Below are 72,089 nucleotides of genomic sequence, written 5' to 3'. Positions count from 1 at the left end.
AAAACTTAAACGCATGTTTAAATTCCACCCTATTTTTTTTTCCGTGTCACTCCATAAATAAATGTGTTGGTGCGGGCACTCACACACCTCAGTATTTATCCGGTCTGTTCTAGATGGGAAATGCGTGATTGTAATATGTTGCTAAAAGCTGAATGCCCATTGAAGTATAAACAGATGAAACACGCAAGCTGCCGGATTTGGCTAGCATTAGAATTATGGACATAATCATGTTCTCCACCTCTTGATCTGCACTGCTCTCGTCCTTTGTATTCCCTCGAAGACCGCTCCTCACTCTGTTGGCTTGTACAATGTGACTGAATGTCAGGGTGTTGAGGAGCATGATCAGTAAAACTGGTGCAAATGGGGTTAAGATGGGTTCTATCGATCAAAATGCCACCCATAACGGTGAGGTTACACCACAGGACCAAGCTACTTTGTCGACTGTTCTCCATGCACGTAGACAATATATATTGGGACATTTTGATTAATATTTAACATACACGTCAATGCTATAACCAAAGACTCCGTTTCCTCAGTGTAATATTTTGCTCGTAACTGCAGATTACAAATGGTGACAAATCGATCGATAATAAAAGTCACCTTTAGCCAAACCGAGCAATCAACAGAAATCAACATAAGGGTAATGTTCGCGCTACTAATAGTGGTTCGATTCAGGAATAGGGAATGTAACCATCAATAATCTCGTGGAAAATTACCTCGAAGACGAGAAACATTAAATCAGCTACGACCATGTATACCAGGTAGCGTGTGATACTCTTGGAGAGTCCAAACTTTCCCCGGGTGACAATGACGATTGCCAACAGGTTTGAATTAGGTGTTTAGCATCTGTTGGAGTGAGCTCATTGGCCGCGGCTTCGTTTAGTTAGTAGATACTGGTCGCATAGTTGCTGAGATGAGAGCAGGTGTTGAGGGAGGTTCTTCTGAGACGTCAGTACCAACTTATCAGCCTTGCCGAGGTGTTGTGGGTCTAACACCACGAATCTCCAATGAAGAGAGGTTCAATGAAGAAGAGAAACCCCAATGATATACTTGCATCTACATGATCCGTTTTTTAAACAGTTAGTTAATATGAAGGTAACATTTATATTGCATTTGGAGACACATTGTAAGTTGATGTAATTAGTTATCTAATACTTTGGTTGTGGGCTTGGTTATCTTAGTTTTGCGCATATCCCGGAGTTATACCTCAAGTACTTTGTGTTTTAATTGTAAGTAAGTATGTAAGTTTTATTTATATATCACGTTTTAAGTCAACTCGCATTGACACCAAAGTGCTTTACATAAAGTAAATAATAAGTTTCCATACAAACCATAGAAAAAGGTTAAAAATAAAAAATGGACATAATACATTATAGATTTCAACACAAACGCCCCCCCCCCCCCCCCCCACAGCAGAATCAACAATTTCCACTGTGGGGAAAGGCACCAGAAAGTTAAGTCCTCTTCCTCTGTGAAACACCTGAGGTCGGGGCCCATTTGTGGCCTTGCAGCCAGTCCGATAATTTTCAGGGCCTTCTTTACGTGAAGATGGAACTCTGGCGTCGGGTGAAACATTCCTCAGTGGCTTGGAAAGTCTGGAGCGGCTGCCTCCTCCCCGGAGACCGGAGACCGGGGCACTCGTAGTCCTCAGGCCGCGCCGGTTGGATCTCCGACCCCGGCGAACTCGATCCCAGGCTCCGCGGCGCTCCAAATCCTGCGCCGCCCTTAATTCTATAATGTTGAATAATAAGTTTCATCCTATGACTGGGAAATTATTATTACCGGTTACATGCCAAGCACAACAATAGAATGCCACCTGCTAGATTGTAGTGACGATGTTAAGATCAATCGTTCAAACAGTATTGTAGAGGGGAATCTCCCACTGCAAAGCGAAAACATCAACTTTAGACTCAGTTAAGCAATGACAAGAGACGGGGTTTCTTTAAGTTGACATCCAGATTGGCAAGAGAATCAGATTTTCTTTAGAAAGCCAACAACCTCCGGAATGTAAAAATGCTGCATATCTGCCACATTGCGTTGCGTGATACACAGGTTCTTAATACTCGGCACAAATCATTATCATATTAAAATGGTACCTCTTCCATATTCATTCTTGAATTACACTCCAGTGTGCAGACTTACCTTATGTCACATGTACATTTCTATTGACTGCTCTGTCTGGTTAACTGTCGCTTTTACCTTTGATCGTTTTGTTGCAATTTGTCTGCAGCCGATTCGTTCCCAATATTGCCTCACATCGATTGCATCAAAGGTGATGACAGTGCTTGGTGTGTTATGTATTTTTGAAAAAAATCCAATCTACTTTCTTTATGAACCTCTGACCTTTGGTTTGCGCACCTATGGTTAGAAACAATGTTTTCCCCATTTTCGCCATTTCTGTTGATCGTCCGGTTTAATTATTTGACCGTAAGGAATATTATATTAACCAACCGCGTCAGGAACAAACTCCGAGGAACGAACAGTGATTAGAATCAAACTGATCCGGAGATACAGACTCGAAAAAGATCAATAATTTTGTTGATTACAATATCTGGTAATTCTATCCTACTGTGGATGGTAACATTTGCGTGCTTCGTCTGTGTGTATTTCACCGACAACAAATTTACAGAATCAAATTACACCATTTCTTTCAACATTGCGGAAAAGATCGGCTACATGCTAAGGGTTTTGAGTACTTGTACAAACACTTTAACTAATGTAGTATCGCAGCGTAACTTCAGAGAAGAATTGAAAAGCATGATCGTGCGGCCATTTACTCTCATTGTAAACTTATTACAATAAATTGCGTGACTTTGCAACACAACGCGACTTACTTCAATGCAATGATTAGCCATGAAGTCCGTTCTCCGCTTACATACAGGTTTTCAACACAAGTAATATTTCAATTGTCTCTTTGTAAAATAATCGTGAAAACTATAATGTTCATTCGATGTTGCACAGAAACCTACATTCCATCGCAGGCAATAAATGACGATTTCCGAATATGTAATGAAACAATGAATGGAAACACGTCTGTTGTGCTAGGACTGGGTTAGTGACAAGGTTGATAAAATCAATGAGTTCTGCACGGGTGAAGGTGGCAGCCCCAATGCAGTCATCCGTATTCTGGGGAAAGAGCGACAGATCAGCGACTGCCATCCAACTCAGATATAGTGTCCGGTTTAGCGCCGGGTGCGTGTGGAACAAACGTGACCAACGGAAGGGCAGGCATACCTTGGACTTAATGTCCATGTCTGCGCTACTGAATAAAATAATGTAAACGGACTGCTGTTGAGGGTCGGAACTGGTTGTGTCAGACGGAGGAGGGGTGTAAATGAGTTGGGGGGTGTTCGGTCTCTGAGTAAGGATGACCTAGTTGATCTTCACACATTAATATTGGGGAATGAAAGTGCAAAAATGCATTTTGGTTCTATTTTAAAATACCTGCCATTCAGTTCCCAAGTTATGAATTTTCCTTTTGCTATTTTCCTTTCAATTTACTCTCTTACCTGCCCAAATGAACTACGGTTCTCCTGGTATTTTTCACTGAGTTCCCCATCGAACGTGTTTTGCTCAAGATTCCACCATTTACAGACGCTTATGTCTCTGCGTCTCGCATTTTCCCAGTTTTCATTGTTTAGATTTCTGATTTCGGTTTGAATTGACATTAACTTTCACTATGTTCTGTACAAATCTTTATGGGGTGTTCACAGTTTGCTTAATGTCCCATCGCTGGAAGATTAGTAACGAGCCACTTTTCATTGCACGGAACCCGATCTACGCAGCCCACTCCCTCATTGGAGTCCAAATATCTGATGAGAAAATCCATGTGCTGCGCATTCCATTAATTCATCCTCACGTTACAACTTCCCCGTTTGTCCAGTTTATATATGTGTCTATAATTATTGTATCATCCTTCTTACAGGTGTCTCCCATTTTCCGATTTATGTTATGCCTTCTCTCATTGCTGCCGTTCGGAAACCTGTAAAGACGTCCCTCGAGTATTTCTCCCTTCAGGTCTTTCTGAGCTGTACCAGTTTCGTAATTTTCTGAGCAAATTGTTTTACCTTTATTTCCCTATACTGTGCCCACTTTATTTTGCGATTCGTATTTTCCTTTTTCAACATCAACGGGTATACTTTATAATCACTGTAAATGTGCACGTAATATGTTTTTCACCAGGCACATGCTCTTTCTGGCCAAACAAACTGTTCTGTCAAAAACTATACTGATGCTGTGCTACCATGCTGAACTTTACTCGGTTGAGGCCGACGCACGGTCCCTCGTGTGAGTGTTATCCTTACGTCATCACGTAGTCCCTGATTCTCATGCTATTCCAAGAGTTCGTAAAGAAATTCAATATTGTATCAAGGAGCCATTATAAGTTCATAATGGAATTAGGCCATTTGGCCCATCAAATATGCTCCGCCATTCAATATTACCCATCCTAAGCTAATTAAGCTAAGCGTTCTCCCCATAACCCCTGACACCCGTAGTAACAAATAATCAAGTTGTAGTTCAAGTTCAAGTGAGTTTATTGTCATGTGTCCCTGTATAGGACAATGACATTCTTGCTTTGCTTCAGCACACAGAACATAGTAGGCATTTACTACAAAACAGATAATCGTGTCCATATACTATAATATAAATATATACGTACATGAATAAATAAACTGATAATGTGCAAATAACAGATAATGGGTTATTAATAATCAGAGTGTTGTCCGAGCCAGGTTTAATAGTCTGATGGCTGTGGGGAAGTAGCTATTCGTGAACCTGGCTGTTGCAGTCTTCAGGCTCCTGTACCTTCTACCTGAAGGTAGCAGGGAGACGAGTGTGTGGCCAGGATGGTGTGGGTCTTTGATGATAATGCCAGTCTTTTTGAGGCAGCGACTGCGATAAATCCCCTCGATGGAAGGAAGGTCAGAGCCGATGATGGACTGGTCAGTGTTTACTATATGTTGTAGTATTTTCCTCTCCAGGGCGCTCAAATTGCCGAAGCAAGCCAGGACGCAACCGGTCAACATGCTCTCTACTGTGCACCTGCAGAATTTAGAGAGAGTCCTCCTTGACAAACCGACTCACCGTAATCTTCTCAGGAAGTAGAGGCGCTGATGAGCTTTCTTGATAATTGCATTCGTGTTCTCGGACCAGGAAAGATCTTCAGAGTTGTGCACGCCCAGGAATTTCAAGCTCTTGACCGTGAATTGGCCAAGATTTACTGGCAATTGATTCTTAAATGGTTGACGGTGGATATGCAATGGAAGGCATTTAAAGACTGCATGAATGAACTGCAACAATTGTTCATCCCAGTTTGGCAAAATAATAAATCAGGGAAGGTAGTGCATCCTTGGATAACAAGGGAAATCGGGGATAGTATCAAAACAAAAGATGAAGCGTACAAATTAGCCATCAAAAGCAGCATACCAGAGGACTGGGCGAAATTTAGAGTCCAGCAGAGGAGGCCAAAGGGCTTAATTAGGAAAGGGAAAATAGATTATGAAAGAAAACTGGAAGGGAACATAAAAATGGACTGCAACAGTTTTTATAGATATGTGAAGAGAAAGAGATTAGTTAAAACAAATGTAGGTCCCTTGCAGTCAGAAACAGGTGAATTGATCATGGGGCACAAGGACATGGCAGACCAATTGAATAACTACTTTGGTTCCGTCTTCACGAAGGAATACATAAAGAATATGCCGGAAATAGCAGGGGACCGCGGGTCAAATGAGATGGAGGAACTGAGTGAAATCCAGGTTAGCCGGGACGTGGTGTTAGGTAAATTGAATGGATTAAAGACCGATAAATCCCCAGGGCCGGATAGGTTGCATCCCAGAGTACTTAAGGAAGTAGCCCCAGAAATAGTGGATGCATTAGTGATAATTTTTCAAAACTCTTTAAATTCTGGAGTAGTTCTTGAGGACTGGAGGGTAGATAATGCAACCCCACTTTTTAAAAAAGGGAGGGAGAGAGAAAACGGGGAATTACAGACCAGGTAGTCCAACATAGGTAGTGGGGAAACTGCTAGAGTCAGTTATTAAAGATGGGATAGCAGCACGATTGGAAATCGGTGAATTCATTGGACAAATTCAGCATGGATTTATGAAAGGTAAATCACGCCTGACGAATCTTATAGAATTGTTCGAGGATGTACCTGTAACTAGTAGAGTGGATCAGGGAGAACCAGTGGATGTGTTGTATCTGGACTTTTAGAAGGCTTTCGACAAGGTCTCACATAAGAGATTAGTATCCAAACTTAAAGCACACGGTATTTGGGGTTCAGTATTGATGTGGATAGAGAACTGACTGGCAAACAGGAAGCAAAGGGTAGGAGTAAACGGAAACCCAAGGCTCGGTGCTGGGACCCCAGCTATTTACAATACATATTAATGATTTGGACGAGGGAATTGAATGCAACATCTCCAAGATTGCGGATGACACGAAGCTGGGGGGCAGTGTTAGCTGTGAGGAGGATGCTATGAGGCTGCAAGGTGACTTGGATAGGCTGGGTGAGTGGGAAAAGGCAGTATAATGTGGATAAATGTGAGGTTATCCACTTTGGTGGCAAAAAACAGGAAAGTAGACTATTATCTAAATGGTGGCCGATTAGGAAAAGGGGAGATGCAACGAGACCTGGGTGTCATGGTACACCAGTCATTGAAAGTAGGCATGCAGGTGCAGCAGGCAGTGAAGAAAGCGAATGGTATGTTAGCATTCAAAGCAAAATGATTTGAGTATAGGAGCAGGGAGGTTCTACTGCAGTTGTACAGGGTCTTGGTGATACCACACCTGGAGTACTGCGTACAGTTTTGGTCACCTAATCTGAGGAAAGACATTCTTGCCATAGAGGGAGTACAGAGAAGGTTCACCAGACTGATTCCTGGGATGGCAGGACTTTTATATGAAGAAAGACTGGGTAGACTCGGCTTGTACTCGCTAGAATCTAGAAGATTGAGGGGGGATCTTATAGAAACTTACACAATTCTTACGGTTTTGGACAGGCTAGATGCAGGAAGACTGTTCCCGATGTTGTGGAGGTCCTGAACAAGGGGCCACAGTTTAAGGATAAGAGGGAAGTATTGTAGGACCGAGATGAGAACATCATTTTTTACACAGAGTGGTGAATCTGTGGAATTCTCTTCCACAGAATGTAGTTGAGGCCAGTTCATTGGCTGGATTTAAGAGTGAGTTAGATGTGGCCCTTGTGGCTAAAGGATCAGGGAGTATGGAGAGAAGGCAGGTATGGGATATTGATATGGTTGATCAGCCATGATCATATTGAATGGCGGTGCAGGCTCGAAGGGCCGAATGGCCTACTCCTGCACCTATGTTCTATGTTTCTATGTTTCTATGTTAAACCCTGACATCTGTGCTAACCACGAAACTATCTATTTCTGCCTTGACAATAACTATTGACGTCCTGCACAGTCTTCTGTGGCAATAAATCCCACTGAATCCCCACCCTTTGAAGAGAAACAATCCTCCTCATCCCCTTCCTAAAGGAACGTGTTTTAATTCTGAGGCTGTGACCTCTGGCCCTCGTCTCATCCACCAGTGGAAACATCCTCTTCACATCCACTCTACCCATGCCTTTCACTATTCGCTACGTTTCAATGAGGGCCTCCCTCATCCTTCTAACGTCCAGTTAGCAGTGGCCCAGTGCCGACAGATGCTTGTCACATGTTCACCCACTAATTCCTGGATCAAATTTCATAAACCACCTCTGGAGTACAAATGCGGCGTAACCAGCGCCTTATTAAGCCTCGGCATTAAATGCGAGCATTGCATTTGCTTTCCTTACTACTGATTCGACTTGCAAATTCACATTTTGGGAAACGTGCACTAGCACTCCCAAATCCCTTCGCACCTCTGATTTCTGGACCCTCTTCCCATTTAGAACATAGTCAGCGCCTTTACCAAAATGTATGACTCCACACGTTGCTATGTATTCCATCTGGCATATCTCTGCCCAATCTCCCAACCCTTCTAAGTCCTTCTGCATCTTCTTTGTGTATTTTCGCATTATCTGCAAACTTGTCATAAACCCTTCAATACCCTCAACGAAATTATCCTTTATTCAGTATGTCCCCGTGTAATAGACTTATCCTTCTATGGTTAACGTCCACATAGTCCGAGGTTAATCTATTTCGGGTATCTTCGTTCTGTGGCAAGTTGAGAACATGATCTCACTGCATATTTCACTCTCCCATTTGTACCACATTAAAATCATCGGGACAGAATTAGGCAATTATATAGAGATGGACTCTGCTTACTCCACACATGGATATAGTCTTCCATAAGGTTCTGGAGGCCTCGTGACTTAGATTTGAATCATGAAGGTTGCTTCCTTACAGAAACAGAGACCCGGGTTCGATCCCGACTACGCCTGCTGCCTGTACGGATGGTGTTCGTTCTTCCCGACAATAAAGGCTATCTTATCTCTTATCTTATCTTATCCTGCGTGGGTTCTCTCCGGGATGTCCCGTTTCCTCCCATATTCCAAAGATTTACGGGTTTGTATGTTAATTGGGATGGTATAAATGGTTAAATGTAAAATTGTCCCTTGTGTGTACAGGAAAGTGTTAATGTGCGGGGATCACTGGTCGGCGGGGACTCGGTAGGCCGAAATGCCTGTTTCCGCGCTGTATCTCTAAACTAAGCTAAATTAAATTAATAAATATTGACTTAGTAAATCAGTTATGGGCAACATGAGTCCTATGTAGTTATTTCGTGATTAGTACGGGTGTCAGGGGGTAAGGGGAGGAGGCGGGAGAATGATGTTAGGAAGGAGAGTAGATCAAATGAAGAAAAGATATGCAGACAAATAACGATGATGAAGGGAACAGGCTATTGTCAGCTGTGGCCTCGGTGAAAGCCAATTCAGTAATGACTTTGCACTTTTCTCTGAGGTTTGCGATTCTGAATTTTAATTAGTGAAAGGCCCAACATTTCATTTGAGGCATCGTGTACTTTCAAGAAACACGTTGTCTGACAGTATTATCATATAGAGTAGATAAATTGATCTCATCATCGTATATCGATCGTTCTAGCTGGGGGTGTGACGAGATATTACATGTTTTCAACGTAAATGTAAAACATGACTACAAATTATGAATATCTCGGTTCTACGTCAGCAATTTGGTGGCGTCTGCAATATATTCTAATATATTACATTTATTTGTGACTTATTCCAATTCAAAGACAAGCATAACTATGTAAATGTTCGTTCCTTTGTGATTTATTTCTGCCATAATAATAGTGACGACAATCTATTAGATCTTTGAAATGTTTTTTGAGATACTGAGGATATATGTAATTCGTTATAGTCTCTCTCTCTCTCGAGATAGAGAGAGAAGAGAGAGAGAGCGAGATTGGAGGGAGGGAGAGAGAGGGAGAGAGAAAGAAAGATAGAAGAGAGAGAGAAGTGAGAGAGATGGCGAGAGAAGAGTGGAGAGAGAGAGGGAGGAGGGGAGAGGGGGACAGAGAGAGAGGGAGAGAGAGAGCTCTCTAGCTCCTCTCGAGCTCTCTCTCTCTCTCTCTCTCTCTCTCTCTCTCTCTCTCTCTCTCTCTCTGTCTCTCTCTCTCTCTCTCTCACACTCTCTATGCCTCTCTCTCCCTCTCTTTCCCTCTCTCTCTATCTCGCTCTCTTTCTCACTCTCTCTCCCAACTATATTTAGCCGTGAAATATCTCAACAATTATGAGTGGGATAGGGCCAATATATGTGTTATACAATCTGTGGATAAAGTGAGAACATGTGTTCAAATACACAGATAGAAATCCTGGAAAGGTGCGATCTCACTAAAGTTGTAAAACAGAAACTTAAACGCGGGAGCTTAATAGCCTGTCGTAGTAACACTAGATCTAAGTGATCCCACTGCTGATACTGTGTCGTAGCGGTGGAGCTACTGTCTTACAGGGCCAACGAACCGGGTTCTATCCTTACTACAGGTGCCTATCTTTACGAAGTTTGTACGCTCTCCCGTAACCTTATTGATTTTATGCTTTGCATTTGCGCAATGTGGGATAAGACCATTAAGTCTCCAGATGTCAAAAAAATGATGGTATTGTTCACAGTGAGGAAGATAATTATTGGCTGAAATATGATATTTGTTTAAAATGGCTGAGAAATGGTAGATGCAATTTAATCGAGATAATTGTGAAGTTATGTACTTTGGAAAGATTAATAAGCATCGGACGTACTCAGTTCGTTTTTGTTTTGAGTATAGTTATGGTAGTTCAATTACAGGGACTATGGGCAGGGAACGAGGAAGCTGTAGGATATTTTTGCCAGAACGCTGCCCGGATTAGTGGTCATCAACTCTAAGGAGATGTTTTGGGGAATGTTCTCTTTAACCTGCACCTTGAATCTCACTTTCACCTGGGACCCACTTGTCCTGTTAATGACAGCTCAGAACGGCAGAGACACAACGACATCTCAACGAGCAGTGGCGAGTTTTTCAAACGTCAGTTTATTCAAGATCTTAATAGTTTCTACTGCGAAAAACTCTGCAAGAAGCCAGAGTTCAATCACTCACAGCGCCGACAGTATTTTTTATAACTGATGATACAATGATTACATGTGAATTGTATTTGTTGTCATGAAGCTTCAATGAACAAAGTATCCTTGTTGTCTTCCTTTCTTGTCGGGATCAACGAATCCTTCGCGGATTCAGTCGGCAGTCCCGATACAGACATAAACACAGCGGTGCAAGAGTTGGCGGATGGGGCAAGGGTACAAATGCAACAAGAACTGTCGAACGTAACTGAAAAAAGGCAGATATAGCTTGTGCCTATTCGAATGCAGATGGCACTCATTCACGCATTGAGTACACACTTGACGTGGATAGAGTAATGGGGCTTCTTCACGGGGCGAGTTGACGCAAGATGTCACCAGAGTGAAGTGGTCGTGGTCCAGCACGAGTTTCGCACGATATAACGGGGGATAGATAAAGAGTTCCCACGGTACTCGGCAGTTCTATTATTTGTGCGAGTGACGTGTCCGTCTCCCGGACTTTCCCGTTAAATCTTGAATGAACATTGTGAACTACACGTGGCACAAATGATGTCACTTTTTTTTCACACACTATAAATATCCTCCCTTGGTTGAATTGGCTCATTTGGAGACATGCCTATACTAACTAGTTTCGAGTACAGGATGGTGGTGTTTTTCATTGACGCGCTGTATGTAACAGCCCACTATGTGCATCGAAAACGCTTGCTTGAAGCCAGAAGGGAGAGATTAATTAAAAAGAGAATTAAGAGAAAATCTCACTGGGTGAAGCCCATATTTCAGCGGCGACCTCAATATGGACAATATGATCAACTGCTTAATGTGATGCGCGAACAGGATAAAAGTGCATTCACAAACTTTGTCCGAATTTCACCCGAGCTCTTTAATGAGCTGAAGAATAATTTGGGACCTCAGCTGAAGAAGACTGACACTGTGATGAGAAAGGCACTGGAACCAGGGTTGCGCATAGCAATCACCCTCCGCTACTTGGCCTCAGGCGATTCTTATACAAGTCTATCTTACAACTTTCTGGTCGCCACCAGCACCATCTGTGTTATTGTCCGAGAAACCTGTGAGGCGATCATCACATTTTATTCAGCTGAAGTGATGGAATGCCCCAGTACACCAGATGCGTGGAAGAGAGTGGCGCCCCCAGCGCCACTTGGATATTTGAAAACAGGTGGAACTTTGTTCACACATGTGGGGCTTTGGATTGCAAGCATGTGGCAATTCGTTGTCCACCCAGAGGTGGCTCAAATTATTTCAATTACAAGAAATTCCACTCAATTGTACTCATGGCGGTGGTTGATCATAACTACAACTTCCTGTATGTGGATGTGGGCACACCTGGAAGTGTTGGTGATGGCCGGATTTGGAAAGATACATGGCTTGGAAAGGAAATGGAAGGTGGAACAGCAGGCATGCCTGATCCAGAACCTCTGCCAGGAGAAGACAGCCCGGACATCCCATATGCGATGGTTGCTGACGAAGCATTTGCACTACGGCCATGGATTATGAAGTCATATTCACAGCGGAATCTAACTAGGGAACAGAGGATCTTCAATTACAGGCTGTCAAGGGCCAGGAGGGTTGTAGAAAATTATTTTGGCATCTTGGCAAACAGATTTAGATGCTTGCTCAAGAAAATGGAGCAGAAGCCCAAGAATGTGGAGAGTATAGTATATGCAGCATGTGTTCTGCACAACCTGATCCGAATGAGAGGTGCAGCTGCAGGATCAGCAACATCCATCCAGGACGGTGACATAGTGGACAGTGACACAGGGGGAATAACACTAGGTACATGGAGAAGTGGTGCGACCAAGTCGGAAATGGTCTCACTGCAGCGTTTCAAAGGTAACTCGGGCACATACAGTGTGAAAGAGCAAAGAGGCCATCTCTGCGCTTACTACAATTCACAATTGGGGAGTGTGCCGTGGCAGGACAGCTATATTGATGGGTAGCCGACCACAGGAACACTACTGCATGTTAGCAGAAATGCATCGCAAATAAGCTGACTTTCTAGTGTTGTCCTCTGAAAAGTGCTTCCTATAAGATGTCCGTCCGCAAAACCTGCCATTTAGCACATTGCATTGTCCCTTTTTATGCCTGAGTTTAGGCTTGTTGCGGAGGTTAATGAATGTAATGTGTTTAAAATAATCTAGCGTGCCTCATTTCTTGATTTCCGTGTTTGCGAGGCCCTTTTATAGACTAATGTTTGGTGTGATGCACCTTCTCTCAATATGTGCAAGAAGTCGTCTTTTTATATTGTCAAATATGAATAAAGACTTTGTCTCACATTTACCGTGCTGATTGGCTTATTTTATTTTCTACCGAGAGGTGACACTTTCAAACGTTTAAATAGCTCAACAATTGGTGGACCTGAACACTCAAAAATGAAAATTAATGAAAATGTGATTATATCACCTCCCTTCAACTATTTTGTGTTTCAGCATGAGAGGGATTATTACATTAGAGACATTCATCTTGTAGTGATGTGTTAATGAAGAATTGCAGACATCAAACTGATAGTAAAAAATATATTTATTTAACAATGAGGTAAGCACTGACAATCAAACTGTTGAGGTAAAAGCTTTATCACACTTCAGGCTATCATAAAATGTGGAGCCACCGACAGCAACTATGTAATGCCCAAGAGTAAAATACACACATATTAACATACAGACATTTATAAAGGACTCTAGAAGTCACACAAAATGTTGAGTGGCCAACTACTAAAATAAACTGAAACTCAAACGGTGAATTAAACACCACATAAATAATTCTCAACGTCCGAGGGTTATACTGGACTAATTGACGTCAGCGAAACCATCTGCCCCTTCTTGAAATGGTGTTTGTGCACGGCCCTCTCCGTAAACAAAAGGCAAAGGTGAATTTCTAGCAGGCTGCTGCTCTGTAAACATCAGTGGCGATGGAGAGTGTCTCGAGAAGGAAATTAAGAAGTACATGTGAACATTTTCTCACGGACCATAAAATTGCGGGACCTTTCATTAAAGTCCCTTTTAAAGATTAGAGTTCTTTTCTTGAATCTCATTAAAATAACTCATGAATAAGTTGTTGTCCATATGCGGATGCAAATCTTTATTTTTTAAATTCCATCCCACAAAACACAATAGTTTACCTGCTCAGCACGGAATGGTGGATGTGCTCCCATTGCACGCGGCAATCCATATGTTGTATCTGTATACTTTCGAATCACAGAGTGATGTATTAGTCAATGCATAAAAAGAAGACAGATTATGAATGAAGTTTGGGAAGCGCACATATATTTGTTAATACCTGGTCATAGAAGTGAGGCTGGCGAGGCTGAGGGAACAGTTGACGCTGCGACTCAGGTGCATGTGCTTCCATTAACTGCACAGACAACACCAGACATTAAAACTATGTTGCTTTATGATGTGAGAAATAAAGAGTTTTAACAGAAACGCTGAATGAAGAAAAGAAGATTAAGAATAGATCTATACCATTTTATTTCGCCTAGTGATTGCCCCATTGATCATATTCCATACAAAATCCCAATCTGCCTCATTGATTCCTTCTGCCGTCATAGCTTGACAGAAGTCGAATGCCCTCTGCGTAAAGCTGTTTGGTCTCAGGCGTCCTTCCTCCAACAATTTAAAACCGTCTCGAACAGTATTATTGATCTGAAAATTCACAGCGCAAATATAAAGAACAGATAAATGCTGGGAGGGTGCATTGTCCAATAAGCATCAAGTTTATATACTCACACTGTTAATGCTGTTTCCATCTGGTCCTTCTTCAGCACCTCCGGGTGTGGTGAGGTCGATGCTGGAAATGTGCCTACTGCGGTGCTGTTGGCTGGTGGATGGGCTCGGCGTGGAAGTCCCTTCCAGAGGATCATCCAACGCATGGTCAATGATGTGTTGTTCCTGTAGGAATCACATAAAACCATTTAGACATAGTGTCCAGAGCCTCATGACGTCAAAATTGTGTTGTCATAAAAGTACCTTGGGTGCGCTAGTCCTGGTCACTACACGCACAATATGCCCTGATAGGAACCGCCACCTCTCCTCGATCCACCTATTCCTCTCTGTCAGTGTGCTGCCAGCTGACCCTGTTTTGGTACCAAGTGCGGTGACCTTTCCATAGATGGTCCTCTGATTAGTGAACCATTGCATGAGTTGGGCATCTGCATTACAGTAGAGTGTGGGAATTAAATAGAACTTCAAGCATTGGATGTTTTCCGTTATATTAAAAGTTCTGGACAGTAAACAGAGGCCTGTTGAAGAGCCTGGCCTCCGCATTTAATGTGCTATTTCTTGTGCTTCTTGGGTACCTGAGCACAAGTTTGTAAATACAGATGGCCTTTTTTAAGGCAAGCATTACAAGTGAGAATTGCCTGCCCTCATGCATAATTCTTTTTATGGCTCTTAGAGACATGATTACAACTTCAAACACAGAGGGTGTAAAAGCTGTCTGCGACTTATTTACTTTGCAGCTGCATGGCACAGGCAGACTTATAAGAGAAGTTTAAGTTAACTGCAAAAAACAGCACTTTTACATCAATAGCAATGTATGTTTTTAAATCTTGGATAAGATTAAATGGTTCTCCTCTTGATGAACTAATAAACCGTTATATATACTCACATGAGCACCCGGGAAACTCTGCAGCCTTCGTCTCCAGCAGGTTCCTTTTTCTCTCCCTGTTTCTATAATCCTCTCTGGATTTATCGTAGAGAATCTCATTAAATTGGTACCATTCTACAAGTTCCCCCTCTTGTTCCCTGGTGAAGTTATATGGCCTTACCTTCTGCCATCTTCCCTTAACATAAGCGTCTGTAGAGGCTATTCTTACAACGGCTACTGGGGAGGCAATCTGAAATCCACCTTGCTCACCCTCTTCCTGCTCCAAGGAGCCCACAGGCAGTGTCATCTGTGGCATATCCTGTTGCATCTCCACCTGTCTCTCTTGCTGCGTCTCCTCCTCATTCCCCTGCATGGCAAAAACATCTCTGACACGCTTTACCCCCTTTCTTTAGATTTTCTGGGAGCCATCTCTGCAAGTATTCCTGTTAAAAAGATTATCCAACAATGACAATTAGGTGGGACGTCCTCGAAGGGCACATGTTCCCTTGCCGATATTGAGAACACCTTTTTTACTCACCTTCTGTCCCCTCTGTCCAGCTTCCGGGTTTACCGTTCGCAGGAGTTCCCACGGTAACCGCAAGAGTTAAAACGGATATCGCACGGGCCACTACGTTCATATAATGTAGCAATACTCAACCACAAGTGTACAAGTCACTCTTGGAGAAATTCAAACGTGCTTGAATTTTCTCCCGAGTGACCAAGTTACACGATTACCTGCCGTTAGCGCCACGGTGGTCCACGGTGGTCCACGAATGCCGTACTGTTAGCGCACGAGGTTCCCACGATGTTAAACTCTGGTTAACTCTTGCGTCAAGTCGCCCCGTGAAAAAGCCCCATAAGAGTAGTCGAAACTTGGCCAGGGCGCGGAGAATTTCGGTCAGCGTAGGAGATTGTTAGTAGAGGGACATTAAATGGGTCTCTGTTCGAGGATGAACTGGGGGGGGGGCTTGAAACAAAGTGAAGGATGGAGGACTGAAGGGACTGGACGCGCATGGTAAACATTTGCATCGGTTGTCTAGCAGCTGAAAGTTATTGAAGAAATAAAGTGTGACTGAGCTGCCTTGGGCGGAGGTGGGAATGAAACGGACAAGGAGGGATGGGATGAAATCGAGGTAAGTGGAGATGAGTTCAGCGGGACAGGAGCAGGCAGAAACAATGGGTCTGCCGGTCTGCATTGTAGATGTTGGGGTGGTGATAGAAGCACGCAACGCGGGATTGGGGAAAATGTTGGAGCTTATGGAGAACAGATCGTCAGAGGCGGTGATCAATGGCAAATGATACCTCTCCCATCAGGTAAAAGGTATAGACGTGTCCAACACGCACTCCACTATATTGAGGCAACTGAACTAATCTACCACAAAGGGAGAGCAATACTAAACTACTACCTGTCTCTTTGATGATTCTCAGTATCCTTGATCCGACTTTGCTAGCTCCACATTGCACTAAATGATATTGACTTATCGTGTACGAAATACTGTAAATTGATTACGCATTATCATACTACTGACTGGTTAGCACGCAACAAAAGCTTTTCACAGTACCTCGGTAAACGTGACAATAAATTAAATTGAACTGGTCGAGGGCGGGAATGAAGATGTGTCCGAAAGCTGGTGCCTGGAATCCCACTGCAGAGGCCGGGCCGCCACTCAACAAACGCATCTACCTCCCTTGTCGGCGGGTGTAATAACAATGTCCGGATTCCTATTGAAGGACAAGACGGCTGTACAGGAAAGACATTCTTGCCGTAGAGGGAGTACAGAGAGGGTTCACCAGACTGATTCCTGGGATGCCAGGACTTTCATATGAAAGAAGACTGGATAGACTCGGCTTGTACTCGCTAGGAAGATTGAGGGGGGGTCTTATAGAAACTTACAAAATTCTTAAGGGGTTGGACTAGCTAGATGCAGGAAGATTGTTCCCGATGTTGGGGAAGTCCAGAACCAGGGATCACAGTTTAAGGATAAGGGGGAAGTCTTTTAGGACCAAGATGAGAAAAACATTTTTCACACAGAGTGCTGAATCTCTGGAATTCACTGGCACAGAAGGTAGTTGAGGCCAGTTCATTGGCTATATTTAAGAGGGAGTTTGTGGCCCTTGTGGCTAAAGGGATCAGGGGGTTTGGAGAGACGACAGGTACAGGATACACTGAGTTGGATGATCAGCCATGATCATATTGAATGGCGGTGCAGGCTCGAAGGGCCGAATGGCATACTTCTGCACCTATACTACCCTGATATACTACCGCATGCAACATCCAATGCAGGCCCCGATTGGGTTTTCAACTAACTTTGTGTGCTTGAAGACTTTTACTATTTAATCTTCCCCATCTTGATCCTGAAAAGGGGTTGGTCTGCCTAATGCTAGTCACTTAATAACAAGACCACGACCACACTCTCCACAGGACGCTGCAGCCTTCAGGGCAGCCGAGGTGGAGCGGTGACGGGGTACTGCGCCTCGCACATCGCTCGCCGTGGTCTGACGACAGACGGCCATCCGCCGCGGACGGAGAATCGATTGTCGAAGGCTATCGACGGAAGACCTACAGGTAGGACTGGTCGGCCCGTGCACCACGGACTCCGAACCCAGCCCCGAGCCGCCAGCACTGACCAAGAATGAGGAGGGACATGAAACATCGAGGTCGGAGTACCTGGGCACCGAGGTCACGAAGGAGAAAGGGAACCGAAGTGCCCCCCCCCCTATATAGAGACCTGTGCTGGGGAGACGGAAATGGCACCAAAACATTTTCTTTCTTTCTCTTTCTATCTCTCCCTTCCTTTCTATATCTCGCTCTCTCACTACCTACCTATCTACCTGTCTATCTATCTCCACGAGAGGGCAGTCAAATTACTACTCTGACCTACACTTTCCTGACTCTGCTAAAAACAAATATTAAAATTCCATTTGATAGTGTATGTAGGTGGTTATGCATGCAACCAAATATGTAGCTGCCTCATTACCATTTGACACTCCAACCTTAGGTAGTATAACTGTAGTATCTGCATGCACCCTCCCTCTCTTGGTTCCAGTACGTGGTAGACCAGTTGTGGTCAGTGTTGGGACGTGTGGATGTAGTGTCTTAATAAAGACTTAGTGAAGGATTAAGGACCACGTCTAAACACATCTACATGGTGTCAGAATCGTTTAATCTGCGCCTCTCGTATATCGGGTTTTATTTTGCCTTTTGAGTGTGTGTGGAGTGATGGCTTCGTCTTGTCGCAAGCCTTCCCCGTTAGTCTTTGACGCCGACATCGCGGAGCGATGGGACACGTTCGTCATGGACTACACGCATCATGTGAATATTGCACACCGTAATGACCCTGCTGCTGTCAACGCATCGCTGCTATTGTACCTTGCTGGGCCTGATGCCATGAGGCGGGCTAAGTCGTTTGTGTACAGTCCAGCGTCCTGGGCGAAGATGACCAGATTGCTGAGCCAGCCGAGTCTCCTGACGACCCGGTGTGTCTGTTGAGGAAGTTTACTGACATTTGTGACCTTCCCTCGAACCGCATTTTGGAGCGGGCTCGGGTTTTTTCTAGCAAGCAACAGCCTGAGGAACCTGTGGAATGTTTCATTGCCGACCTCCGCTATCTAGCTGAGCGCTGTCGTTTTGGTGAGTTGTGTGACCATCTCACGCGGGACATGTTAGTTACTGGCATGTTAGACCAGAAGTTGCGGGCTGATTTATTAGGGAGGCCTGGCCTCACGTTGAACGAAGCTGTGCATGCTTGTCGCATTGCTGAGGTTGTTACTCATTTTTGTGGGGAGAGAGGATCTGGGAACCGTGCCGTTGGCGTGGCTGCTCTGTCTATGCCGCGGCGGCCACCGAACAGTTTTAAACCACAGCCTCGCCCAGCTCCTGCCCCTCGCCCTCAGAGTGCCAGGAAGTGCCCCAATTGTGGGTATGGACATTTGCCACAGTCTCTGTGCTCTGCTTATGGAAAAGCCTGCAACTTTTGCAGAAAACAGAACTACTTTGCAGCGGTCTGTCGTTCCCGTGGGAACGTCGCTCAGCCTCCTCGCCAGGTGTTAAACAATCTCCAGAGGATTGAAAGTGTCCTTGATTCTCAGTACATTGAGGAGTCATCCCCCGAGTCAGACTCCAGCATCTCTATGGGGATGCCAGTGTTTACGCTCTGCTGCACAACCAGACTCGACTCCCCGACCCATCGGTGCTTGTTACTGTTAATGACAAGACCTTCACTGCGAAATTGGACACTGATGTCAAGGTCAGCGTAATATCAACATCACTCTTCCACCAGATAAGGTCTAATGAAAGTTTGACTGCAGACCGCTCTGTGCTCCGAGCGTACGGAGGGGAGGAGCTGACACCTGTGGGTAGGGTAACTTTCCACTGCAAGCTACTAAAAAAAAAATCTCGTGACCTGTCTTTTTTTGTTTTGGATTGTGATTGTGTGCCTCTGCTGAGCAATCAAGCATGCCAGGATCTGGGTCTGGTTGCTTTCGACAGCACAGTCCATGAGGTGAGGGTGGTGCTGGACCCTGTCTCTGAATACCCTGACCTCTTCGATGATCAGCTCGGTAAGCTGCCGCTTGTATATAAAATTACTACTGACTCCTCCATAACTCCTGTGTGCCGTCCGCCTCATAGGGTCTCTTTCGCGATGAAAGACAAAGTTAAAGCAATGCTGGACAACATGGTAAACTTGGGGGTGCTAGAAGCTATCAGTAAGCCCACTAGCTGGGTGTCTACGATGGTTGCCACTATAAAAAAAGGGAAGAGTGAGATACGGGTCTGCATCAACCCGAAGGACTTGAACACTGCCATTAAGCGGCCCCACTACCCTATGCGGACTGTTGAGGATGTTGCGGCCCAGGTTGGTCAAGCCACCGTATTCTCAGTTCTCGATGCTAGGAGTTCCTTTTCGCAGGTTCCACTGCACAGAGAATCAACTGACTTGACAGCTTTTGCAACGCCATTTGGGAGGTACAAGTTTTTAAGAATGCCTTTTGGGGTAAGCTCGGCGAGCGAAGTCTTCCAGCGCTCCATGGAGCAATTGTTTGCTGGGCTGCCATGTTCCATCATTGTCGATGATATCCTCGTTTATGGTCGGGATGTCACGGAACACGACCGAAATCTCCGACGGGTCCTCGACCGGGCTCGCCAGATAAACCTCAAGCTGAACCCGTCCAAGTGTAGGTTCCGGTTGTCTGAAGTGTCGTATGTCGGCCACATCTTTACCTCTCGTGGCCTGAAGCCTGACCCAACAAAAACTGCTGCCATCTCCGAGTTCCCTGCACCTGTTGATGTCGCTAGCCTGCAGCGGTTTCTCGGTATGGTCAATAATCTGGTTAAATTTGTTCCGTGTCTAAGTGAGCTCAGTGCGCCGCTGCGCCTCCTGACAAAGAAGGATGTTGCCTGGTCGTGGAGTCCGCAGCACCAACAGTCGTTTGACGCTTTGAAAAAAATGCTGGTCAGCACTCCGGTTCTCCGGTTTTTCGATCTCCGACTACCAATTGTAGTGACCTGCGATGCCTCTCGTTTTGGTCTCGGTGCAGCCTGCATGCAACTATGTGATGGAGATTCTCTGCAGCCTGTCTCGTTTGCCTCTCGTACCATGACGGACACTGAGCAAAGGTATGCCCAAATTGAGAAGGAGCTCCTTACTGTGGTGTTTGCGTGCTCTAAGTTCCGGGACTTTCTCTTTGGGGTTCGGTTCACGGTGGAAACAGACCACCTGGTTACGATATTAAACAAACCTATTCATGCTGCCCCGGCCCGTCTGCAGCGGATGATGTTACAGCTACAGAGGTTCGATTTCAACATTGTGTATAGGAGGGGTACCGAGATGCATGTTGCCAATGCTCTGTCGAGGGCACCTCGGTCCTCCTGTGCCCAGCATCCATACGAACAGGAGGACCTGCACGTGCTGAATGTGAATGTTGTTCCTTCAGAGCAGCTGCGGTGCCTGCTCGAGCACACTGCTGCCGACCCTGACTTGCAACAGCTGTCTGCTGTCATTCTGCGCGGGTGGCCCCGCAAAGCCGCCTCTCTGCCTGCTGGCGTGCAGCCCTTCTTCCTGGTTCGGGATGAGCTTGTGGTTCGGGAGGGTATCGTCGTGAAAGGTCACAAGGTGGTGATCCCTGCCTCACTCTATGATGCTTACTACTCTGCTGCTCATTTGGGGCATCCGGGCGCTGACGCTACCGTTGCTCATGCTCAAGGGCAGTACTATTGGCCTGCCATGGCCAAGTATATCAAGGCTCGAGTGGCGGCGTGCTCCGAGTGCAACTCCATGGCCCCTCACCAGCAGCGGCAGCCCCTGTTGCAGCAGCCGGCTCCCGACATGACCTGGTCTTCACTGGCTGCAGATATTTTTGAGTGGCGTGGGAAGCACTACCTGGTGTTGGTGGACTCGTATTCATCCTGGTTTGAAGTGGACCTTCTTCCCACCATCACATCGGAGATGGTCATCGGCAAGCTGCGACGTCATTTTGCTGTCTTTGGTTCCCTGGTCAAGCTCCAGACTGACAACGGCCGTCAATTTACTAGCGCCGAATTTGCTGCCTTCGCTACGAAATGGAAATTTACTCACTTTACTAGCAGCCCTGAATTCCCTCAGAGTAACGGACCGGCTGAACGTGCTGTGCGCAGCGCGAAGACGTTGCTAGAGCAGTCTCGCTTGTCAAACTGCGATTTTTATCAGGGACTGTTAAATTTGCGAAATGTGTCTAGAGACGGTGTTTTGGGTTCACCTGCTCAGCGGCTCATGTCCCGTGTCCTCCGGCCGCCAATGCCGATCGCTCAGCAGTCGCTTGTGCCGGTGGTACGCCAACCTGATACGGTCCACCGCCGTATTTCTCAACGCCACGAAATCCAGCGCCGGTCCCACGCCAAGTCTTGCCGCCCCCTTCCCCCCCTCACGACGGGTCAGGTTGTCCGTTTGCAGTCACCTACCGGGTTTTCCAAGCTTGCCACTGTAGTAGGAGTGGCGGACTCACCCCGTTCCTATTTAGTAGACTACGAGGGCACACTGTACCGTCGCAGTCGCCAACATCTGTTAGCTGTCCGGGAGCCTGCGCCCCCGCTTCCATTCCCGGAGCCTCCCTCTCCGTGGCTCGACTCTCCTCCTCGGATTGTGCCGCCTAGTCCTGTTGTTGTCCGTGCCCCTACCGTGCCTCTAACGGTGCCTCCGAGTTTTGCCTCCCTGGCTGGCACGTCTCCTCCACGTCTTTCTCCTACTGATTCTACCTCTTCTTCTTCTTATCCGCCTCGGCAGTCGCCATCTAGCAGTCCACCGGTTTCTGGCCAGTCTCCTGTTTTTCTGTCTGATCCGCAGTCCCCACGTAGTTCTCCGCCTCTGCCTTTCTCTTTGGGGGAGGGGAGTGAGGGTGAGGGCGCTGTACGGACCCGCTCAGGTAGAGTTGTCCGGCCCCCTGATCGGTATGGCGACTTTGCTTAACATTGTGCTGTTTGATTAAATGATGCTGTTACTATGTTGCAGGCTTGTATAATTACCCTGCTGCTGATTATTCTACGGGAAAGGATGTAGGTGGTCATGCATGCAACCAAATATGTAGCTGCCTCATTACCATTTGACACTCCCACCTTAGGTAGTATAACTGTAGTATCTGCATGCACCCTCCCTCTCTTGGTTCCAGTACGTGTGTAGACCAGTTGTGGTCAGTGCTGGGACGTGTGGATGTAGTGTCTTAATAAAGACTTAGTGAAGGATTAAAGACCACGTCTAAATACATCTACAGGCATATACATATAAAATAGGTGCAGGAGTAGGCCATTCGGCCCTTCGAGCCTGCACCGCCATTCAATATGATCATGGCTGATCATCCAACTCAGTATCCTGTACCTGCCATCTCTCCATACCCCCTGATCCCTTTTGCCACAAGGGCCACATCTAACTCCCTCTTAAATATAGCCAATGAACTGGCCTCAACTACATTCTGTGACAGAGAATTCCAGAGATTCACCACTCTCTGTGTAAAACATGGTTTTCTCATCTCAGTCCTAAAAGATTTCCCCCTGATCCTTAAACTATGACCCCTTGTTCTGGACTTCCCCAACATCGGGAACAATCTTCCTGCGTCTAGCCTGTCCAACCCTTTAAGAATTTTGTAAGTTTCTATAAGATCCCTCCTCAATCTTCATGGAGAGTTTAAGAAAGAAGGAGAGAGATGTTGACAGTGCAGACCGAGGAGAGAGAGAGGGCAGTGAGCCAACGAGGGGAGTGAGTTAGATGAGGGAGAATGAGGGCGGGGAAGTTAGTGGTTCTTGCAGATAGTGAAGATGGTTGTGAACGATTGGAGCAGGATCCGAATCGATTGGCCAGGTGGGTTGAGGAATGGTTGATGGAATTTCATACAGAGAAGTGTGAGGTGTTGCATTTTAGGACGTCTAACATGGGCAGAACCTACAGAGCATGGTATGCATCTGGGTAGTGTTGTCGAGCAGAGGGATCTAGGAGTACAGGTGGGGATTGTGTGGGGGGGGGGTGCATGCATGGGGAGAGGATAGCGAGGGGGCAGATAGTGAGGGTGAGGAGGGGGAGGGGGGGGGGAAGCGAGTGAATGGACGGAAGGGAAGGTGGCAGTTGGGAAAGTGAGTGGGGTGTGGTGTGTGTGGGTGGTGAGTGTGGGGAGGGAGGGTGGTGAGTGTGGTGGTGAGTGTGGGGAGGGAGGGTGGTGAGTGTGGTGGTGAGTGTGGGGAGGGAGTGTGGTGGGGAGGGAGGGTGGTGTGTGTGGTGGTGAGTGTGGGGAGGGAGGGTGGGGTGTGTGGGTGGTGAGTGTGGTGTGTGTGGGTGGTGAGTGTGGGGAAGGGAGGGGGTGAAGGTGCGGGGGGGGAAGGGGGAGTGATTGTGTGGGATGGGTGGGGAAGCGGATGGGGACGTGCATCCGCCAGTGCAGGGTCTGGGCGCCCCATTTTTCAGCGCCCACTTCCAGGTTAATTCCACTTCAGTGCATTAAACGAGATTTTCACTTAAACTGGTATCTGGTTTGAGTTCATTTGTAGACTCACAGTGACCAGAGGGCGTCTGTCTGTAGGTCTCTTTCCCTCCCTCTGTCTCTCTATACCGAGTGCTGCGATCTGGACGCAGCAAGTCGAGCAGCATCTGTGGGGGAGACTCCGGGGATGGTTTGTACCGCGACACAGCACCGGGACTGGGAACGCGAAAAAAATCACCGTGTGCTGGAGTAACACAGCGGATCAGACGGCATCTGTGGAGAAGGTGGATTGGCGACCTTTCAAGAGACTTATTGAGACTGATTGTGATTGTGGTGGTGGGAGGGAAAGGGGGATGGTGGGGAGCTGGAAGAGGGGAAGGGCTAGACAAAGTCTGGCGAGTGATAGGTGGGAGACATATTTTTTGATTAGCAAATGGTTGGATAAATGCCAGATATGAAAGTGTGAGATATAAAACATAGAAAATAGGGGCAGGAGGCCATTCGGCCCTTTCGAGCCAGCACTGCCATTCATTGTGATCATAGCTGTTCGTCCCCAATCAATAACACGTGCCTGCCTTCTCCCCATATCCCTTGATTCCACTGGCCCATAGAGCTCTGATGGGGGAAATGTGAAGCCAGAGAACGGATAGAGGTGGGGATGGGGGGGGGGGAGGGGGTGGCGGGTAAGGGTGGGGGGGGGGGGGGTAGAAAAGGGGATATATGGGTGCAAACCCAAATGGAATACAGGGAAGAGGGGCGCGGAGGGGTGAAGGGAGGGAGGTACATTAGTTACTTAAAATTGGAGAATCGAATGTTGTAAGCTATCTAAGCGTATGGCCTCACTCTGATAATGGAGGAGTCCCAGAACAGAAAGGTCAGTGTGAGAATGGGAAAGGGAGGTAAGATGAGAGCTCCAGCAGACTTGGATAGTCGGAAAGAAGGGGATCAATATTCTGCAGCGTGACTTTAGAGAGCTCGGAAAAATGCTGAAAAGCAGGACCTCCAGGGTTGTTATCTCCGGTTTGCTTCCAGTTCCTCGTGCTGGTGAGAGCAGGAACAGGGAAATACGGGACCTGAATGTGTGGCTCAGGAACTGTTGCACGAGGCAGGGATTTAGATTCTTAGATCACTGGGACCTGTTTTGGAGTAAGGGGGACAACTGTACAAAAGGGACGGATTGCATCTTAACAGGTGGGGGACCAGCATTCTGGCAGGCAGGTTTGCCACTGCTACGCGGGTGGTTTTATACTGAATAAGGGGGATGGGGTGTCAAATGGGATATTCGAGGATGGAGTTAAATGGAAAGGGCTTCTTAAATGTGTGTGCGGAGAGACAGAGGGGTGTAAAATGAGGGTAGAAGCTGTGGGTCGCAAAGTGAAAAGTAAAAGTGGCAGGCAGACAAATCCAGGGCAAAAATCAAAAAGGGTCACTTGTCAACATAATTGTATAAGGGGTAAGAGTGTTGTAAAAACAAGCCTGAAGGCTTTGTGTCTCAATGCAATGAGCATTCGTAATAATGTGGATGAGTTGAATGTGCAGATAGCTATTGATGACTTTGATATAGTTGGAGTCACGGAGACATGGCTCCAGGGTGACCAAGGCTATGAGCTAAACATCCAGGGATATTCAATATTCAGGAGGGATAGACAGAAAGGAAAATGAGGTGGGGTAGCATTGCTGGTTAGAGAGGAGATTAACGCAATAAAAAGGAAGGACATTAGCTTGGAGGATATGGAATCGATATGGGTAGAGCTGAGAAACACGAAGGGGCAGAAAACGCTAGTGGGAGTCGTGTACAGGCCACCTAACAGTAGTAGCGGAGTTGGAGATGGCATCAAACAGGAAATTAGAAATACGTGCAACAAAGTTTAAACGGTTATAATGGGTGACTTCAATCTACATATAGATTGGGTGAATCAAATTGGCAAGGGTGCTGAGGAAGAGGGTTTCTTGGAATGTATGCGGGGTAGTTTTCTAAACCAACATGTAGAGGAACCAACGAGAGAGCAGACTATTCTAGACTGGGTATTGAGTAATGAGGAAGGGTAAGTTAGCAGTGTTGTTGTGCGTGGCCCCTTTGGGCAAGAGTGACCATAATATGGTTGAATTCTTCATTAGGATGGAGAGTGACATTGTTAATTCAGAAACAAGGGTTCTGAATTTAAAGAAAGGTAACTTTGAGGGTATGAGACGTGAATTGGCCAAGATAGACTGGCAATTGATTCTTAATGGGTTGACGGTGGATATGCAATGGAAGGCATTTAAAGACTGCTAGGATAAACTACAACAATTGTTCATCCCAGTTTGGCAAAATAATAAATCAGGGATGGTAGTGCTTCCGTGGATAACAAGGGAAATCAGGGGTAGTATCAAAACAAAAGATGAAGCATAAAAAATTAGCCAGAAAAAGCAGCCTACCAGAGGACTGGGAGAAATTCAGAGTCCAGCAGAGGAGGACAAAGGGCTTAATTACGAAAGGGAAAATAGATTATGAAAGAAAACTGGCAGGGAACATAAAAACGGACTGCAAAAGTTTTTATAGATATGTGAAGAGAAAAAGATTAGTTAAAACAAATGTAGGTCCCTTGCAGTCAGAAACAGGTGAATTGATCATGGGGAACAAGGACATGTCAGACCAATTGAATAACTAATTTGGTTCTGTCTTCAATAAGGAAGACATAAATAAGCTGCCGGAAATAGCAGGGGACCGGGGGTCAAATGAGATAGAGGAACTGAGTGAAATCCAGTTTAGACGGGAAGTCGTGTTACGTAAATTGAATTGATTAAAAGCCGATAAATCCCCAGGGCCAGATAGGCTGCATCCCAGAGTACTTAAGGAAGTAGCCCCAGAAATAGTGGATGCAATGGTGGTAATTTTCCAAAACTCTTTATATTCTGGAGTAGTTCCTGTGGATTGGAGGGTAGCTAATGTGACCCCACTTATTAAAAAGGGAGGGAGAGAGAAAACAGACCAGTTAGTCTAACATCGGTAGTGGGGAAACTGCTAGAGTCAGTTATTAAAGCTGGGATAGCAGCACATTTGGAAAGTGGTGAAATCATTGGACAAAGTCAGCATGGATTTATGAAAGGTTAATCATGTCTGATGAATCTTATAGAATTTTCGAGGTTGTAACTAGTAGAGTGGATACGGGAGAACCAGCGAGTGTGTTATATCTGGACTTTCAGAAGGCTTTCGACAAGGTCCCACATAAGAGATTCGTATACACACTTAAAGCGCAAGGTATTGGGGGTTCAATATTGATGTGGGTAGAGAACTGGCTGGCAGACAGGAAGAAAAGAGTAAGAGTAAACGGGTCCTATTCACAATGGCAGGCAGTGACTGGTGGGGTAACGCAAGGCTCAGTGCTGGGACCCCAGCTATTTACAATATATATTAATGATTTGGACGAGGGAATTGAATGCAACATCTCCAAGTTTGTGGATGATACGAAGCTGGGGGGGCAGTGTTAGCTGTGTGGAGGATGCTAGGTGGCTGCAAGTTGACTTGGATAGGCTGGGTGAGTGGGAAAATGCATGGCAGATGCAGTATAATGTGGATAAATGTGAGGTTATCCACTTTGGTGGCAAAAACAGGAAAGTAGTCTGTTATCTGAATGGTGGCCGATTAGGAAAAGGGGAGATGCAATGAGACCTGGGTGTCATGGTACACCAGTCATTGATAATAGTCATGCAGGTGCAGCAGGCAGTGGAGAAAGCGAGTGGTATGTTAGCATTCATAGCTAAAGGATTTGAGTATAGAAGCAGGGAGGTTCTACTGCAGTTGTACAGGGTCTTGCTGAGACCACACCTGGAGAATTGCGTACAGTTTTGGTCTCCTAATCCGAGGAAAGACATTCTTGCCATAGAGGGAGTACAGAGAAGGTTTACCAGACTGATTCCTGGGATGGCATGACTTTCATATGAAGAAAGACTGGATAGACTCGGCTTGTACTCGCTAGAATTTAGAAGATTAAGTGGGGATCTTATAGAAAACTTACAAAATTCTTAAAGGGTTGGACAGGCTAGATTTAGGAAGATTGTTCCCGATGTTGGGGAAGTCCAAAACAAGGGGTCACAGTTTAAGGATAAGGGAGAAATCTTTTAGGACCAAGATGAGAAAAACTTTTGTCACACAGAGAGTGGTGAATCTCTGGATTTCTCTGCCACAGAAGGTAGTTGCGGCCAGTTCATTGGCTATATTTAAGAGGGAGTTAGATGTTGCCCTTGTGGCTCAAGGGATCAGGGAGTATGGAAAGAAGGCAGGTACAGGATACTGAGTTGGATGATCAGCCATGATCATATTGAATGGCGGTGCAGGCTCGAGGGGCCGAATGGCCTCTACTCCTGCACCTATTTTCTATGTTTCTATGTTTCTATGATAGGCCGAGCGCAAGTGTTGGAGTAAACGGTCGCCTGCCCAACACTTGGTCTTGACGATGTGAAGGAGTAAACATGGAGAAAACTTGAGGAAACTCGAGGAACAGCATCTCGTGTTCCTTTGGATACATTACAATCTGTCGGCAATTCTCAAATTTTAGGTTATAGCATAAATATAACTAGAGTGAATGGATTATCGATGGTTGGTACAAACTCGGTGGGCCGAAGGGCCTGTTTCTATGCGGTATCTCGAAAAGTAACTAAATTACAAACAATACCCCTTCTTCTCCTTGCTCCCCCTTGTCACACCTGCATTCCCCTCCCCGGCACATTCCACTTTTATTCTTTCCTCGGGCTTCTCAATGCGTTCCTCCTTATCTCACACATTTTTGTCTTTACATCTCTGTCTAACCAATCACCTGCCAAAACTCCTCACCCCCACCTTTATCGCCAGAATTTACCCATTCCTCAGCTCTCTTCCAGTCCCCCCCCCCTCCCCCCTCCCACGCCCCCAGTACAACCCCCAGTCCTGACTATAGGTGCTGTCTGTACGGGGGTTATACGTTCTCCCCGTGATATATCCAGGTTTTCTCCCGGATATCGGTTTCCACCCACACTCCAAAGATGTGCGGGTTTGTTTGTTAATCGGTTTGGTAAAATTGTAAATTGTCCTTCGTGTGATCGCTGGTCGGTGCGATACTCTTGTCCAAACTTAGTCTCGATGGTTCACCGTGGTTACAATTCTCACCGCATGGTATGTGACTGTCAATTAATCTGGCCTTGTAACGCCAGGGGAGTTCCCTGGTCAACCCGGTCCCCCGTGTGGGTCCAGGCAGCGTAGGCTCAGACCGGTAGAGTGTCCAATAAACGGGGTCCAGGCGCTCTGGAGTTCGGCCGGAGTTGGATCCGTTCTGTACAGGTCCGGCCAGGGAAGGGTGGACCAACGTAACCTCCCAACGATCAGTCTGGGCTCCGGTCCTGTCCCGGGTTAGAGCCGGGACACTGAACGCGTCCGGGCAGCCAGTTTCGGCTGGCCCGCGATGCTCCGCCGCTGACAGCTCCGATTGTTGGCGCCTTAAAGCCATTTCATCGTGATTATAATCTCCCGGGAGGCCAAGGCAAGGTTGGGAGGTCAGGGCAAGTTGTGTGGCTGACAGGTCAACGGACCTGCAGCAACGGGACCGTTCAGAAGATACCCCGGTGCCCGATGTTGGGTCCGGCGGGCTGAGGGTCCGACCGGTGTGGGATCCGGCCGTGTGAGAGTCCGAGCGGAATACGGTCCCGATGGTCAATAGGGGCTTCGACCCGTCCTGTTGCCCAGTCTTGGATCAGACCCTGTCGCGACAGTCAGTATGGGGTGGGTCGGTCTGTCTCGACGTTATGTCTGGACTTTTACCCCGCCAGGTCCCGGGCGGGTCACCGTGTGGGTGGCTGACCGTGCATCCGGTCCGGTAGCGCCCGCAACGATCCCGGGATAAACCCGCGTCCGGAGCATTGGAGCAACAGGGTCAGACATTATGGCAGCTTCCGCGCCACCACCCGGCCTGCGAGAACGTGTAACGGGTACATACGTCCTCGTGGTTACTCTGGGCTCCGATCCAGTCCCGAGATACAGACAGGGTCCTCAACGCCGTCCCGACAGCTAGCGTGAGCTCCAACCCGTCCCTTCGGCCAGTCTGGGCTAAGGCCGCGACCTGCGCCGCTGGGAGCACTGGTTTACTGCGCGATTCCCCGGCGCTTGCGATGCCATTTCATGGTCGTCCCCATTTCCCGCCCGGGATAATCCAGCAGCGGGTGCTTTCCCGGGATCATCTGGTGCTGGGCGCATGGCCGGGATATCGGGCACCTGCAAAGCGGTGCGGACATTGGCCGTGATGCGGACGGAGCGGCTTAGCGTCCCGCCAGTCAGTCTGATCTGAAACCCCGTCCCGCCAGTCAGTCTGATCTGAAACCCCGTCCCGCCGGTCAGTCTGGCCGACCCGGCCGCTGAAGGCTCCGGAATCTTTGGCACAACTTGCCACAACGACCAACCTGCCGGGACTGTCCCCGGGATAAACCGCCAGCGAGAGTTTTCCCGGAATAAGCCGGTGCTGGGAGTAGGCTCCACCCGCCATATCCTTCTAAACCCCACCTAGCCATGTACGTGTCCAACTGTTAAATGTTGGGATAGTCCCAGCCTCAACTACCTCCTGTGGCAGCTTGTTCCATACACCCATCACCCATTGTGTGAAAACGGTACTCCTCATGTTCTTATTAAACCCCCCCACGGACAAGAGCCTCGATGTGTCTACCCGATCTATTCCTCGCGATCAATTCCATGGACTTGACAATTTCCCGGTGGGTCACCGTGAGGTTGTGTGATTGACAATTCCTCCGCTCCTGCAGTTCCCGGCCGGAAGATTCCCAGGATAAACCTGCGCCGTGTCTGCTCCCGGGATCAACCGGCGCCGGTTGTGCTCTGGGATAAACCGACTGAATGCAGGTGGGATTCAGTGCCAGTGAACTGAATTCACGTGGGTCCAGTGACAGTCCAGACAGAGGTGGGCTCCAGTGCCAGTGGTGCGGACTGGCTCGAGTGCCAGTGTACTGGACAGACGTATGCCCAGTGCCGGTGGGCTGGACGGAGTGTCCTGTGCTAAAGAACTACATAGAACAGTACAGCATAGGGTCAGGCTCTTTGGTCCACAATGACTCTGCTGAACAAGTTAAATTAAATTCTGCGGGTACATGATCTTTCTACCTCCATTCCTTGTATATATATGATGGCAAACCACTAGCAATATTCATGGCGGTGACGGTGGCGCAGTGGTAGAGTTGCTGCCTCACAGCGCCGGAGACCCTGGTTCAATCCCGACCACGTGTGCTGTCTGTACGGAGTTTGTACTTTCTCCGCGTGACCGCGTGGGTATTGTACAAAATCTTCCCACCCTCCCACACTCCATAGACATACAGGTATGTAGGTTAATTGGCTTGGTATAATTGTAATTGTCCCTAGTGTGTGTTGGATCGTGTTGGTGTGCGGGGACCGCTGGTCGGTGTGGATTTGGTGGGCCGAAAGGGCCTGTTACGCACTGTATCTCAGATTCAGATTCAGATTCAAACTTTATTGTCAATGTGCAGTGTACAGTACAGAGACAACGAAATGCAGTTAGCATCTCCCTAGAAGAGCGACATAGAATATGAGCAATAAATACATATATTTACGTGCATACAGTCATAGTAGTGCAATTATTTTTTCCTGGTGAATGGAGTGTCGGGGGGGTTATTGGCAATCATCGAGGTACAGTGTTTAGTAGTGTAACAGCCACAGGGAAGAAGCTGTTCCTGGACCTGCTGGTCCGGCAACGGAGAGACCTGTAGCGCCTCCCGGATGGTAGGAGGGTAAACAGTTTGTGGTTGGGGTGAGAGCAGTCCTTGACGATGCTGAGCGCCCTTCGCAGACAACGCTTGCTTTGGACAGACTCAATGGAGGGGAGTGAGGAACCGGTGATGCATTGGGCAGTTTTCACCACCCTCTGCAATGCTTTCCGGTCGGAGACAGAGACAGAGACAGCACTCCGGAAGTGGCGGCGCTGTGATACGGCTGCGGCTCGCCTGCAGTCTGTCTGTTTTTACTTTTTGTGTTGTTTTTTTTGTCTAGTTTAGTAATTTTTTTGGTTATTAGGTGGTGTTATGTGTGTGGGGGGAGGGTGAAACAGAGCTTTCTGTCTCTCCCTTCGGGGGAATGCGACTTTTTGTCGTATCCCCCTTCTCTTCCCCCGTCTGCGCTGAGGCCTAATGGCGGAGCTGGCGGCCTCCAACCTGCGACCGACCTCGAGGGTCCGGAGGTAGAGCCAGCCAGGACTCACCAACGCGAGGCTGGCCGTCTTCGAGCTGTGGCGACGTCCGGGTAGCGGCACGACTCGGCGCTCCGGTGAGGGCGGACGGCGCGGAGCTGAGACACTCCTGTGTGAGCGGCACGGCTACCGGCTGGAAGGCGCTCCCGTGTGAGCAGCCCGGTGCGGGGCTGAGACGCTGCCTTGTGGGCGGCCCGGTGCGGGGCGGAGACGGTGCTCTGGCGGCTGAGGCGGCGTTCTGGCGGCGGCGACCTGGATCCGGGGCTCGGCCGCGGGCCAGTGGAAGACAATGTCGGGAGCTCGCAGGTCACAGGCTGGTGCCTGTTTTCCGGAGCACCCGTTGCAACAGCTGCGGGCAGCTTCGACCACCCCCGGGCCGCGGAGCTTGAACCGCGGGACTGATGCCATCGCCCGGTGGGGTATCGCCTCGGCGCAGAGGGAGAAGAGGAGGGAAGAGACAGTAACTCTAAGACTTTTTGCCTCCATCACAGTGAGGAGGTGTTTGGTGAACTCACTGTGGTGGATGTTAATTTGTGTTTATTGTGTTTTGTTATTATTACATGTATGGCTGCAGGCAACAGCATTTCGTTCAGACCGAAAGGTCTGAATGACAAATAAAAGGATTCAGTTGCCATACCATACTGTGATGCAGTTGGTAAGGATGCTCTCGATGGTGCAGCGGTAGAAGTTCACCAGGATCTGAGGAGACAGATGGACCTTCTTTAGTCTCCTCGGGAAGAAGAGACGCTGGTGAGCCTTCTTGATCAGAGTTGAGGTATTGTGGGTCCAAGAGAGGTCATCGGAGATGTTGACCCCCAGGAACCTGAAGCTGGAAACACGTTCCACATCCGTCCCGTTGATGTTGATGGGGGTGTGCGTGCCGCCCGTAGACTTCCTGAAGTCTACAATGAGCTCCTTGGTCTTCTTGGAGTTAAGGGCCACGTTGTTGTCAGCGCACCATGCTGCTAGGAGCTGGACCTCCTCCCTATAGGCCGAGTCATCGTTGTTGCTGATGAGGCCAATCACCGTTGTATCATCTGCATACTTGATGATGGTGTTAGTACCATGTACAGGTGTGCAGTCGTAGGTGAAGAGGGAGTAGAGGAGGGGGCTCAGCACACAGCCCTGCGGAACGCCGGTGTTCAGGGTGAGGGTTGAAGAAGTGTGCTTGTCTAACCTAAAAGACTGGGGTCTGTTGGTTAGAAAGTCCAATATCCAGTTGCAGAGGGAGGGGGTAGATGCTCAGGTCACCGAGTTTGGTGATCAGTTTAGAGGGTATAATGGTGTTGAATGCTGAGCTGTAATCGATGAACAGCATTCTTACGTAAGTGTCTCTGTTGTTGAGGTGGGCGAGGGCGGAGTGAAGTGCCGTTGAGATGGCATCCTCCGTACTCCTATTCTTGTGGTAGGCAAACTGATAGGGATCCAGTGTGGGGGGTAGGCAGCCTTTGAGGTGTGCCAGGACCAGCCTCTCGAAGCACTTGGCGATGATGGGGGTAAGTGCAGCTGGGAGGTAGTCGTTGAGGCTTGCCACAGTGGAGTATTTTGGCACTGACACGATGGAGGTGGTTTTAAGGCACGTGGGGACAACTGCTTGGGCAAGTGACAGGTTGAGGATGTCAGTCCAGACGTCTGTCAGCTGCGCAGCACAGGCCCTGGGGACGTGCCCGGGGATGCCGTCAGGGCCAGCAGCCTTACGTGCATTAGTCCTACGCAGTGCCATGTACACGTCGTAGGGGGTGAGTGTGAGGGGTTGGTGATCAGCAGGGAGCACAGCCTTGATGGCTGTCTCTAGATTGTCCCTGTCGAAGCGGCCATAGAAGTGGTTTAGCTCCTCAAGGAACGAGGCGTCGCTGGATGTGGGGGTGGTGTTCGTGGGTCTATAGTCCGTGATGGCCTGGATGCCTTGCCACATGCGTCGGGGGTCTGAGTTGTTGTTGAAGTGCTCCTTAATCCTGAGTTTATGGCAGTGCTTGGCCTTCTTGATGCACCTCTTCAGGTTAGCCCTGGATGAACTGTAGGCTCGAGCATCGCCTACTGGATTCCACCGCTGGCAGCGCTGACTTTCCAGCCGCGGGCGGCGCTGACTGGGAGGTTGATTCGTTGATTTGTAGCGGTCGATCCGGCGGCTCTGGGCCGCTGAGACAGAGCTCCCAATTTATTTTTTTTACAATACAATACGGTGTATTTGTCACATTGCACATAAGTGCAAGTGAAATGAACATGTCAGCAGCGGTACAATGATAAAGAGCACACACAAAAACACAATAAAAATGTAACACAAACATTCACCACAGCATTCCTCACTGTGGTGGAAGGCACACAATTTGGCCAGTCCGCCTCCATTTCCCCCGTGGTCGGGACCTCAACCCTCCGCAGCCGTTGCTGCGTGAGTCCAGATGGTAAAAGGACAAGGTACAAGTCCAGGTAAGTCCAGAGTCGGCTCTTCCCACCGGAGACCGCGGCTTTAAGTTGGTGTAGGCCGCAGGCCGGCGGTCGAAGATTTTAAAGTTTAAAGTTACCCGCCGCGCCGCAGCCAGAAGCACCGCAGACCGCAGGCCGGGTGGTCGAAGCTCCCCTCCACGGGTGATGGGAAGTCGCCACCGCGCCCGCGGTAGAAGTTGGCCGCGGGCCGGCAGTGATGGCTTCTTCTTCCCCCGGATCCCCCACGAGGGATCCCGGGCTGTACACGCCGCGCCAGGTGGAACTCTGCAGACCGCGGCTTCAGGCTGCCGGCTGCCCCGGGCCAGCGAAACGGAGCGCTTCCCTCCAGCGAGCCCCAGCGAGGGCTCACCCGCTCCACGCCGAGAGTCCACGCTGTACCCGCCGCTGAAGCCCCGGGCGCGTCTCCGGGAAAGGCCACGCCGATCCTTGTTGTTAGGCCACTTGGAGGCGACCTGGAAAAAGTCGCCTCTCCATGGAGGAGGCGACCGAAGCGGTTTCCCCCTCACAACCCCCACACAACCCGCCACACAAGACACACAAAGAAACATCAGAAACATACTTCAAAACATATTTAAAAACAATAAAAGTTGGGAAAAACTGACGCGCTGCTGACAGGGCTGCCGCCATTGCAGCGCCCCCACCGACCAATTGGGCCCCCACGCTGCAGTAATCTACTCTCGGCTCGGGACCCCGGCATCCACTCCCGCCGCCGGCCCACTCCCTTGCTTCTCTCCTCCCCTCCCCTCCTTCCCTTCTGTCCCCTCCCTTCCCTTCCCTTCTACCCACCCCTCCCTTCTCTCCTTCGCTCCTTCCTTCCTCTACCTCTTTTCCCATCTCTCCTTCCATCCCTTCTTTCTCTCCTCCCCTCCCTCCCATCTATCCTTCCTCCCTTCTCTCCCTCCCTCCCTCCTCCCTTCTCTCCCTCCCTCCCTCGTCTCTTTCCTCCCTTCGCTCCCTCCCCTCCCTTCCTCCCAGACACATCGCGCTCAGCCAACAAACACACACATCACGCACAGACAACTATCACACCACAACTAACACACACACACAGACACACGCCTAAGTTAGGATGGGGTAGAAGCCAGTGCCTCCCCATCCACTGACCTCACCGCAAGTCACTGACTACCTCCTTTGGCAGCTTGTTCATTAAACCCACCACCCTCTGTGAGAAAAAGTTCCCCCTCGGATTCCTATTAAATCTTTTCCCCTTCATCTTAAACCTACCTCTCTCTCTCTCTCTCTCTCTCTCTCTGTCTTTCTCTCTCTCTCTCTTTCTCTCTGTATAATAATAATAATAATGGATGGGATTTATATAGCGCCTTTCTAATAATCAAGGCGCTTTACATCGCATTATTCATTTACTCCTCAGTCACACTCGGTGGTGGTAAGCTACTTCTGTAGCCACAGCTGCCCTGGGGCAGACTGGTGGAAGCGTGGCTGCCAATCTGCGCCTACGGCCCCTCCGACCACCACCAATCACTCACACACATTCACACACAGGCAAAGGTGGGTGAAGTGTCTTGCCCAAGGACACAACGACAGTATGCACTCCAAGCGGGATTCGAACCGGCTACCTACCGGTTGCCAGCCGAACACTTAGCCCATTGCGCCATCTGTCTCTCTCTCTCTCTGTTTCTCTCTCTCTCTGTCTCTCTCTCTCTCTCTCTCTCTCTCTCTCTCTCTCTCTCTCTCTCTCTCTCTCTCTCTCTCTCTCTCTCTCTCTATCTCTCTTTCTCTCTCTCTCTTTCTCACTCAGTCTCTCCAGCTCCACCTTTGCCAGGGAACCACAGATGACCTTTCACCCCCAGAAGGTTCACGACCTCCTCCTGCCTTTAATCACACCATCCCAGCGCCAGACAGAAACAAACGTCTCTCCACGCCGACTTCAAGACAGATTAGATGTTCCCTTTGGAAGGATTTCAATCTCTTTTAAAATTATTTTAATTTGTTTCACTGCCCACAACAAAAATGGCGGAGAAAAGCGGCGATAATGGGAACGAATGGGCAGAGCTGCCCTTAACAAAGATGGCCGCCCTCCCCTGGGGATCCGGGACATTAGTGCCCCTAACAAAGATGGCCGCCCTTCATCAAGTTGCCGACTGGGAAGACATTCTCCTCTTGCTGTGAAATCTCCATCAGTTCAGTGACGTCAGTGCCCGCTACAAAGATGGCCGTCCCGCCGTTTCCGGTGCCGGTGACGTCATGGCGGAGCGGAGCAGCAGCGATGGCGGTTTTCCCCGGAGCGCGGAGGAGGAGGCGATGCACAGAAAGTACAGCAAGATGAGGAAGATGCTGGAGTGGAGAGGGTGGGGAGAGACACGGGGAGACAGTGGAGGAGGGTGGGGAGAGATACGGGGAGACAGGGGAGGAGGGTGGGGAGAGGGAGGGGGAGACAGTGGAGGAGGGTGGGGAGAGACACGGGGAGACAGTGGAGGAGGGTGGGGAGAGGGAGGGGGAGACAGGGGAGGAGGGTGGGGTGAGGGACACGGGGAGATAGGGGAGGAGGGTGGGGGTGAGGGGGAGACAGTGGAGGAGGGTGGGGAGAGACATGGGGAGGAGGGTGGGGTGAGGGACACGGGGAGATAGGGGAGGAGGGTGGGGGTGAGGGGGAGACAAAATACAGGGGAAGTCAAGTCAATTTTATTTCTATAGCACATAATTTGGGGGAGGGAGGAGAGGGAAGTGGGGGAGGGGAGGTGGGGGAGGGAGACAGAGGGAGGGGGGGTTCATTTCACTGCATTAATGTGCATGTGACAAATACAATTGACTTTGGGGGAGAGATAGAGAGTAGAGCAAGCTGAGGAAAAAAAGGTGGGGGGGGGGTACAGCAAACTGAGGAAGAAGGTGGGGGAGAGAGAGAGGGGGAGTGGGAGAGAGTGGATAGGGCACGGTGGGGGGAGAGAGAGGGGGCATAGTGGAGGAGGATGAGGGGGAGAGAGCAAGCTGAGGAAGAAGGTGGGGTGGCGGAGAGAGGCGGGGGAGGATGGGTGGGCACAGAGAGAGAGAGAGGAGAAAATACAGCACGCTGAGGAAACAGGTGCGGGGGGTGACAATGGGGGAGAGAGCGGGGAGGGGAGAGAGGAGGGTGGGGGTGTTGTGATGGGGGCGAGGAGATAGATGGGGGGTTGGGAAGAGAGGTATTTGGGGGATGAAGGGGGAGGAGAGGCCAGTGATGGAAGAAGAGAGGGGGGGGGGGTAATGGAGGGGAGGGAGGATAGTGGGGGAGGTGGATGGAGGGAGAGGCGATGGAGGAAAGGGAGAGGCAGGTTGATGGAGGGGATGGAGGAAGGTGATGTGGATGACTAGGGGGAAGGAGTTACGGGGGGGGGGGGGGAGTTTGGGGGTGAGGGTGGAAGTCTGTGGGGTGATTATCTGACATTTGAGGGGGAGGTGAGACGGGGGGGGGGGTGTGAGAGAGGGGGGAGAGAGGTGGGGGTTGAGAGAGATGGGTGGTGTGAGAAGGGGTGGGATGTGAGAGAGGGGGTGGGGGTGAGAGAGTGTCGTTGTGGCTCCCGGTACCTGACCAGGAATGTTCCGTTTGCAGAAGAAAGCGCTGCTGGCCTTGAAGAAGCAAAGTTCAGGAGCTCAGAGCAGCCAGGGAGGCATCAAAAGCTGTTGGTGACCTCGCAGTGACCTCCTCCTCTCTGTATTACGCTCAACAACTCCGCTCAGTCCGTCTGCCAAGCGCAGGCTCGGCGAACGCTTCGCCCAACACCTCCGCTCAGTCCGTCTTAACCCACCTGATTATCCCAGTGGCTCAGCACTTCAACTCCCCCTCCCATTCCCAATCTGACCTTTCTGTCCTAGGCCTCCTCCATTGTCAGAGTGAGGCCCAGCACAAATTGGAGGAACAACATCTCATATTTCGCTTGGGTAGTTTACACGACAGCGGTATGAACATTGATGTCACTAACTTCAGATAGCCCTTGCTTTCCCTCTATCTACATTCCCTACCCATTCCCAGATCTCCCACAAGTCTCACTGTCTCCGCCTACATTCTTTCTTTGACCGCCCCCCCCCCCCCTCTGCTGACAACAGTCTGAAGTAGGGTCTTGACCCGAAACATCGCCTATTCCTTCCCCCCAGAGATGCTTCCTGACCCGCTGAGTTACTCCAGCACTCTGTGAAACGTCACCTATCCATGTTCTCCACAGATATTGCCTGACCCGCTGAGTTACTCCAGCACTCTATGAAACGTCATCTACCCATGTTCTCCATGGCTGCCTGTCATAGAGTGATACAGTGTGGAAACAGGGCCTTCGGCCCAACTTGCCCACACCGGCCAACAATGTCCCAGCTACCCTAGTTCCACTTGGTCGATATCCCCCCAAACCTGTCCTATCCATGTACCTGTCCATCTGTTTCTTAAACGATGGGATAGTCCCAGCCTCAACTACCTCCTCTGGCAGCTTGTTCTATACACCCACCACCCTCTGTGTGAAAAAGTTACCCCTCGGATTCCTATTAAATCGTTTCCCCTTCACCTTGAACCTATGTCCTCTGGTCCTCGATTCCCCTACTCTGGGCGAGAGACTCTGTGCATCTACCCGATCTATTCCTCTCATGATTTTATACACCTCTATAAGATCACCCCTCATCCTCCTGCGCTCCATGGAATAGAGCCCCAGCCAACTCCAGCTCTCCCTATAGCCACACCCTCTAGTTCTGGCAACAACTCTGAACTCTTTCCAGCATGACAATAGGTGCAGGAGTAGGCCCTTCGTGCCACGTAAAGGATTTTTGTGTCTCCCTCCCCCCCCCCCCCCCCCCCCCCCGCCAGCAGCGGCCCCTCTCCGCACCTCCCTCCCACCCTAACTGTTTTTCCGCCTCTTCCCCTGCCCCCCAACCGCCCAGTGCTGACCGACACAACCACGTCCACAGTGGAGGCCAAGTTGCTGGTGAAGACGGGAGCCATCAGTGCCATCAAAGCCGAGAACAAGAACTTCGGCTTCAAGCGCTCACGCACCCTGGAGGGGAAGCTCAAGGTGAGAGAGTGCGTGTGGTAGTGGTGGTGCCATTATGAAAGGGACCCGTTAATCCCCACACTTTGTTTCCTGTCTGCCAACCAATTTTCCACCCATGTCAGCATTCTACCCCCAATTCCATGTGCCCTTATTTTGCCCACTAATCTCCTTTGTGGGACCTTATCACGTTTCAATCTTTATATTTTCACAATAGTATTTCTGTTCCGTTGACGGACGCAGTTAACGCGTTAAAATGAACGGATCGACAGACAGCTCTGATTTCAATTGCTATTTATTTTACTCTTCCCACATTTACATTCCCCATGGTTTTATTGACTGGAGAGCACGCAACGAAAGGGTTTCACAGTACGTCGGTACATGTGACAATAAACTAAACTAAACCAAACTATTTCCGCGCTCACAGGGGTTTTGCGACGTGAAATTTGGGGATTAAAATAGGAGACCCGCTCCTTTCACCGGTCCCGGCAGCCGACTCTTTTACACACCGGAGAGGAACCGCCGCAGATACCCAGCCACTGGTTTGGTCCCCAAGGCCCGAAGAAAGGATAAAGTTTCTCCGTGAATTTATTCCCAGTGAAGGCGTGGAGATGGGACTTGGTGTCCGCGTCGTAAAATGAAACTGTCCCGGACTCGTAACTGAGATAAACTCCCACCCTCCCGGGGATGGGACGGGCGCGGAGACGGGATGGAGGGGAGGTGACTGAATCAAAGTTGTCACCATCCCGCCTAATCCTCCAGACTCCAGTCTCCGGGGTCAGTTTCACCCCTTTCTTCCTCTCCACAGACTCTGCGGCGACTCCCAGACTCCAGCCCCGACTCCCCGCCACCTCCACCTCCCAGTAATGTCTCCCTGATGTGAATCCCTCCGATCCCAGCACACACGCCCGGACTGTAAACCTCTTCCCGGTGTCAGGAAGACTCCTCCGGGTCCCCGTCAGTCTCACACTCTTCCGATCCTCAGACACTTCGAGCCCCGGATGCTCTGTTTCCTCGTCCAGGGTGACGGAGACTGGGGGAGAAGCAGAGAATCAGAGAGTCCCCGGGGGTCGGGGGGAGACTCGGGCAGCGCGGCCCCGGGACCGGGGGAGAAGCTGCTCGGCCTCAGGCACAGGCGGGCGGACAACTGAATTCATTCTTGGGGTTCCCCCCCACCCCCCTCCTCAACAACATCAGACGGACAACAGTTATCATTACCGGAGTTGGGGACTTTCTCGGATAATTGGAAACGGGATGGGGCAGGGCGTGCGGCCAGGGAGAACGAGTAAAGAAAGTGCGTGAACGATTGCGGGTGGGGATGGAGAAATAAGGCGGGTATTCCCATACCTTGCCAGTAGATGGCGAGGGAGAGTTAGATTGGAGGATGAGGAGGTAGACAAAAAACTGGAGAATCTCAGCGGTGAGGCTGCATCTATGGAGCGAAAGAAATAGGCAACGTTTCGGGTCAAACCCCTTCTTCAGGAGACAGGTGTGAGTGGCAATTAGAGGTGGTTAAAGAAGAGGTTGAGACGTGGGGTGGAGTTGCCGTGATCATACAGAACGGGAGTGGACTATAACTGATTTTGTGAGTGGTCGGCGAGACAGAGGGAGGGGTGGCTTGGACCATCGAAGGAAGCATAGGTTGAATAATTAAGAGTTAAGTAGAATGTGTGGAGACTTGGGGTTGTAAGGCCACTAGAAGTGAAGGGATTCAGTGTGGATTTGATGGGTGTGTACAACCAAGTACACACTGGTTTCATTGTGAACCAATATATGAAATTCAATGAGGGACCAGACAATGGGCCGCATGTAAGGCTGGTCCCGAAAGCGAAGGTAGGTGGTTTCCGAGCGAGCTGGTAAAATTGATCCCAAATTGGCTTGCTGCTTTGAGGGAGAAGGTAACGGTGGAAGGATGATTGTTCTGCTTGGAGGTCTGGTGACTGGTGCAGAGATCGGGCTGCAACCGTTGCTATTTATTAAAATATTTTCATGGCTTCGATCTGGATGTAAGAGTTGTGCCTAGAACATTTCTGGAGAACGGGAAATGTTGTGGATAGCGATGAAAGTGATCAGATTCTGCAGCAGGATATAAGATAGATCATCGAACACTTCTTCTAATGCAAGGATATCAAATCTGGAGGGTGTGGGTTTAACACGAGAAGATAGAGTTTTAAAGTGGATCTGAGTGGTCAGTTTTCTTCACATAGATAGTGGTTGATACCAGGAATATTTTGCCAGAGGAGATGGTGGAATTGGATGTAATCACAACATTGGCGTTGTGATTTAACAGACGAGGTGTGGAATAATACGGTTCTAATGTGGGCAAATGGCATTAGAGTGGCTGGGAATAAGGTGGACATGGACGTGATGGGCCAAAGGGCCTGACTCTGTTATGTACAACCATGGCTCTCTGGCTCCAAGAGCACTGAATGACTGATTATCCACAGTCACCGGTGCAGGGAATTCCAAAGGTTGCCCAGTCTCTGCGTGCAGTAAAGTCTGCTCATCTCTGTCCGAAATGGTCCAGCCCACATTCTGCGAGTGTTTCCGCTGACTCCAGACCCCTCAGACAGGACAAACATCGTCCCTGCATCCAGCCCACTGAGCCGTGTAAGGACTTTGTGTTTCACTGAGATCTGCATGTATAAAATCACAGGAGGAATAGATCGTGTAGATTCGCAGTCTCTTGATCAGAGTAGGTAAATCGAGGACATCGGTTTGAGGTGAAGGGGGAAAGATTTAATAGGAGGGAATAGTAAAAAATTGGAAAAAGCCATGGTTTTCAAGGGAAATTGGACACGGTTCGGAAAAAGAGCGAGATCTACAATAATTATAGGCAGCATGGAGTAAATGGGGTGCTTGAGGAGTATAAAGAATGTAAAAAGAATCTTAAAGAAATTAGAAAACCTAAAAGAAGATATGAGGTTGCTTTGGCAAGTAAGGTGAAAGTAAATCCAAAGGGTTACTACAGCTATATTAATAGCAAAAGGATAACGAGGGATAAAATTGGTCCATTAGAGAGACAGAGTGGACAGCTATCTGCAGAGCCAAAAGAGATGGGGGAGATATTGAACATAGAAACATAGAAACATAGAAAGTAGGTGCGAGAGTAGACCACCAGGTCCGTCGAGCCCGCACCGCCATTCGCTCATGGCTGAACACTAAACAGACACACTTACCCACAAACAGTAGACACAAGACACAGAACACAAGACACTACCCTCCCCTTTATACCGCTATCACCCCTCTCCACCCCAAGAACCTCGCGATCTCCTGGGGGAGGCAAAAAACCGGATAAAAACCCAGGTCCAATTCGGGAAAAAAAATCCGGGAAATTCCTCTCCGACCCCAATCCAGGCGATCGACACTTGTCCAGGAGATCACTCAGGTCTTACTATACTAACCATACCTAGGTCCATATCCCTGCCCTCTCCCCGTAGCCCCTTATCCCCTTGGCAGCTAAAAAACCATCTATTTTAGTCTTAAATATATTTAAAGTTTCTGCTTCCACTGCTCCCTGGGGCAGTGAATTCCATAAATTAACCACCCTCTGGGTGAAGAAGTTCTTCCTCATCTCAGTTTTAAAAGAGCCCCCCCTTATTCTGCAACTATGTCCCCTAGTTCTAGTTTCCCCGATCATTGGGAACATCCTCGGTGCATCCACCCGATCAAGGCCCCTCACGATCTTATATGTTTCAATGAGATCGCCTCTCATTCTTCTAAACTCCAAAGAGTAGAGTTCCAGCCTACTTAACCTTTCCTCATATGTCAATCCCCTCATTGCAGGAATTAATCTTGTAAACCTTCGCTGCACTGCCTCCAGGGCTAGTACATCCTTTCTTAAGTATGGACCCCAGAACTGTACACAGTATTCCAAATGTGGTCTCACTAATACTGTGTACAGCTGCAGCAAGACCTCCGTGTTTTTATACTCAATCCCCCTAGCAATAAAGGCCAAAACTCCATTGGCCTTCCTGATTGCTTGCTGCACCTGCATACTAACTTTTAGTGATTCATGTACTAATACCCCTAGATCCCTTTGCGTTGCATTACAACGCAGCTCCTCCTCATTTAGAAAATAACTTGCCCTATCATTTTTTTTCCCAAAGTGAATGACTTCACATTTATTAGTATTAAATTTCATCTGCCAAGTTGTTGCCCACTCACCTAGCTTATCTATATCCTTTTGCAGACTCTTCCTATCCTCCTCATCCCCTACTTTTCCTCCCATTTTTGTATCGTCCGCAAATTTTGATATATTACACTTGGTTCCCTCCTCCAAATCATTTATATAAATTGTGAACAACTGGGGTCCCAGCACCGACCCTTGCGGAACCCCGCTAGTTACCGGTTGCCATCCCGAGTATGAACCATTTATCCCCACTCTCTGCTTCCTATTTGTTAGCCAATCCTCTACCCATGCTAATATATTACCCCCAATCCCATAATTTTTTATTTTTAGCAATAGTCTCTTATGTGGCACCTTGTCAAAAGCCTTTTGGAAGTCCAAGTATACCACATCCACCGGTTCCCCTTTATCCACCCGGGTTGTTACTTCCTCAAAGAATTCGAGCAGATTCGTTAAACAGGACTTCCCCTTCACAAAACCATGCTGGTTCTGTCCGATGAAGTCATGTTTATCCAAGTGCCCCGTTAGTGTTTCTTTAATAATTGTCTCTAACATTTTACCCACCACCGATGTTAGACTAACCGGTCTATAGTTACCCGCCTTCTGTTTACTTCCTTTTTTAAATATAGGTGTTACATTGGCCATTTTCCAATCCACTGGGACCGTTCCTGCCTCCAGGGAGTTTTGGAAAATTATCACCAATGCATCCACAATCCCCACCGCTATCTCCCTCAAGACCCTTGGATGTAATCCATCAGGCCCAGGGGATTTATCCTCCTTCAGTCTCATTAATTTCCCTAATACCACCTCCTTGGTGATCTTAATAGTATTTAGCTCCTCCATTCCTACCGCCCCCTGTTTATCCAGCGTTGGAATATTTTTTGTGTCTTCTATGGTGAAGACTGATACAAAATACTCGTTTAATGCCTTTGCCATTTCCATGTTCCCCACCAGCAACTCTCCAGTCTCACCCTCCAATGGACCAACGTTCACCTTAGCCACCCTTTTTCTTTTTATATAGCTATAAAAACTCTTACTATTAGTTTTTATGTTGTTCGCTAAATTCCTTTCATAGTCTATTTTCCCCGTCTTAACTAATCTCTTAGTTATTTTTTGCTGACCTTTAAATGCTTCCCAATCCTCTACCCTCCCACTATCTCTGGCTACCTTATATGCCCTTGCCTTCAGCCGAATACTATCCTTTATAGTTTTACTGAGCCATGGCTGACTGTTCTTACCCTTACCCCTTTTTTTCTTCATAGGAATAAATTTTTCTTGAAGGTTATACAGTAGATCCTTAAACGTACACCACTGCTCATGTACCGTCTTATTCTTGAGTCTGCTATCCCAGTCAACTTTGATCAGCTCAGTCCTCATACCTTCATAATCCCCCTTATTTAGACTAAGCACCCTAGCCTGAGTTTCAACCTGCTCCCCTTTTATTTGAATATGGAATTCGACCATATTGTGGTCACTTGTTCCCAACGAGTCCCTAACTATGACATTTTTAATTAATCCTGCTTCATTACACAGGACCAGATCCAAGATTGCCTCCCCCCTTGTCGGTTCTGTGACATACTGTTCTAGGAACCCGTCTCTAATACATTCTATAAACTCTTCCTCTAGTCTACCCTGCCCAGTTTGGTTTGCCCAATTAATATGAAAATTGAAGTCCCCCATGATTACAGCAGTTCCCTTTTTACATGCGTCAACTATTTGCAGATTTATGTTCTGACTAACAGCGTCACAGCTATTTGGAGGTCTATAAATTACACCCACTAGTGTTTTTTTTCCCCTTGTTATTCTCTATCTGTACCCAAGCTGTTTCACTATCCTGATCCTTCAACGCAATATCCTTCCTCTCTATTGCCGTTATTCCCTCCCTTATTAAAAGGGCCACCCCTCCTCCCTTTCTTTCCTGTCTATCTTTTCTAATTGTCGAGTACCCCTCTATATTTAATTCCCAGTCCTGATCCCCTTGCAGCCATGTCTCCGTAATGGCCACGATATCATAACTATATATACTTAATTGCACCGTTAATTCATTTATCTTATTTCGAATACTCCGTGCATTTAGATAAAGCACTTTCAGATGATTTTTACTACCCTTCCTTTCCGTTTTTGCCCCTTTTACATCTAGAGCTTTATCTTCACACATTCTGGATCCTCCTGTCACATTTTGATTTTCCGCTTCCCCACTGATACCCTGCTCTATTTCCTCTACCCCTGCCGTTATTACCCCCCTTGATACCTCCCCCCCGCTACTTAGTTTAAAGACCTCTCTACTGCCCTAGTTATATGATTTGCCAGGACCCCAGTACCAGCACCGTTCAGGTGAAGTCCGTCCTTACAGAACAGATCCCCCCTGTCCCAGTACTGGTGCCAGTGGCCCAAGAAACCAAACCCATTTTTCCCACACCAGTCTTTGAGCCACGCATTCAGCTTTTTAATTTTACGTACCCTCGTCGATTTGGCCCGTGGCTCAGGTAGCAATCCGGAGATCAGTACCCTCGAGGTTCTGCTTTTTAATTTATTCCCTAACTGCTCAAACTCCTTCAGCAGATCCTCCTTCCTCGTCCTTCCTATGTCATTGGTCCCCACATGGACCACGACCACTGGATCCTCCCCCTCCCTCTGCAAATTTCTCTCCAGCATCGCAGAGATATCCTTAACCCTAGCACCGGGTAGGCAACACAGCCTTCGGGACATGTTCTGCTGGCCGCAGAGAACCTTATCTACCCCCCGAATAATACTATCCCCTATTACAACGGCATTTCTTCTAACTCCCCCCTCTTGAATGGCCCCCTGATCCACGGTGCTGCAGCCAGGTTGCTCATCCCTCCCACAGCCCCTGATCCCGTCCTCACATTGAGTAAGAGCCTCGGTCATGCTCGTCAGGGACAAGGGCTGTGGCTCCTGCCGCATCTCCTCCTGGTTCCCTCTACCTGCCTCGCTTATGGCCACACCTTCCTTTCCTTGCTCACTAACTACTGAATTAGTTAAACTGGTCGGTGTGACCATCCCCTGGCACCAAACATCCAGGTAATACTCCCCCTCCCTGATGTACCGCAGCGTATGAAGTTGGGTCTCCAGCTCATCAATGCGGAGCTCGAGTTCCTCTAGCCTCAAACACTTACTGCAGCTGTAGGGATCTTCTACATCAATGGTGTCGACAAATTCCCACATCTCGCAGTATTGGCACATCTCCTGACCGCCCATCTTATATAAGTAATTAACTGGTCCTATTTAAGAATCCCCTACCCGGATTACTGTATTGATACACCCCTTATTTATATAATCCTACCTCCTATAAATGGGAAAGTACTCACCCCAGCCGTAAATTACCTACTGGTTTGGCTGTCTAGTGGTAATTCCGTCCGCTCTTCCTGTCTGGTCCACTGCTCCCTTGCAGTGCGTGGCAAACCTCTTTGCCTCTGTTAGCCTCTCGAGCCGCGTCTCCATCCGTCCGTCGTCCCTCGGCGACAGCCCGGGCCGCACAGCTGTGGCACCGCGGTCGTGACGTCCCTTCCGTTCCTGCAGAGCCTTCCTGTCCTGGGCGGAGTCTGCAGCTAACTGTGTGCTCACGTCCGGTAGTGTTCTCCTCACGTCCGGGCAACTACTTGTACCTCTCTTTTATGTCATTTATATATATCACATCTTGTACCTCTCACACCTGTACCTACCCTGGATCATTAAGCTGCTAGTTCTGTACCTCTCTAAGCCATATTTATGTAATGTTTAAAATGTCCCAGTCGCATGTACCTATGTTCCAGATGTTGGGAAAGTCCAGAACAAGGGGTCACAGTTTAAGGATAAGGGGAAATCCTTTAGGACAGAGATGAGAAAAAAAAATTTCACACAGAGAGTGGTGAATCTCTGGAATTCTCTGCCACAGAAGGTAGTTGAGGCCAGTTCATTGGCTATATTTAAGAGGGAGTTAGATGTGGCCCTTGTGGCTAAAGGGATCAGGGGGTATGGAGAGAAGGCAGGTACGGGATACTGAGTTGGATGATCAGCCACGATCATATTGAATGGTGGTGCAGGCTCGAAGGGCCGAATGGCCTACTCCTGCACTTAATTTCTATGGTTCTATGTTTCCCTCTCCTCACCCATCTCCCTCTGCCACCCATCCCTCTCTCCCTCTGCCACCCATCCCTCTCTCCCCCACCCCCCTTCCCTCTCTACCCCACCCCTTCCCTCTCTCCGCCCGCTACCTTCCTCCTACCCCTCTGTCCCTCTTCCATCACTCCCCCTACCCCTCTCCTCCTCCCTCCCCACTCTTCCACCTCTCCCCCTCCACTCTCCCTCCCCACTCTTTCCCCTCTCTCCCCTCTCTCCCCCTCCCTCCCTCCTCCCCTACCTCCCCATCCCCCACATCTCTCTCCCCATCCCCCTCTCTCACCCCCTACCCCGCTGTCCTTTCCCTCCCAAATCTGTCCCGTTTCCTCCTCCTCCTCTCCCCTCCCTCCCCTTTTCTCACCCCCCCTCCCCCCACCTGTGTATTTGGGGGGTGGTTAATGTGAGTTTGATGCCGCAGCCCCCCCCCCCCCCGCAAACGCCGTTGGGGAAACAGACCCAACGGGTCTGCACTTGGTCTAGTCTCCTTTAAATGTTGCCCCTCTACCGGGTAAAGAAATGAATGAAGTCCCCCATGAACAGCAGAATCGCAACGCAGAAAAGACTAAAGCGTCACAATTTGGAGGAAAATTAACCCAGAGTGCCCTATTATTCCCTACCCAACCCTATCCTCTTCAACCAATATCCTTCCTCCTGTGCCTTTCCCTCCTTATTAAAAGGGCCATCTCGTCCCTTTCCTCCTGTCTATCTTTCCTCTCCCTCTCCCTCCTTCCTTTCCTTGCACCCTCCGAATCCCCCCACCTATTGATTTGAGGTAAGGGGTAGGGTAGCTATTAATGAGTTGAAAAGTACTGCACTTTTGATAAAAGTGGATAAGTCCCCAGGTCCTGCAGGAATCCCGATATTGGGGAAGTTACAGAAATAGCCGGGTACTGCACTATTTCTAATCTCCTTAGAAAGGGAATAGTGCCCCTACTGGCACCTGTTTAAAGAGTAAACCTGCCCTGTTGTACTTCAGTGGTGGCAAATTGGAAAAATACTTGAGGAAAAGAATTCTGTCTCCCCTATCTATGCCTCTCATCATCTTATATACTTCTACTAAGTCTCGCATAAAACCCCTGGCATTCCAGAGAACACAATCCAAGTCTATCCATCTCTCTGTTCATCAATGCTGTTAAGAGTCTTGCCATTAATTGTATAATTTCTCCTTACATTTGACCTCCCAGAGCGCAACACTTGCTCGGATTAGACTATCTGACATATCTCCATTTCTGTAGCTGATCTATGTGCCGCGGTATAATTTGAAATTGAAATTGAAGTCCCCCATGATTACAGCAGTTCCCTTTTTACATGCGTCAACTATTTGCAGATTTATGTTCTGACTAACAGCGTCACAGCTATTTGGAGGTCTATAAATTACACCCACTAGTGTTTTTTTCCCCTTATTATTCTCTATCTGTACCCAAGCTGTTTCACTATCCTGATCCTTCAACGCAATATCCTTCCTCTCTATTGCCGTTATTCCCTCCCTTATTAAAAGGGCCACCCCTCCTCCCTTTCTTTCCTGTCTATCTTTCCTAATTGTCGAGTACCCCTCTATATTTAACTCCCAGTCCTGATCTCCTTGCAGCCATGTCTCCGTAATGGCCACAATTTCTTTTCTTCGGTATTCACCAAGGAGAAGGATATTGAATTATGTGAGGTAAGGGAAACAAGTAGGGTAGCTATGGATACTATGAGATTCAAAGAAAAAGAAGTACTGACACTTTTGAAAATATAAAAGTGGATAAGTCTCCAGGTCCTGACAGGATATTCCCTAGGATATTGAGGGAAGTTAGTGTAGAAATAGCCGGGGCTATGACAGAAATATTTCAAATGTCATTAGAAACGGGAATAGTGCCCGAGGATTGGCGTACTGCGCATGTTGTTCCATTGTTTAAAAAGAGTAAACCTAGCAATTATAGACCTGTTAGTTTGACTTCAGTGGTGGGCAAATTAATGGAAAAGATACTTAGAGATAATATATATATAAGCATCTGGATAAACAGGGTCTGATTAGGAACAGTCAACATGGATTTGTGCTGGAAGGTCATGTTTGACTAATCTTGATTTTTTTGAAGAGGTTACTAGGGAAATTGGTGAGGGTAAAGCAGTGGATGTTGTCTATATGGACTTTAGTAAGGCCTTTGACAAGGTTCCTCATGAAAGGTTGGTTAAGAAGGTACAATTGTTGGGTATTAATGGTGGAGTAGCAAGATGGATTCAACAGTGGCTGAATGGGAGATGCCAGAGAGTAATGGTGGATGGCTGTTTGTCAGGTTGGAGGCAGGTGACTGTTGGGGTGCCTCAGGGATCTGTGTTGGGTCCACTGTTGTTTGTCATGTACATCAATGATCTGGATGATGGTGTGGTAAATTGGATTAGTAAGTATGCAGATGATACTAAGATAGGTGGTGTTGTAGATAATGAAGTAGATTTCCAAAGTCTACAGAGAGATTTAGGCCATTTGGAAGAATGGGCTGAAAGATGGCAGATGGAGTTTAATGCTGATAAGTGTGAGGTGCTACGTCTTGGCAGGACAAATCAAAATAGGACGTACATGGTAAATGGTAGCGAATTGAGGAATGAAGTTGAACAGAGGGAACTAGGAATAACTGTGCATAGTTCCCTGAAGGTGGAATCTCATGTAGATAGGGTGGTAAAGAAAGATTTTGGTATGCTAGCCTTTATAAATCAGAGCATTGAGTATAGAAGCTGGGATGTAATGTTAAAATTGTACAAGGCATTGGTGAGACCAATTCCGGAGTATGGTGTACAATTTTGGTCGCCCAATTGTAGGAAGGATGTCAACAAAATAGAGAGAATACAGAGGTGATTTACTAGAATGTTTACTGGGTTTCAGCAACTAAGTTACATAGAAAGGTTGAATAAGTTAGGTCTTTATTCTTTGGAGCGCAGAAGGTTAAGGGGGGACTTGATAGAAGTCTTTAAAATGATGAGAGGGATAGACAGAGTTGACGTGGATAAGCTTTTCCCATTGAGAGTATTGAAGATTCAAACAAGAGGGCATGGCTTCAGAATTAAGGGACAGAAGTTTAGGGGTATGATGAGGAGGAACTTCTTTACTCAGAGAGTGGTAGCTGTGTGGAATGAGCTTCCAGTGGAAGTGGTGGAGGCAGGTTCGTTTTTATCATTTCAAAATAAATTGGATAGGTATATGGATGGGAAAGGAATGGAGGGTTATGGTCTGAGTGAAGGTAGATGGGACTAGGGGAAAATAAGTGTTCGGCACGGACTTGTAGGACCGAGATGGCCTGTTTCCGTGCTGTGATTGTTATATGGTTATAGGAGGGGTTTCATTTTCACACAAAGGGTGGTGGGAGCAAGCTGCCACAGGAGGTCTTTGAGGCAGGGACTATTCCAACATTTAGGAAACATTTAGACAGGTACGTGGATTGGACAGGTTTGGAGGGATGCGGGACATACGCGGGCAGGTGGGACTAATATAGAACTGTTGGTCGGTGCGGCAAAGTTGGGCCGAGGGCCTGTTTCTATACTGTATCACTCTATGACTCTTTCTCCCATAATGCATGTGAACCCTCGAGTACACAGGTCCACGCAGTTTCATCCCACACAGCATATATAATCACGGGGAAAAAGTATTGTCAATCTTTGCCGCAATCCCTCTGTGTGGCATCTATCCTTTTTTTACGTACGCATGAGCACAAGAACACAAGAAAATAGGCCCCGCCGCTCGGGCCCGCCACTCCATTCAATGTGATCATGACTGGTTGGATCTTGCACCGATTCCTGTTCTGTGTGAGGTCACAATAATCTTGGCCAAAGGGGCGGAGGGACGGCAGATGGGATTTATTCACGTACAGGTGAGCTGATGCACTTTGCTGAGAGAATCCACGGCAGGACACACACACAGTAAATGGGGGAGCTTTACAGAACTAGGAGATTGCGGTGTGCTTCTGTTTCTGTGGTGCTTTGCTCTCTGACTCTGGGATGCTTTCCCCTCAAGTCCATTAATAGCATTAACTTCGCAACTAAGCATTCCATAAAAATGGCGTTAAAAAAAGAACAATGGAAAAGGTATTCTATTTACCTCGCTTGATGATATCAGATGCTTCTCTCAATGCCATGTTGAAAAAGGAGGGATCAAACTTTTCAATCGGCCACGCACCATCTACCACCAACATTGGTTTGGCTTCATCACTAAACCTGCAAATGTTGAACAGCTGGTTATTAACTGAGCATTAGCAATTTTTAAGCTGTTCTATAATAACATCCCGTGTTTCAGTCAAAAGCATGTCCTACCTGCTCTTGCGACCAGCTTCTTCCTGAAATAAATAAAACACAACTCAGTTAACTGAGATGGATCGTCATGAACCCGACAGCGGGTATTTCACCAAATTGCTACAAAAAACACTCTGATAATTCCCATTTCCCAACTCTTTCCCGTGTCACACAGACAGAAAGTGGATATTGTTGTCGAGACACCGAACACGGGGCAAAACGTTAGGAAGGTAGATTAAAATAACAGAGCATGTAACTTACGAGTAAGACCGGGAAGGTCGTGGGATATTAACTGGAAATGATATCAGAGATAATGGGATGGAATATTTTAAGTTAGTGGCGGGTTCAAATGGGTGGAGGGTATAAATAATATTAATACTTGTGGGGAGACCAAAAATTGAAGCTAGATTGGCCTTCAATAAAGTCCATTAGAAATGTAGTAAAGACAACGTGGAACTCACAGGACGCCATGGTCATTATTTGAGATAAATTTAAGTTGAAGTGGGATAAATACACGAGGATTCCTGGAAGTCGGTGCATTATATCCGCATGTCGTGAGTAGTTGAGAGGGTTCTTGAAAGGAGCAGCAACATGGGGACAAGAAGATAGGCCGAATGGCATTTTGTTCTATGGTGAACATAGAGGGAAAATACAAGCGGTGCAAAGTACCCCAAGGTGATGGGAACCGGATACAGATGATAAACCTGATGTGTGAGTCACGTTCTAGATTCCATTGTGAATCCCCACAATGTGGTCAAAGCTGATCTAGCCCAGGACAGAACTTTTCCTCATTCCCTCACCCCCTTCGTTTTCAGTTCCCAGATTTTTCCAAAAAATATATTGCCCTCTAGTTTAAATACTTCCAACAAGTTAAGCCTCACAAAGACTCTGGCTTGGAGATGACCAGAGATCCACTGCTCTATTTCCAGCTGTGGACCGTAGGATCAGTTATAAGTAGGGAAAAGGGGAAGTACAACGGGATTGTTGGGTACTTGTTCATCTGTCAATGAAAGTAAGCATGCAGGTACAGCAGGCAGTGAAGAAAGGGAATGGCATGTTGGCCTTAGTAACAAGAGGAGTTGAGTATAGGAGCAAAGAGGTCGTTCTGCTGTTGTACAGGACCCTAGTGAGACCACACCTGGAGCATATGTAGTGTGCAGTTTTGCTGTCCAAATTTGAGGAAGGACATTCTTGCTATTGCGGGAGTGCAGCATAGGTTTACAAGGTTAATTCCTGGGATAGTGGGACTGTCATATGCTGAGAAAATGGAGCGGCTGGGCTTGTATGCTCTGGAGTTTAGAAGGATGAGAGGGTATCTTATTGAAAAATATAACATTATTAAGGGTTTGGGCACGCTGGAGGCAGGAAGCATGATCCCGATGTTGGGGGAGTCCAGAACCAGGGGCCACAGTTTAAGAATAAGGGGTAAGCCATTTAGAACGTAGACGAGGAAACACGTTTTCACACAGAGTTGTGAGTCTGTCTCAGAGGGCGGTGGAGGCGGGTTCTCTGGATTATTTCAAGAGAGCTAGATAGGGCTCTTAAAGATAGCGGAGTCAGGGGATATGGGGAGAAGTCAGGAATGAAGTACTGATTGTGGATGATCAGCCATGATCATTGGCGGTGCTGGCTCAAAGGGCCGAATGGCCTACTCCTGCACCTATTATCTATTGTCCATAGCATCATCCGTGATTGTTCTGAACTGCAAAGAATACAAACGTCACGTGCTTACCCACGACTGATAAAACAATGCTACGATCCCAGAAATTGCCTGGTGATTAAAGTTGTCCTGCGTCCAATGCCAGTACATCCTCTCTTCATTAAGGTCACCAGATCTATGTACATTGCTCCAGGTGTGGTCTCGCCAACACCATGAACAATTGAGAGAGAAAATCTCCCTACTTTCTAAATTCCAAACCCTTTACGCAAAAGGTCAAAGTGCCAAAATCTGAAAGATTATATGGGAGGCCATTCCGTTTTGGCACAATACCAGCGCAGCGCTAGAATAGACGAAACATTGAACTATTACAGAATTACTGGTAAATGCAGAATTTATTTCAGAAATGTAACCCATCATTTTGTAAATGTACACATTCACTTCGCCTCACCTTCAGAAATATCATGTTGTCCTTGTGGTCTATCTGTCCCTGTAACATTAATAGTTCATCCTGAATGGAATTTAAATTCTCTTGAATCGCTTGAAGATTTGTCTCCATTATTTTGACAATCTTCTCTTCTTCTTCCCGAATATCTCCGAGTAAACGCTGCTCTTTCTCCGTGAGAATCTGGTGCAGTTCAGCAAACTGGGATATGGTCTGTGACTGACGGTTGAGTGACTCTTCCTGTCAGATGAAAGATGAGAATCAATATATTATGTCACTGCCGTGTTTCCTCAGGACATTTGGCTCGTCAATGTCGAGTTCTGGAATGCAGAAATAGGCCATTTGGCACTGTATGTATCTGCACTAATCCCATTTACGAGCATTTCACTCGTAGGTTTCATTACATCGGCAATTCAAGAGGTTGTCTCGATAATTCTGAAAAATATGGTGAAAGGAATGTACAATCACATAATTCCCATTTCCCCAATTCAATTCCCTGCAAGCTGTTACATTTCATGTGTCCATTAACCTTCACTGGACAGAACCAGGTCACCAGAACTAGGAGAACTATGTTATCCCATTTTTTAAGAAAGACGGGAGAGAGAAAACAGGGAAGTACAGACCAGTCAGCCTGACATCGGTGGTGGGGAAGCTGCTGGAGTCTTTTTGCGTATGGCGTGCACAGCCAAAAGTTGTAGGACAACTTGTTCTATTTAATCTTATTTGATTGTGCATGCCAGGTTGATTGCATTTGTCGAAACGGCGTCCCACATGAAGGTTGCAATGCTGGAGTCAATCATAAAAGAAGAAATAGCGGGACATTTGGATAGCAGTAACAGGATCCGTCTGAGTCAGAATGGATTTACGGAGGGGAAATTATGCTTGACTAATCTTCTGGATTGTTTTGAGAATGTAACTAGGAAAATGGACAAGGGAGAGCCAGTGGATAGAGTGTACCTGGACTTTCACAAAGCATTTGATAAGGTCCCACATGGGAGATTGGCAGGCAAAATTAGGGCACATGGTATTGGGCGTAGAGTGCTGACATGGATAGAAAAAATCGTTGGCAGACAGGAAACTAATAGTAGGGATTAACGGGTCCCTTTCAGAGTGGCAGGCAGTGACTAGTGGGGTACCGCAAAGCTGGGTGCTGGAACCGCAGCTATTCACAATATACATCAATGATTTAGATGAAGCGAATCAAAGTAACATTAGCAAATTTGCAGATGAAGCAAAGCTGGGTGGCAGTGTGAACTGTGAGGAGGATGCTAGGAGAATGCAGGATGACTTGGACAGGTTGGGTGAGTGGGCAGATGCATTGCAGATGCAATTTAATGTGGATAAATTTGAGGTTACCTGAAGCCTCGGCCTCAGGTTTAACAGCATCCCGAGAAGACATCTCAAAGAAGAAGTAAAAGACTGAGATGGAAGAATTAAAAACGTTTCTTAAGGAGGAACTTAAAAATCTTAGACAGAACTTTAAAGAGGAGCTGACATCTTTTAAAAAAGAAATTAAAGAACAAATTAAAGAAGATGTTACAGAGATTGTACACGAAGTCCTTGAAGACTGGAAATTAGATATGGAAAGAAATTTGACTCAAAATGTTGAAGAAGTAAATGAAAAACTGAATATGATGGAATCCAGATTTGATTCTAAACTTGAACCTATCTTCCAGACATTAAACCAACACCACAAGATTGTAAAAGAACTTGAGGAATTTGCTGAGACAAGCACCGCAACTACAAAACAACTCATCACTGAGAACCAACGCCTATCAAAGTTATTGCGTCAAATAACCGAAAAATGTACAGACTTGGAGGGACGACAGAGGCTTCAGAACTTAAGAATCGTGGGCATCCAGGAAGGCAGAGAGGGGACTCGTGACCCCCGTGAATTTGCTGCAGATGTACTGAAACCAATTTTGAACCTGGACCAGGCGCCATTACTTGCCCGAGCGCACAGAGTGCCGAGACGTCCCCCAAAGGTGGGCGACCCTCCAAGAATAATGATAGTAAAGGTCCAATATGACCATGTATTGGATGACATGATGAGGAAAATTGTCAAAAGCAGAAATCTTGTATATGAAGGAGACAAGATTAGCGTATTCAGAGATTATCCTGTGGAAGTTGCTAAGAAAAGAGCATTGTTCACAGAAACAAGAAGAATACTGAAGAACATAAAGAATTTGAGATATGGACTCTTTTACCCCGCAACACTAAGAGTTAGTTACGAAAATAAGGAATACTTCTTCATCAAGCACACAGAAGCATTTGAATTTGCCAAGAACATCGAGGACAAGATCGAAGATTGAAAAATATTCAACACTCAACACCTACCTGGATACTGCTATCTCGCAGAGAAGATATGGAACTCTAAACTCTAAACTTTAAACCATTATATTTAAGAGTTGTCTAAAATTCGCAATAAGATTTGGGTAAATATCCTGCAACGGATCTATAATACTTACATTTTAGTACTAACTTCTAACAACTTCTAACAACTATTAATAATCATGAATACTAACTAACACTAATTATTGATAATTAGATTATTTAGATTATTTAAGAATTAACTAAAAGTATGAAACATAAGTAAAGTGTGATACAGATATTTTACAATGAAAAATGTATGGTGGCTCTCTCTCTGATGTTTTTGTTTTTGATTATTCTTTTATAAATGTTTATATTATACAAAACTAACATTTCAATTTGAGACTACTAATTATATCATTAATGGAATATAATCATTATTTCTTTCCCCCCCCCCACAAATTGTTTACATCGAATTGGAAACCTTCCTTTCAAGGAAAGTACGGAGCTAGTATTTTTATTAACCAAGAGCTACGGAAGTCCATAGATGCTTAGCCACATTAGGGTGGCTATCACTAACTGCACTAATTGTAGTTGTAGTTGCTTTTTCTTTTTACTTTCCACACTTTACTAATCCAATTTGCTATTACTTTTTTTATTTTATATCATATTATATTTTGTATTTGGAATGGAATTGCATATTTTACTTAAGGAGATATGTTCGGATGGAAAACAGACGTGACCTAAAATTCATCTACCTGATGTTCGTGTATAAGGTAGGGTTGAGTGTGCTGAATCAACTGCTCTAACCACTTAATCACAAGATGCAAGACATGAATATAAAAATTGGGGGTGAGGGAATTAAATTCTGTAGTTGGAATGTTAAGGGAATTAATGAACCTATCAAGAAAGGCAAAGTGTTAGCCCATTTAAAATCATTGAAAACAGATATAATATTTCTCCAGGTGACACACCTTAAAAAGGAAGCACAACACAAATTGAAAGCAAAATGGATTGCTAAAGCGTACCACTCTTCATTCTCACATAAATCTAGAGGTGTTGCAATATTAATTCGTAAAGGTATACCCTTTAAACATATATCAACGATAGAAGACACTGAAGGCAGATATATTGTAATAATAGGGGAGTTATACTTAAAAAAGGTGACTCTCCTCAATGTGTATGGACCAAATTTTGATAGCCCACTGTTTTTTAAGAGAATTCTTAACAATATCTCGGAATGTACACAACAAAACTTAATAATCGGTGGAGATTTAAATTGCACAATGGATGCCTGTTTGGATAGATCATCAACTCAAAGAAAACTAAAATCTCGATCAAGTGAATTTTTAAACTCATACATTAATACTACTAATATTAAGGACGTTTGGAGAATTGAAAATCCATCGGGCCGAGAATATTCATTTTACTCACCAGTACATAAAACTTACTCAAGGATAGACTATTTTTTAGTAGATTCAAAACTTATCCCATTTACCTATAACTCGCAATATCATAACATCATAATCTCAGACCACGCTCCACTAACATTTATGATCAAACTAAACGGAATGGTAGAGACACAGTCACAATGGAGATTTAATCCCCAAATCTTAAAAGATAAGTTATGTAATGAATACCTAGTAAAACCGATTAAAATGTATTTTGAGGCTAACGATAGCCCTGAAATCTCTGCTTTCCTTCTTTGGGAAACATTTAAAGCATTTGTACGTGGAGCATTAATTTCTTCCCAATCATTTTTTAATAAAGAGAATAGGGCCAAACAACAGAAACTGGAAATGGAAATAAAGCAATTAGACACAGAAAATGCAGCAGCACCATCCACGATAAAACACAATAAAATTGCAGTACTGAAATACAAACTAAACAAGATATATTCAGACCAAGTTATAAAACTTTATCAACATACAAAACAATTAAGTTTTGAATTTGGTGATAAACCACAAAAACTTCTAGCACGTCAACTTCGAAAATTGGATGGGGAAAAAACAATATACAAAATTAGAACAGACAAGGGAGAAACATTAACACTGCCTAAAGATATTAATGATAGATTTCTACAATACTACCAAAAATTGTATTCATCTAAAATAACAGAACAATCAACGGGAATGGAAACATTTTTACAGAATTGTAAGTTTGCGGGTCTAGATCAGAAAGAGAGAGAATTACTGGGGGCTGAAATTACGATAAAAGACATCGAAGAGGCAATCAAATCTTTAAAAAACGGAAAGGCTGCAGGTCTAAATTCTGAATTTTATTAAAAAAATTATGATTTGCTTTCCCCACGCCTACAGACAATGTACAAATACGCCTACACTCAACAGAAACTCCCAGAAACTCTAAATTAATCTACAATCATATTCATACCAAAAACGGACAAGGATCTTGAAGACGCAGGTTCATACAGAGCTATATCCCTCTTAAATACTGATCAGAAAATATTAACTAAAATTTTATCTAATAGGTTGAGCTTAGTAATCAGTAAATGAATACATCCCGACCAAACAGGGTTTATACCAAAACGTTATTCATTTTATAATCTGAGAAGATTATTTAATATTATATACTCCAATAGAATTCCTAATGCAGATCTAGCAATTATTTCGTTAGATGCTGAAAAAGCATTTGACCAGGTAGAATGGCCATATTTATTCTCGGTGATGGAAACATTTAAACTAGGAGACAAGTACTATACATGGGTTAAATTGTTATATTCTAATCCAACAGCCAGAATATTAACAAACAAAATGTTATCAACTAAATTTAATCTCTCTAGAGGCTGTAGACAAGGATGTTCACTGTCCCCACTATTATTTGCTCTTGCAATCGAACCCCTAGCAGAAACCGTCAGAAACCATCCAGGAATATATGGATACAATACTAGAGACACAAGGAATAACATTTACTTATATGCAGATGATGTACTAATATATATTACAAAGTTAGAAACTAGTATTCCAAACTTATTAAATCTAATAACTCAATTTGGTCAGTTTTCGGGATATAGAATTAATTGGAATAAAAGTGAAATCATGCCAATAACAAAATTCATTTTACATACAATACAACAATCCCCTTTTAAAATAGTTAAAGATAAATTTAAATACTTAGGAATCTATGTAACTGAGACATATACCTCTTTATTTAAACTAAATTTCCCACCCTTACTGAATAAACTACATAAGGATATTCAATACTGGAAAACACTCCCCATTTCTATGCTTGGGAGAATTAATGCTATAAAAATGATTTTTTTACCGCAACTGCTGTACCTATTTCAATTAATTCCGATATATATTCCAAAAACTTTTTTCAAAAAAGTCGACTCCATTGTTACAAATTTTGTCTGGGATTATAAGAATCATAGAATAAGTAAAAAACATTTATGTAAGTCAAAGATAAATGGAGGTTTGGCTTTGCCAAATTTCTTATTTTATTTTTGGGCAGTCCATATTAAAAACATGAATTTCTGACTGGAAGAAATGGATCGATTGGTTAATGCTGGAAAAGGAAGACTGTCTACCTTTTGAAATAGGTCCGATCATATTTTCCCCCACAAAACTGCACAAAAAAACCTATAAAGAAAACCCCATAATACATAGTGGATTACGAATTTGGAAACAAATAAAAAAAGATTTAAAATTGAATAATATACCACTATGCCTTCCCATTGTAAATAATCCTTCATTCAAATCATCCTTATGGACAAAGGTTTCACACAATGGAAAAATTATGGAATCACAAATATTGGACATCATTATGGGAAAGGCACTTTTCTTTCATTTCAAGAGTTACAACTGAATTATGGACTGCACTCAAATAATTTCTTCAGATATCTACAAATTAGAGATTATGTTAAATCTAATACACAAGTCTACAGGAGTAGGGAATCAGAAATTCTTGATGAATGTTTGAACAGGCATCCTAATACTGAAAAACTAATAGCTTATATTTATAAAACCCTACTAAACAACGAGGTACCACCGACCGAACCATATAGATACAAATGGGAAAATGAAATAGGTCACCCTATAACGAAAGATATGTGGGACGAAAGTTTACAACAAATAGATCAATGTTCATTAAATGCCAGACATACTTTAATACAATTCAAGGTCTTACATAGACTACACTACTCTAAAATAAAACTAAATAGAATCTTCCCACAAATCTCTCCTATTTGTGATAAATGGCTACATCTTGAGGCTAATTTAACACATACGTTTGCAAACTGTATAAAACGTAAACATTTCTGGACTGATATTTTTGAAATAACTTCAGAAGTTATTAATACAAAACTGGACCCAGACACAAAATTAATAATACTTGGAATATCAGAACAAAGTTTAACACTCACAACAAACCAAAGAAATTTCCTCGACTACAGTATAATAATCGGAAAAAAATTAATATTAAAATTTTGGAAAGGTCCTACAACCCCCACAATTAATATGTGGATTACGGAAATGTCGGAGACCCTATACTTAGAAAGAATTAGACTTGTCTTAATGGAAAAACAAGATATTTTCGATAAAATCTGGGCTAAATTCATTAACTATCTGAAGGGATAGATTGGCACAGCACGAGGACCCAACTGAAACTTGAACTCAGGACCAGATGAAAAGCTATACTTTATAATCTACGAACCTATCTCCATTGACGTATTACAGGTAACCCATTCCACCTCCTTTGTTTTTCTGTGTTTTTTTATTTATTTTTTATTTGTAACTTTCTAACCTCTTTTTCTCTCTTTTTCTATAAAAAATAAAAACACTAGAAGCAGAAGTAATTGATAATTGAAAATTTTAATAATGTATGACTGATGTATATGAAAAGTCTTTTTACTATAATATGTAACTATACTTTATAATATGTCTACTTCTAATAAAAATATAAAAAATAAAAAATAAATTACCCACTTTGGTAACAAAAACATGAAGGCAGATTATTACCTAAATGGTGTCAATTTGGGAAAAGGGGAAGTATAACGGGATCTGGGGGTCCCTGTTCATCAGCTAATGAAAGTAAGCATGCAGGTACAGCAGGCATGAAGAAAGCGAATGACATGTTGGCCTTCATAACGATAGGATTTGAGTATAGGAGCAGAGAAGTCCTTCTGTAGTTGTACAGGGCCCTGGTGAGACCGCACCTGGAGCATTGTGTGCAGTTTTGGTCTCCACATTCCAGGAAGGACATTCTTGCTATTGAGAAAGTGCAGCGTAGGTTCACAAGGTTAATTCCCGGGATGGTGGGACTGTCATATGTTAAGTGAATGGAGCGGCTGGGCTTGTACACTCTGGAGTTTAGAAGGAAGAGAGGGTATCTTATTGAAACACATAATATTATTAAAGGTTTGGACAGGCTAGAGGCAGGAAACAAATTCCCAATGTTGGGGGATTCCAGAACCAGAGGCCAGTTTAAGAATAAAGGGCCAAGTCATTTAGAACAGAGATGAAGAAAGACTTTTTCACACAGAGTGTTGTTAGTCTGTGGAATTCGCTGCATCAGCGGTGGAGGCCGGATCTCTGGATATTTTAAGAGCTAGAAAGGGCTCTTAAAGATAGCGGAGTCAGGGGATATGGGCAGGAATGTTAGAAATATAGAAAATAGGTGCAGGAGGAGGCCATTCGGCCCTTCGAGCTAGCACCGCTATTCATTGTGATCATGGCTGATCATCCCCCATCAATAATCTGTGCCTGCCTTCTCCCCATATCCCTTGATTCCACTAGCCCCTAGAGCTCTATCTAACTCTCACTTAAATCCATCCAATGACTTGGCCTCCACTGCCCTCTGTGGCAGGGACTTCCATAAATTCACAACTCTCTGGGTGAAAATGTTTTTTCTCACCTCAGTCTTAACTGACCTCCCCTTTATTCTAGGACTGGCCCCTGGTTCTGGACTCGCCCAACATTGGGAACATTTTTCCTGCATCTAACTTGACCAGTCCTTTTATAATTTTATATGTTTCTACAAGATCCCCCTCATCCTTCTAAACTCCAGTGAATAGAAGCCTAGTCTTTTCAATCTTTCCTCATATGACAGTCCCGCCATCCCAGGGATCAATCTCGTGAACCTACGCTGCACTGCCTCAATCACAAGGATGTCCTTCCTCAAATTAAGAGACCAAAACTGTACACAATACTCCAGATGTGGTCTCACCAGAGCCCTATACAACTGCAGAAGAACCTCTCTACTCCTATACTGAAATGCTCTTGTTATGAAGGCCAACTTTCCATTAGCTTTCTTCACTGCCTGCTGTACCTGCACGTCAACTTTCAGTGACTGGTGTACAAGGACACCCAGGACTCGCTGTACATCCCCCTTACCTAACCTAACCCGATTGAGATAATGATCTTCCCCCTTGTTTTTGCCGCCAAAGTGGATAACCTCACATTTATCAATATTATACTGCATCTGCCACGCATCTGCCCACTCACTCAATCTGTCTAGGTCACCATGGAACCTCCTAACATCCTCTCCACAGTTCACACTGCCACCCAGCTTTGTGTCATCCGCAAACTTGCTAGTGTTGCTCCTAATTCCCTCTTCCAAATCATTAATATATATGGTAAACAGTTGCGGCCCCAACACCGAGCCTTGCGGCATTCCATCCGCCACTGCCTGCCATTCTGAAAAGGACCCGTTCACTCCTACTATTTGCTTCCGGTCTGCCAACAAATTTTCTATCCATGTCAACACCCTACCCCCAATACCATGTGCTCTAATTTTAGTCACCAGTCTCCTGTGCGGGACCTTATCAAAGGTTTTCTGAAAGTCTAGATACACTACATCCACTGGCATCCCTTCATCGATTTTACTTGTCACATCCTCAAAAAATTCCAGAAGATTAGTCAAACATGATTTCCCTTTCATAAATCCATGTTGACTTGGACTAATCCTTTTACTGTTATCCAAATGCCCCATTATTACCTCTTTAATAATTGACTCCAGCATCTTTCCCACCACCAAAGTCAGACTAACTGGTCTGTAATTCTCCGTTTTCTCTCTCGCTCCTTTCTTGAAAAGTGGGATAACCTTAGCTATCCTCCACTCCACCGGAACTGATCTTGAATCTATTGAATATTGGAAAATGATCACCAATGCGTCCACTATTTCTAGAGCTACCTCCCTGAGGACCCTGGGATCCAGACCATCAGGCCCAGGGGATTTATCATCCTTCAGTCCCATTAGCCTACCCAATACTATTTCTCGCCTAATGAAAAATTATTTCAGTTCCACTACCCCCTTAGATCCTCTGTCCTCCAGTACATCTGGGAGATTATTTATGTCTTCCTTAGTGAAGGCAGATCCGAAGTACCTATTCAACTCTTCTGCCATTTCCTTGTTGCCCATAATAATTTCTCCCGTGTCTGCCTTCAAGGGACCCACGTTTGACTTTGCTACTCTTTTTCCCTTAATATATCTAAAGAAGCTTTTACTGTCATTCTTTATATTCCTGGCCAGCTTCCCCTCGTACTTCATCTTTTCAGCCCGTATTGCCCGTTTTGTTTCCTTCTGTTGTCCTATGAAAGTTTCCCAATCCTCTGGCTTACGGCCACTCTTTGCTGTGTTATACATCTTTTCTTTAATTTTATTCTACCCTTAACTTCTCTTGTCAGCCACGGTTGCCTCCTACTCCCCTTAGGATCTTTCTTCCTTTTTGGAATGAAATGATCCTTCGTCTTCCAGATTATGCCGTGAAATCCCTGCCATTGCTGTTCTACCGTCATTCCTGCTAGGATCCCTTTCAAGTCTACATTGGCCAACTCCCCTCACGTGCCCTCATGGTCCCCTTTGTTCAACTGCATCACTGACACTTCCGATTTAACGTTCTCCTTCTCAAATTGCAGATTAAAACTAATCATATTATGATCACTACCTCCAAGCAGTTCCTTTACCTCGAGTTATCTTATCATATCTGGATCATCATTGGACAACACTAAATCCAGAATTGCCATTTCGCTGGTCGGCTCCATTACCAGCTGCTCTCAGAATCCATCTCGATTATGGATGATCAGCCATGATCACATTGAATGGCGGTGCTGGCTCGAATGGCCGAATGGCCTTCTCCTGCACCGATTGTCTGTTATCTATTGAGACAGCAGAATGACAGACTTCATAGTCATACAGCAAGGGGTGTTAGATACCGACCAAGACGCCCCATCTGCGGTATTTCCACGTCCGCATTTGCCCAGATAGTTCGAGAACTTTTCTCTCACGAATTTGTTCAAATATATTTGAAATGTTGTTATGGTACCTGACTCAAGTACCTCATCTGGTAGCTCGTTCCATATACCCACTACCATATGTGTGAAAAAAGGTTGCCCTTCAGGTTCGTATTGAAGCTTTTGCCGCTCACATTAAACCTATGCCATTGCATTTTCGACACCCCTATTCAGGGTATCAGTCTGCACACACCATCATTATCATGTACACATCCATATGGTCACCTCCCTGAATCATACGCTCCAAGGAATAAAGTCCTTGCCTGCCGAACCTCAGGCCCTCGACTCCTGAGGGGTAGAGGGCTGCGCTATTTTCTACACGCATCGCGCGGATCAAATCTGCACAAGATCTGCAAATCGAAACTGGAAAGCCTCACCTGAACATTAGAAATTCCCAATTTCTGTCGCTGCTCCATTTGCTTGATTTCTGATTTCTTTTCTGTGAGAGATTCGATGGAAGATTTAACCTGATCCTGATCAGAGAATAAAAATGTCAGACAATAAAGAAGGAAGTAAACAATCATGTGATCAAAATCGGTTTGCTTTTACCTTGTAGGTTTCAACAGCTTCTTTAACCGGCATGAAGCTGTGAGACTTGTGTTCTCGCCCAGCTGCACAAATCACACAGATCAGCTTCTTGTCCGTTTCACAAAACAGCTTCAGTTCTTCCTGATGTTCCTCGCACTGAAGTTTACTTTCCTTCTCTGTCCGATTCAGGCTCAGTGTTCGAGCTTTCTCAGACAGTCCAACCAAGGCCCGGTTCACCCTGAGGGTGCGGTCTGTAAACTCCTCTCTACATTCCGGGCAGGAGTTTCTCCCCTCCCTGTCCCAACTCTGTGTGATACAGGAGCGGCAGAAGTTGTGCCCACACTCCAGTGATACCGGATCGGTGAAGAAATCCAGGCAGATGGGACAAACTGCTTCTTCGGTCCAACTCTCGACCGGGTCTTTCGCAGCCATTTTAATCCTCCACTTCCTGGTTCAAAGTCTTTCCCACTGCGCGCGCTGCGGTCTCGGGGAATGAATGTGATTTGGCTGCAAGTGTTCAGTGTTCGGTGTCCTGGCCGCTACCAACTAATCTCACTCGAGGGAGGGATCAGTTAGACATTAAACCGGCCTGAATAGACGAAAGCGGAGAGATTGCCTTGGGATTGTCTAAGGCAGGACAGAAAGGGACAGGGACCAGCGCTAAGGAGGTGTAACTGAGGAGTCGTTGCTCCTGTTGGAAAGTGGAACCCGCCGCCCGCATCTCCCTTCACAGCCCGGGATCAGGATGGAAGTAGACATATTTTAATCCACATCAATACACTCGTCTCTGACGCTCCAGTCTTCAGGCGCATCTATATTTGGAGAAACCGTGCATCATTTCATATTATGGATGGTCACTTTGGAGTAACATGTTCAGCTTTGTTCACTCTGCTGTGGATACTTTGGAAAGGGAGTAGACAATATTTATGTGGATGTTGCCTGGGCACTAGAGGGGGCAGACAAGGCCCTTATTCCTTGGAGCGCAGGTGGATGAGGGGTGATAGAGGTGTGTAAGATCGTGTGCGGACGTGGCGCCGACGGACGAGAGGCCGAAGCAAAGAAGTCGAAGCCAAAGAACCGAATGGGAACGAGGCCTAAACGCCAATCAACGGGAAGAGTCCGAAGACGAAACTCCTACTAACCGAAAGGGCGGGACGCCTAAATGCAAACTAACCGAAAGGGCGGGACGCCTAAAAGCCAACGAACCGAAAAGCTGCATCGCCTAAAATCAAACTTACTGAATGCCCGCTCTGTCGATACGCCACCTACCCGAAAGGTGGCGTCGCCTACAAGCCAAAGGACCGACTGCCGCTCAACAGAAAGTCCAATAACGGACATCAAATCACTGTGAAGGCATGAACATTGTCCCAAACCTCCGCTCCACCCGACCCGCAGCCCACGGAGGGTGGCCGTGGGAGAGTGAGGGCTGTCCCGTGCGATGCACACCTTAGGCCGCTTTCAACTTGGTGCTTGGATTCAGATTGCCCAGTCACCTATGGCTTGTGTGGGAAAAGGAACTCCGCGCTCCCGTCTCCCCCCCTCTCTTTCCCTTCTCTCTCTCCTTTCTTCTCTCTCTCCTCCTCTCTATCCACTCTTCTCTCTCTCCTCCTCTCCCCCCCCCCCCTGCCTCTCTCTCCCTTCTCCCCCACCCCCCTCTCTCTCCCATTCTCTGCCCATTCTCTCTCTCCTCCGTCTCCACCCGCGGGAGCGTCCCACAGTCACTGACCGCGATGCACCACCATCGGACCCCAACCCCTTCACCAGGCTGAGTCACCCCCACCGCGGGGACAGACGGTTTATTTATTACCGTCGCGGTGTTTGCGGAACGCACCCAAGCTCCCACGCACATAACAGTCAGCATCTCTGGAGAGAAGGAATGGGTGAAGTTTCAGGTCGAGACCTTTCAGACGCACTCTGTAGAATGGTCTCGGCACGAAACGTCACCCATTCCTCTCTCCAGAGATCCTGCCTGGTTTGTGCGTGGGAGCATGGGTGCGTTCCGCAAACACCGAGACGGTAATAAATAAACCGCCTGTCCCCGTGGCCGGGGTGAGGAAGGGAGAGAGAGGAGGAGAGAGACGGGAGAGGGAGAAGGGAGAGAGAGAGGGGGCGAGAGAGAAGAGGGGAGAGAGAAGGAGACGGGAGCGTGGAGTTCCTTTTCTCACACAAGCCATAGGTGACTGGGCAATCTGAACCCAAGCACCAAGTTGAAAGCGGCCTAAGGTGTGCATCGCACGGGACAGCCCCCACTCTCCCACGGCCCCCCTCCGTGGGCTGCGGGTCGGGTGGAGCGGAGGTTTGGGACAATGTTCATGTCTTCACAGTGATGTGATGGACGCGGGGGTCTGAACCAATCGCTGACAAGTCCCGCCCCCCGGCAACGTCATGTCTATTATTGGACGTTTCTGTTGAGCGGCAGTCCGTCCTTTGGCTTGTAGGCGACGCCGCCTTTCGGCTGGGTGACGTTTCGACAGAGCGGCCATTCGGTAAATCTGCTTTTAGGCGACGCAGCTTTTCGTTTCGTTGGCTTTTAGGCGTCCCGCCCTTTCGGTTAGTTTGCATTTAGGCGTCCCATCCTTTCGGTTTGTAGGCGTTTCGTCTACGGATTTTCGGTTTATTATCGTTTCTGCCTCGTTTCCATTCGGTTCTTTGGCTTCTACTTCTTTGCTTCTTTGGTTCGGCTTCTTGTCTGTCGGCGCCACTGGTGCGTGTAAGATCATGACGGGAATAATTCCGGTTTTAAACATGGTTATTAACTCAAGGGCCGCAATCCAATAGGAACTGGTGAACTCGGAGAATCAACTGAAGGTTGGGGTGCGGTGATAAGGCATCGATTTAGTTATCGAACGAGGAATCCAGTGGCACAATCCAGGGACACAATTTTAAGTATTTTCTCCCACCTTAAATACACCGTAATCACCTCAAATGCTTGAAACAAAAAAACTGTCTGAAATACGATGACCGCAACACTCTTATTTTGTTCAAGGTCCAACTCGTACTAAGTGGTTGAAGATCAAATGTACTTGGAAATGTCCGAGCGATCTACGCACAGGGCAATTAGTGATGTGCAATAAATGCTGGTCTTGCAGCGACATCTACATCTTGAGAAATTGATCAGCTACTTACATGAATTCCTTAATAATCAGGTTAAGTTCGGTTTAGACAGCTCGGAGGTAGACACAAATATGTGACGTTCCGGGTCGAGACCCTTCTTCAGTCTGAAGGTCTCGACCCGAAACTCACCTATAGGGAGGTTTCACGGCAGTCGGGTCACGACCCATGACCCGTACTGTTGTTACGCTACACCAAGTGGAGTACACGCGATGAACTGCAGGTAGGCACTTACCATTGTTTCCAGCGTAGCGGGTCCGTTAAAACCCCACCGCTGAAATTGTCAATTTTTGCGCTGTAAATAATGATGGAAATCGGGATGAGCGTGTGACACATTTAGCCTACTTCAGAATTCCAAAAGTGAGGAGAAATGACGGTAGATAGAAGCGAGAGCTGAAGGGACAATAACAGCCCGAGTGCTTGGCGAACATTGGCCGTTTGTTAACTGCATTTCATCAACTAAGGCATTATTTGTGTTTTTCTTGATTCCTTTGGCATCTAAAAAGTTGCAGAAGTGATAAATCTGGCTGTAAAATGTTTTAATCGCCCATGGTTCCCAAGTGGGTTTTTACATACAAATTGAAAACGCATCTGAAAAAAGATTTACAGCCAGATTTATCACTTCTGAGACTTTTTAGATATCAAAGGAATCAAGAAAAACCACAAATAATGCCATGAAATGCAGTGAGCAAACGTGATAATTCCCAATATTTTCAATTCCGATATGTGCAGCGCCAATGTTCGCCATGCACGTTAGCTGTTGTTGTCCCTTCAGCTCTCGCTTCTCTTTACCTTCATTTCGCTTCACGTTTGGAATTCTAAAGTTGGGTACATATCTCTAACACTTACCCCGACTTCCACATTTTTTTACAGCTCAAAAATTCAACATTTTGGCTGTTTTTAACAGGTGGGAATGTACGCGTTTCTTGCATTAATAACATATACCAGAAGTTACGGATGTCCTCCAGATGGATTGAGCGGCCCCGTGCGTCAAGCCATATAACCCAGTGACCTTACGTGCAACCTCCCTATTTCCTTCGCGCCATAGATACTGCCTGACCCGCTGAGTTTCTCCAGCATTTTTCTCTACCTTCGATTTCTTTCTTAAACATTTAAACAGCTTGGCATCATTTGAAAGTGGCACTTGCGTGAGGTTGCGTGCATGACATTGCTACTAACCTTCTTGACGTGCTACTTATTTTTCAACCAAATCCTACTATTTTGAAGTTCTACAAGCATACGATTTATTTAATGTAACAATTCGCACGACCGATAAAACGCACAGAACCTAATAGAAAAGTTGTGTTTATTCGAATTTCGTGCATTGGTGCTTTCAGTGTTTAAATGAAATAAACACCAAACTGTATGGACTTTAGAGCTTGGTTTTAAAATCTGCTACAGTGTAAAGCTTTTGTTGCATGCACTCCAGTCAGCGGAAAGACACTGCATGATCACAATCGAGCCATTACAGTGTATCATAATCATAATCATAATCAAGTCCGCCAGCTCCATGGTGCTAGACCGCAGAGCGACTGGAGATATGGTCCGGAAAATAATCGCATCTCCGGCAAGGTAAGAGATTGAAAAAAAGTTTTCTCCCGACCCATCCCCCAACATAAAACAAACCAGAGAAGATTAACCCACAGTTTTAAAACACACTGAAAATAACAAAAAAGTTGAAAAAGCAGACAGACTGTTGTGTGATGCAGATCTACCAGTGAGGTAGATATTAGTTCAGCACTGTTCTCTGGTTGTGGTAGGATGATTCAGTTGCCTGATGACAGTTGTGGGAAGAAACAGTCCATGAGCGTTTTCACGCTTTCAACAAGCCAATGGAATACAATATTCGTCTGAAGATCGGATTCCGAGGGCGATGGTAGAAGGTTGCTCCTCAGAATGGAGACAGACGGCAGCTGGTTTGCCGCAGGGCTCGGTGCTGGCTCAACTGGAGATCATTGTTTAAAATGTAAACGATTTGGATGTGTATGTAGGTGGCAGAGTTAGATAGAGACATAGAAAATAGGTACAGAATTAGGCCATGCGGTCCTTCGAGCCAGCACCGCCATTCAATGAGATCATGGCTGATCATCCAGTGAGATATATCCAGTGAATCGGCCTCCATTGCCTTCTGAGGTAGAGGATTCCACAAATTCACACAACACTCTGGGTGAAAACGTTTGTCCTCATCTCAGTTCTAATAGCTAGTCAGTTTGAGATGAGACTAACATTGGTTAAAACAATTGTCCCTTGTATGTAGGATAGTGTTAGTGAATGTGTGATCGCAATACTGTCTGCTGGTTCTTTCAAACAACTGTGGGATGAAGAGAAAACCCTTAATAATTCCATAAACTCAAACACATGTTACATTAAGGTGCAGAATGGTTTCACAGTTGTTTTAGTGTGGAACCCTTTAATGTCAGACTCCTTTTTTAAATTCTCGGATGTTCAATATTCTTTGACCGGTATACTATGAATCAGTGTTTTCACACTGACTATTTTATACAGGGCAGGTTTCATATGGTGCTTTATAACATTCAACCAAAACTTTTGTCAACAGTTCTAATCTTGTTGGCGGGAATGTACATTCAATCCATTCATGGTCTCTTGAAACAGACATACCCAGAAAAGAGCAACACGACCAAATCCCTCATTCGAGGCAGCAGGATTAGAACTCTTGTCAACATTGTTTTGAATGAATACATACATGATAAAGTACAGTATGGGGATAGGGCCTCAAAGGTTTCAAGGCCATTCCGAGTCAAGCAAGCCAGAATGGCTGATTTGTTGGGACTTTCCACCCCTGGCAGCACACTGCAAGGAATGGTGCTCTGCCAACAGCAAGTGACCAGTGAGTTCAGCCAATGCACCAGTGGGTGCAACAGCTACTATCTTGTTGAACAGAATTTGTTTATAAAGTGTTCTTTACACTCAGTCATTTATTTCACTTTTCACTGCACATCAACAATTTAATCACATAAATATAAACACTCATTGCCAGACAATAAGAGTCAAACTATTAGAACTGTCACGTGTCAACCACAAAGATATTGATACTTACTGAGGAGATGCTGGTATGATTGGCCATCATAAGCCCACTGACACGGTGAGCTGATGGCAGGTATGGAGACTTCCGTGACAATGCCACCTGAATACTGGCTGGTCCCCACGGTATGAAGTTGGCCAATTTTTGCTCTCGTATTCTTTGCAGACTTTTATGGACCTATATAAAGAACGTGGCTTAGAGTGAAAACATAGAAACATAGAAAATAGGTGCAGGAGTAGGTCATTCGGCCCTTCGAGCCTGCACCGCCATTCGATATGATCATGGCTGATCATCCAACTCAGTATCCCATCCCTGCCTTCTCTCCATACCCCCTGATCCCTTTAGCCACAAGGGCCACATCTAACTCCCTCTTAAATATAGCCAATGAACTGGCCTCAACTACCTTCTGTGGCAGAGAATTCCACAGATTCACCACTCTCTGTAAAAAAATATTTTCTAATCTCGGTCCTAAAAGACTTCCGTCTTATCCTTAAACTGTGACCCCTAGTTCTGGACTTCCCCAACATCGGGAATAATCTTCCTGCATCTAGCCTGTCCAACAC

General features: G+C 46.3%; 1 protein-coding gene and 1 long non-coding RNA gene across 2 annotated transcripts; one reads left to right on the top strand and one right to left on the bottom strand.

The window, feature by feature from the left end:
- The first annotated feature begins 20,078 nt into the window (after positions 1-20,078).
- Positions 20,079-38,324, top strand: LOC116969502. The gene is made up of 3 exons (XR_004410795.1): positions 20,079-20,088; positions 37,654-37,669; positions 38,259-38,324. It is a non-coding gene; the product is annotated as an uncharacterized LOC116969502 (long non-coding RNA).
- Positions 38,325-39,865: 1,541 nt separating this feature from the next.
- LOC116969499 (E3 ubiquitin-protein ligase TRIM39-like) lies at positions 39,866-65,444 on the bottom strand. The gene is made up of 6 exons (XM_033016374.1): positions 65,394-65,444; positions 65,222-65,317; positions 54,292-54,525; positions 52,205-52,227; positions 51,993-52,108; positions 39,866-40,708 (listed from the first exon to the last, which is right to left on the bottom strand). The coding sequence occupies exons 1-6, from the start codon at positions 65,424-65,426 to the stop codon at positions 40,152-40,154; spliced, it is 1,059 nt and encodes a 352-aa protein (XP_032872265.1). The 5' UTR covers positions 65,427-65,444; the 3' UTR covers positions 39,866-40,151.
- Between the last annotated feature and the right edge of the window lie 6,645 nt (positions 65,445-72,089).

Source organism: Amblyraja radiata, unplaced genomic scaffold (genome assembly GCF_010909765.2).
Source record: "Amblyraja radiata isolate CabotCenter1 unplaced genomic scaffold, sAmbRad1.1.pri S66, whole genome shotgun sequence".
NCBI lineage: Eukaryota > Metazoa > Chordata > Chondrichthyes > Rajiformes > Rajidae > Amblyraja > Amblyraja radiata.
Note: the sequence above shows the minus strand (reverse complement) of the source record. Positions and strands in the feature narration are given on the sequence as shown.

Bases quoted from the DNA above. Each gene is read 5' to 3' on its own strand.
- LOC116969499 (XM_033016374.1), bottom strand. From the start codon at position 65,426: ATGCCGGTTAAAGAAGCTGTTGAAACCTACAAG. The intron at 65,318-65,393 runs GTAAAAGCAAAC...TTCTCTGATCAG, and splicing joins AAGCTGTTGAAACCTACAAG to GATCAGGTTAAATCTTCCAT. The intron at 40,709-51,992 runs GTAAATAGAATA...CTTCTCCCCCAG, and splicing joins ATCTGATATCATCAAGCGAG to TCTCCGTCACCCTGGACGAG.